Source organism: Cherax quadricarinatus, chromosome 15, assembly GCF_038502225.1.
Source record: "Cherax quadricarinatus isolate ZL_2023a chromosome 15, ASM3850222v1, whole genome shotgun sequence".
In the NCBI taxonomy this organism is placed as follows: Eukaryota; Metazoa; Arthropoda; class Malacostraca; order Decapoda; family Parastacidae; genus Cherax; species Cherax quadricarinatus.
Window position 1 is genome coordinate 50,129,899 of NC_091306.1, and position 72,089 is coordinate 50,201,987.

Below are 72,089 nucleotides of genomic sequence, written 5' to 3' on the forward strand. Positions count from 1 at the left end.
CACTGAAAGGTTTCCCTTCGAGGATATCTAATTATTCAAAGCATTGTTTTTCCAGGCAACACAATTTATATTAATTTTGGCTAAAAATTGTCATAAAATTACAGTAATTTTTGCTTAAAAAACAGTTTTCCTTCATCTGCCCATTAATAAACTAATAAACTAATCTGCAATGATATCTAATTTCAATGGATGCATAATTTTAATTTATAAACTTGTAAAACCTGATTTTTCCTATAACAAAAATTTCTGCAAAAAACGTTTTATCATATTCGCTCTAAGCTAATGTACAGTTCTATATATATTTTTTTTTGTTAAATTTAGAACAACTTTCAGAACAAAATATTATATTCATAATATTTTTTTTAAGCTAGATATAATTGGAAATTTTAAATTATACCTCTTTAGTTTTTCATTGTTTTATTTTTATTAGTTATGAAATTTTTAGCGGTTTCTTCAGTCCTAATGCAGAGAAAGCTAAGAAGTGAGCATATTTAGTTAGTGAAGTTAGGTATAATGAAGCGTGGCGGTGAAGGAAGTAGCTGAGCTGTGAGTAGAGTGTCACGTGACAGCTACCTGGGCAACATCTTATTAGTGAGGATTTCGGATATTTTGAAACTAGTGAATTTCTATTGGATAGTGCTAGTGAAAGCTAATAAGGACGCCTCCATGCATTTTGATTTGAGGAAATGAGTTTCGTCATCGACTTTCATGACTTGATTCCATTTCAAAGGTTTCCTTGATCGTCTCAGTGTTGGATACACATGATTTTTGGGCCATAACAGCTTCAAGCAAACTTATGTTGGTAAACTCTCCACCTACCTATTTGTTCTGGTCTCCTCCTCCTTTACCCTCTAAAGCGTATCTTGCATTAGTTGCAGAATCGCTGTTATGCTTCTATACCAAGTTCTTAAAAAGATGTCTAATAGTTAGTGGCATATACAAATAGTTTATTACCTAAATTGCTGCCACTAACACCACCCTAAAAAAGTTCTGCAGTTTCAGCACATCAAATTAATATAGAACAAGATGCTTCCCACATTAGAAACTCGTTAAATGAAACGCACTTTCTTCTAATACCTGCACTTTCCATGTTCTCTTAGTGTCATTTGGCTCCCGCTGCTGTGTTCCTTTGTTAGTTGTGTATCTGACAGGACGAGCCACTCGTGGCAATTTTCATTTCCTTTAATAACAGCCTTGAACTATATATAAGTGTTATTATTTATATTTTGTCAGTATCACAATATCATTTACAATAAGTCCAAAATCAAATAATATAAAATACTTATTGCATGATAGATTTTCAATGTTTTTTAAAGTAACTATATAGTAATATGACCTCTAAAATAATATTTTTATTTTAACTCAAATTGAGCGTAAATTGTATGGTTATACTGACAAAATGTAAATGTACTTAAGTACGGTTCAATGCTGTTATCAATGGATTTTTTTTAACCAACTACTGTGTTTTTAAGATATGATTTAACATCACATTCATTTACCATACTTCATTTTCAAGTCTACCAGTAAAACACCATCTCTTCAAGTCATTGATCTGTGTCCGTCTTAATTCTGGCTTCAAAAAGTCGGTTATTAGCACTTAAACTTGCACTCCATTTCGCACACAAACTCATAATGTACATTGTCCCTCTCAACTATTTCCTCTGGTTTCCTCGTGTTTTATGTAATTTGTTTCTCTCTCAAACCTCCGCGTCACATTACGTAACATCATATTAGTAAAATTGTCCTTACTGATTTATGTACGAGCTGCTCTAATTTAGGTCCTTTGATTATGCTCCATTTGCACTATTAGTCATAATACACTCAAGTGCTTTAACAACCATACCTTCGAATACTGAGTCTTCTTGTATTAATTGCTCGTAAATGCTTATTTAAGTCGGCTTCAAATTTTCAACCCATCAGAATGACAGGAGCCGTAACCCGTCCGTCATCTCTTAACCTTCAAATGTCCCAGTACAAATTCCCTCGAAACTCACAAAACAGGTTCAGTGAAACGTGTTGCCCTTGGTGACTCCTGGGTCCATAAGGCAGATACCTAAACACACAGATACAAACAGCTATCAAGCCCGACAAGATAGTTGCCTGCACTGACTGCACTCCTGTTTCTCTTTGATCACAGGTCGGTCTGGCTCTTACCGTACTGTAGAGGAAAATATTTCTAACCAAACCATACCACGGGCGGGGATTGAACCCGCGATCAGAGAGTCTCAAAACTCCAGACCGTCGCGTTAGCCACTGGACCAGCTAGCCACAATAAGATTCGTCCAACTAGGTATATTTCTACACCATAGGAAGGTTAGCATAGGCACCACTGTGACCACAAATGCAAGTTTTTACAGACGAATCTCCAGCTAGCGTGGCCGTGACGAACTCTAGCTCAAGTCCCCTAAAAGCCGTTAACATGACTCATGAAATCGTATTGACACGATTGCAAACAAACCATACCAATCGTGTCATTACGATTTCGTGAGTCAAAGTATTTCTGGTCATGAGTTGAACTGTTGGAATTCCGCCAGAAATTGTCGCATCCTGGCAAGGTCGCGAATGTGAGGAATGGAACCCAGGACGAGGTTGATATCCTAAGTTCCTTCCTTTATGAAAAAAAAACACGTGGAAAAAATGTAAATTTAGCTGATAATCAAAAAGGACATAAAATTAAAGAAAAAATGCAAGTTTCTTATAATAATAAACAGAATCAAAATTGAATGGAAAATATAATTAAAAATCTACTACGGATGACTTGCTGGTATCTTGAAGACTCCGTTGATAATCTGTAGGATACAGATTTCCTTATACTACTACTTAGATGATGAGGACAGTAGAGTTGACCCGTATGACCGTATCGTAGATGTCATACAGTCGGAAAGAAGCCGTGTTCATACGATTTTCCTATAACCAACAAAGCGAGGTGGAGGCTGGTAGATTATTATTATTATTAGCTTTAAATACACAAGGATCTTACAGCGGAGGCTAGGAGAGTTGGCCAAAATATTAAAATCGTAAATTTAGCGTAAGATTGGGTAGGAATTCTGATCAAAAAACACGGAGTGAGAGTCTTATGATGTAGACAGCCCCTAATGGTCCACAAAATGGAGATATCCAATTCCAGTCCTACGGGCTGAGAAAAATAGAAGTTACCAGAGGACACAAACGTTATAGCATAGAAACATATGAGTAGCCACATTAAAACTAAGCCAATACAGGTAACTTAATACAATGAGCAATCCCTAGGACTACTTACCGGGAGGAGACTCAGGAGTAGAGTAACACTACCGACATACCTTGACTAGTAGGTAAACAGCAGTAGTTCTCCCCCGGGATGGTATTGGGTGCTGAATGTTGCAAACCCCAAGTACTCTGACAAGGTGAAAAATACTCGCTCACCAAAAAAAAAAAAAAAAAATATACCAGTTGCTCTTATTACTCACAGTGGTGATGGTGGTGGTAATGAAGATGGTGATGGAGGTGGTAATGAAAAGAGGAGGTAATGGTGATTGTAATGAATGAAGGTGGTGGTGATGGTGATGGTAATGAATGTAGGTGTGATGGTGGTGGTAATGAAGATGGTGATTGTGGTGGTATTGAATGAAGGTGGTAATGGTGAAGGTAATGAATGAAGGTGGTGATAGTGGTGGTAATGAATGAAGGTGGTGATGGTAATGAATGAAGGTGGTGATGGTGATGGTAATGAATGAAGGTGGTGATGGTGGTGGTGATGAATGAAGGAGGTGATTGTGATGGTAATGAATGAAGGTGGTGATGGTGATGGTAATGAATGAAGGTGGTGATTGTGATGGTAATGAATGAAGGTGGTGATGGTAATGAATGAAGGAGGTGATTGTGATGGTAATGAATGAAGGTGGTGATGGTGATGGTAATGAATGAAGGAGGTGATTGTGATGGTAATGAATGAAGGTGGTGATGGTGATGGTAATAAATGAAGGTGGGGATGGTGGTGGTAATGAATGAAGGTGGTGATGGTGGTGGTAATGAATGAAGGTGGTAATGGTGGTAATGAATGAAGGTGGTGATGGTTTTGGTAATGAATGAAGGTGGTAATGGTGGTGGTAATGAATGAAGGTGGTGATGGTGGTGGTAATGAATGAAGGTGGTAATGGTGGTGGTAATGAATGAAGGTGGTGATGGTGGTGGTAATAAATGAAGGTGGTAATGGTGGTGGTAATGAATGAAGGTGGTGATGGTGGTGGTAATGAATGAAGGTGGTAATGGTGGTGGTAATGAATGAAGGTGGTGATGGTGGTGGTAATGAATGAAGGTGGTGATGGTGGTGGTAATAAATGAAGATAATGATGGTGGTCATCCCATGTATATCTCATTTATATAAACAAATTTTAAGATTGAGACACTTATGCAACATGTGAGAATCTTTATTGACGAAACGTTTCGCCTCACAGTGGCTTCATCAGTCCATACAAAGGAGAATGGTGAAGAACAGAAGGAGTCTGAGGTAATCAGTCCCTCAGCCTTGAGGGACTGTTAAATGTTTCAAAACCGACAAGTTCTTCACCATTCTGCTTTGTATGGACTGATGAAGCCACTGTGTTGTGAAACGTGTCTTCATTGAAGATTCCCATATGTTGCATATGCAACATGTCGCAAGATTCCGATATGTTCCCATATGTTAAGGTTTGCATGCATTAACCTCCAGGAGGATGGGGTTTTGCGATGCTGAGGTATATTTCTCAGATATAGCATTGACGAGTATTCATCAAATTTATGATGAATTTGGTTACTAGTAAAGTATTAAGTTTAATGTACTGGAGGATAGTAGTGGGTAGGGGATAATCGCCTTGAAGATGTACAGTAGTGTGCATTGGGACAGTGATGAAATAAGACTTTTATTTGGAAAATTAATGTTTATTTGAAACATACACGGCAATGATATGACAGATAATTGATATAATAAGATATATGACCACTCTTTGCTATTATATGCATTGCTACTCGACTTGGCATAGACTCGACCAATGTTGAACACATTTTGGTAAGTTCTTCGTCGTGGTACGAGGTCCTAATAGCAGCAATTAGTTTCACCACAGCTGAACAATTTTGTTTTGAACCCAGAGTTTAGTTATTGCTCATAGGTTCTCAATTGGGTTGAGGTCAGGAGAGTTTCCACGGCGATTTAGAACACTTACCCTAATCTCTTCGAAGAATGTCAGAATTTTCCTGGAAGTCTTTCATAGAGCAAGATCGTTTTGAAAATACCTTCTCCATCCAGAAAGTTTCTATCCACAATGGGAAGAATATGAGTTATCAAGATTGCCTTCTTTTTGTCATTGTTTATATTTCCCTCAAAAATAACAAGCTGTCCAGGGAATTTAGTAGTAAAACTGTCCCCATAAATCTTCTTAGGTGGGTGTTTTGGTGCCTGTTAAATGTGTCCATTCCGAGGAGGTTCGCCTTTGCTCCGTCTCGCCACCATTGATCTGTACTCATTCATCTGTCGTCCATCCTTAATGACCTAGTGCCCACTTAAGTCGTTGTTTATTCATAGCAGCAGTCAACATTTCTTTCTTTACCAGCTCTCAGGCATTTCTTCAAACTTCAACTTTTCGTCAAACAGTTGAAGAATCAACATTGTCTTCATAAAGTGCTGTCTTGCGTTTACTCGACACAGCTCTCCAAAATCACCAATGTCGTCAGCTCTCTTCAGAATCCGACCAACAGTTGACTTTGCTAGGCTTAAATTTTCAGCGATCTGTCTGATACTCAAATCAGCATGTTTTCTAAGAGTTTCCTAGGTATAACATCCATCATGAATTTTAACAGCAATCAGAACAACTTCTGTTGTAGCACTGACGAGAGTCGCATGGTAACACCACAACTGGATGGTTGCCAGTAGTGGTAACAAACTCTTCTGAAAAGAAATGAACCCAGACTACATTAATTAAGCCTCAGACTAAGATATATTATGAGATAATCACAAAATTTATTTCTGTCCCAATTAATATGCACACTACTGTAGAAGAGGAGGCGAGATATAGAGGCAAGGAAAGATACACCAGGGGAGTCATAAATGGAAGGGGAGACTTGAAAGGAAAGGGAGACATAGCTGTAAGGGGAGACGTGAGTGAAAGGGAAGCCATGAAGGAAAGTGAATACTTGGAAGAAAGAGGGAGTAAAGAAAGTAAAATAAAATTAGAATGGAAGAGAATGCAGGAATATCAACGATGTTATTTATTTTCCTTATTGAGTAAAAACACGTAAATTAAAAACATTATTAAACCTGTTATTGTACGTACAAGATTCTTGAAAACATCTTCCTCGCTCCTTGTTCCCCCCAGCATCTTCCTCACTCCCCTTCCACCTATACTCCCTTCCATCTTTCCACCCAGACATCATTCTCACTACTCTTATATCTACGCTCTCCTCCATCCTTGTTCACGCCCTTTCTCCCTACGTAACACTTGTATTTTTGCTGTCTGGCTTCTCTCCAACTTCCTTTTTTTTTTTGCTTTTCTCTTGTATTATTATCATTAATATTGATGAATAAGATACATGTGTGATACTTAAGGATCCTTCCTATGGAAACTTTATTCCATCATTGTCAGTAAAGGTAATACACTAAGAAAGAAGAGATGAGGCAGTTTGGCGTAATTAGCACCTCGAACTTGATAGAAGGTATTCCTGAGCACCTGTCAGTGCAGAGGCAGTGATCAACAATATTGCTGCTACTACTACTACTACGACTACTACTACTACTACTACTACTACTACTACTACTACTGCTACTACTACTACTATTACTACTACTACTTCTACTACTACTACTACCACCAATAATAATAATAATTATAATAACAATAATAATAATAGGATCGCTGTGCCTTTGGCAACAACCTACTGCGGTGTGAGAAGGTTGTCGTGATAAAGAAAATAACAAAATAATAATAATGATAATAATAATAATAATAATAATAATAATACCGCAATGACTGAAAGTTATCATCACAGCAAAAATGAATTTACGTGTAGTGATGGCATTCTCTAGTAAAAGACAAAAGCAAAAGAAAAAAAACCTACAGCAATAAAGGCTAAGCAATGACCAAAATTGAATTAAAATAGCATGACACAACCATTACCTGGCAGGTGTTGTGTTGGTGGCAGCTTGTGTGGGCTGAGTCGCAGCCATTACGACCTAAAGTGCGTCAGTAAGCGAGATACAGTAATTACCGGATGAAGAGGCACATATAGTTATACTCTTTGGGAATATTACAACAGGAATCAAGGATTATAAATATTATTACGAGTATTACTTAAATGTCAACTAGTGAGGGGCTCTTGATCTAAGGAATTGGGATTGCGTTGTTACTCTCTGAATCGAGACTGAATGCTTTCAAATAGCCCATACGCTATTTAACCCCTATGACTTTACTGCTAAACTTTCCCTCCCTTTCTTGATTGTAATATTATTACGTACTTGGAGGCAAATGATATTCTCATTGACATTACTGAAGACAAATACATATAAGTTTACATGACTTACGAAATTGTAATGACACGATTCAAACCCCACCCGTGGTATGGTTTTTTTGCATATAAGTTTGTTGCACACTGCTTATGTTTCAGATACATGTACCTTGATATCTCTCAATGTATATATGTGTGTATGTGTCTAAATGTACCTAAACCTCAATCAGTAAGTATACTTAATATGCAATAATACATTAATGTTGCATTAACTATTGTGGATTATATACTATATATTATATTAACTGTAACATATATCATATGCATTGTATTTATTATGGTAATATGTAATTGTACTAGTATCTATAAATAAAAGATTTTTTATATAATTTAATTTTAGAAAAAAAAGTTAACATGTCATAGGTACTCCAGATTAATAATTAATTGCTTAGGACTTCCTTGAAACATTACGTCCATTAAGAACTTTGAAAAACTGGTTAGGTAAAGATTAGCCGGTATTCTCCCGGCCCGGGCCTTGTCCAAGTGGTGGCCCGGCCTTGGCTCCCTCTTTAGGGAGTGTCTGAGACCTAAGTCTCCCATGGGAGGAGGCACAAGTACCTCCTCATCTTTGGGACCAATGTCCCCAGGCCTAGCCACAAGCTAGGCCTCTCTGGTCTGCCATCCCCGCCCCAAGGGGGCAAATGGGAATGACAGTCTTATGAGCTAAAGGCTCGGGCTCAGGCACCTACCCTACCCTAGAAGGGTTAGGCATGGTGTCGATCTTGAAAAACTGTTAAACACTCTATGGACTTTAATAATAAAATGTCTGATTCTGGCTATATAAAAGCTATATGTAATTTAAATTTTATAAGTCATACGTTTAATATCGTCCTCATTAAAATATATAATTCTTCTGAACATAATATACATTCATATCTTCTGATTATCTTAAAAGCAATTATTTATTTTTTTATTTTTTTCCCCACAGACAAGAGATTAAAAAAAAAGCATGAAAATGAAAACCAAAAAATAATCCTGGTAAATATATTAAACTATGATTTACTGATCATTGTTTTTCATCGTCACTGAAGATGGTAAGTGAATCTTGTTTTTTCTATTTTGATTTATTATACAATTATTTACTTTTAGGTATGATACTCTCATTTACTATATAGTGGGTTCCTTTAACAGTTCTTCAAGCTGTCATGTTTTTCTCCAGTTTTCCACTGGAAAATGTGTTTTATTCTCTTCTATATCCATAACAGAAATAATAGCCTACACTTTTTCTACTTTAGAATTTAGGAAGTAAGAAATTTTTGCTTGAATGCCTGAAGAAGACAGTTAAATTTCTTCAGAAAATCATGGTGTGGGGAGCCATGTTCATGGAACAAGTCATTTGCACGTTGTTCAGGAAACATTGAAGCAGGTTAAGTATATACAAGTACAACAAAGCCAATTTATGCCTCAGATAAGGGATTGGAATGATGATGGATGTTGGATATTCCAACAAGACTCGGCTCCGTGTCACACAGCAAAGTCGTTAAGGACATGGTGTGGACAAAATGGCGTTGAACTTCTCCCATGGACTGGAAATTTCCTTGACATGAACCCTATAGAGAGTTTATTTTCTGTTATGAAAGTTGAGATGCACGACGTTACCATTACCACCAAAGTGCAACTGATAGACTGCCATATTGTTTGGTTTCATTTTGCCAGAATCAAGGAATTCTGCAGAAATTTGGTCGATGGCATGATACCCACACGTGTTAAAGCCCTTACGGATGCTAGGGGTGGGTGAATCAATGTAAAATATTTGACCTTACTGGTACATCCAAATAAATCCATTAGCAGTCATTGAAATTTGTTTAATTGACATTTTAGGAGAAAATTATCCAATTTTTAAAAAATCAATAAAAATAATATTTTTACAGTTTCTGGATAATGTGAGAAAGCACAAAATTGCTTGCATGTTCAGTATCTTTTCACATTGGATGTTTTGCTATTGTGACTTCTCACATTATCAACAAACTGTAAAAATATTAGAAAAGTTTAAGGTTTATAAGGCAGAGATAGCACATCGTAGTCAACACCTGACAGTTCACCCATCCCCTTATGATGATGTGTATGAGATGGTCAAGGACTTCTCCAACATGGTTTAAACTCTTCCCAAATTTTATTAAATATAAATGAATCTAATATGTATAATCCTAAAATAATATACATATAATCAATCCTATGTTTTGTGAAGCTTCATTCAATTATGTTTCTCTCAACCATAGACCTGCTTGATAGCAGTGAACATTCAAATGGTATAAAATACCGACAGGTTGTTATATCTGCTTAATAGCAGATGTAATGCTATATCTATATTATTGTAATCTTTGTTCAAGGCTTATTCAACTTTGGCCATAATAAATATTATTGCATTTTTTATGAGATTGCTTAATTAACAAAATCCTTCCCTGTAGAGCTAAGTGGTACAGATATGTTGATGGTGTATTGTGCTTAATGCTTAATAATATAGAAAAACATTTTCTTGTTGAATTAATTAGTCTAGATCATTCCATAAATTTTACTGTTTGAGTTTCAACAAAATAACTCATTGTAAAGTAAAAGGACACAAGTGCAACTAATGTGACATTTATTGTGGCAACGTTTCGCTCTCCAGGAGCTTTATCAATGTCTTGATAAAGCTCCTGGAGAGCGAAACGTTGCCACAATAAATGTCACATTAGTTGCACTTGTGTCCTTTTACTTTACATATTGTCGGTAATTCTACCAACTTTATTACAAAATAACTCATTGCTGTTTTTTATATGTTTTAATTATTATGGGGAACCATGATTTTAAATTAAAAATATACATAGAACCAACAAATAACTTTTTATTTGCACTATTCTTCACATCACGATAGAGTTAAACCTTCTATATTCTCGTCCATGTTTTTGAGAACTTTACGTATTTGGGGCGCAGAGTTCATTGATGAAAAATCTTTTAAAATTCCTAGAAATATTTTTTACAAATCAAAAAAGGACAAACAATCATATTCATCAAGCAAATTATTATTATTGCAATCATAACTTAGCGCTAAACCCAGAAGGGTCATAAGCATTGCAGGGTAGGGCATGCTAAAGGTTTTATATGCATGCTCAGAGACTAGCAAATATAACAGGAGTAGAATTAGTGAGGGAGTTGTGAAGTGTTAAATGAAATATAGTCAAAGTTTGTGTAATAAGTCTGTCGCCGTCAAAAAGTCAATGTGGGAATCTGTGTCGAAGATGGAGTCGTCAGCGAGGAGGGAAGATGAAGCAAGGGTGTTAGATGAGAGTAAGACACATGTGCAACATCTGGGTATCTTTATTGTAGACGTTTCGCCATCCAGTGGCTTTATCAATACAAATTCTAGGACATAACTTGAAGACAGTAGAACTATGTACAGAAGATGAGGTAATCAGTCCCTCAACCTAGGAGTAGGTGCGAACAGCACCATAGTCGTGGAGCTGTTCGCACCTACTCCTAGGTTGAGGGACTGATTACCTCATCTTCTGTACATAGTTCTACTGTCTTCAAGTTATGTCCTAGAATTTGTATTGATAAAGCCACTGGATGGCGAAACGTCTACAATAAAGATACCCAGATGTTGCACATGTGTCTTACTCTCATCTTGTCGGTATTATATACCATTCGTACACAAGGGTGTTAGAGTTGTGACGACGTTGGGGTTAAATCCTGCTCGCTGGTAGACAGGACACTCTATTAGAAAATGGTAAATTGAAACTGGAAATTGACAACTCTCACAGAGCTGGCCTGGGCGCTTTCCTACCTTTGCATTCCGTCCCCCAAAGATGACATCGATGATAAGAGGATGACCAGAATCCTAAACATGGCTTGCTAGAATATAATTTGTTATGAATCATCTCAGACTAATGTTGTTGCCAACGGTTGCAAAATGGTCATGACGGTGATGAACCGCTGACCGCGCCCTAGAGTCCGCCTACTTGTTGTCCTGAACGTCTACATAACCAAGGACCCAGCAGAAAACGATTTCTTTGTTTTTGCTAGAAATGCGGTGCAACCATCGTTGTATACGAGGATCTAGGGGATGAGACGAAATAATTGTTTGGATAGCCTACAAAGCAATTCCACAAAAGGCAAAGAGGGAATCTGTGTCAAGGGTGGAGCCGTCAGCAACGAGGGAACATAAAGTAAGCGCGATAGAGCAGTGACGACTTTGGAGATAAATCCTGTATGCTCGCTGCTAGATAGAACATTCTAATAGATTATAACAAACTGAAATTTGACCATCACAATTCTCAGAGAGTGGAACTAAGCGCCTCTCCATGAGATACCCTTGAGTAAGACATGTGTGCCCGATGTGACGACAGGAAAGCATAGTCTCCCTTTGACTACATCGATGATAAGAAGACCAGAATCCGAAAGAGTATCTGATAGAACATAATTTGTTATGAATCAGCTCAGACCAATGTTGTTGCCAACGGTTGCGAAGGTGGCTAGAGATTACAGCAAAATATGCTGTAAATGGAATTTCCCTATATGTAACGTGAAGGTCATGTACTGCTGAATGCGCCACAGAGTTCGCCTACTCATTGCCAAGAACATCACAAGATACCTAGCAATGCTAGGTATCTGGTCATGTGGATGACCTGATACCTAGATGCTAGAAATGCGACACAACCAAAGTTGCATACAAAGAACTAGGTGATGAGGCGAATTCAATTTTTTTAATAGCTTGCAAAGCACTGAAGGAGTTTGATACTACCAATAATGTTGAGGCCTGGATGCAATGAGTATAATTGCTAGGAGAATTGCATGCATTTCAGCTGTGTAAATGCTTGCTGAGTATAATAAATGACCTCGCACAACACTGTCCGGGCACACTGCGGCAAATTCGAGAACGTCAGAGGATTTAAAACCATCAGTATAGACTGCAACAACATCAGAATGAGACGGGAAGTGGTTAATTTAAAGGAAGAGAAAAACAAATGTAGGTAATGAAGATTTTGTTCACGGCAGTGGGGAAGAGAGAATAGTTAGATACTAGAAGACATAGTCAACAGGGTCGATAATATTATGGCAGGTAATGGGAACAAGCCCATTATCTGTCTTAGTGCTGGGGGTAATGACATTGGGAAGGGCAGGAGATAGGAGCTGCTCGATAAGTACAGGTCAGCCATAGAAGTAGTTAGGTCTAAGGGAGGGATTCCAGCCATATGCCTAGAAAGGGAGTGGGCAATGAATGGATGTCTAGGGCAATTGGTATAAATTGCTGGCTAGACAGGTACTGCAAGGAACTTGCAATCCCATTCATTGATAACCGGGACCTATTCTTTTGCAAACGTGATATGTATGCAAGGGATGGGGTTCATCTCTCTGGGGATGGAGTGGTTGCATTAGCCAATTCAACTGAGAGGGTAATTGATGACATGTCTAGGAATTTAAACTGATAGATTATAGAGGTATGGGTGTTTGTGGGAAACAATCAGGCTGCAGCAATAGCGTTAAAAACAGCAGTTATTACCGGGATACCTCAGGGATATGTTTAAAAGACAATATTCAAAATAAAGTTGCTAGTAATGGCAAATCAATTGATCAACAAACAAAGAGAAATAGTAGAGGGCAACGAGTGACTAGCTCCTTTAAGGTCTACTATACAAATAGTAGGAGTCTAAGAAATAAGATACATGAGCTAAGATTACTTGCAAGTGTAGGTAATATAGACATTATTGGTATAACAGAGACCTGGTTCAACCTGAAAGATAGAGAAATGCCTTCTGAATGCAACATACAGGGTTATAAACTATTCCACACTGATAGGGTCAACAGGAAGGGTGGTGGTGTCGCGATGTCAGAGAAAAATTAAATTGTTGTCTTACACATGATATAAGATTAGAAACATCGAACACAGAATCTGTTTGGCTACAGTTTCTCGAGGGTCGTGACAAATTAATTTTGGGTGTGATTTATAGGCCCCCAAACCTTGACAGGGAGTGCAGTAAGCTGTTATGGGACGAAATACATAAGGCATCTAGATATGAAAATGTTGTGATAATGGGAGATTTTAACTTTAGACAAATTGATTGGACCAATATGACAGGAAATCTTGAGTCTAGTGACTTTCTTGATACGGTTCAGGATTGCTTTTTAGAACAGGTTGTGACAGAACAAACTAGAGGAAACAATCTGCTTGACTAGGTTCTTGCCAACAAATATTCACTAATTAATAATCTTGAGGTTAATGATGAGCTTGGGGAAAGTGATTACAGATCACTTAGTTTCAATATATCATGGAATTACCCAGATAACTACAATCAAATCTCTGTCCCAGATTCTTGTTTGGCCGACTTCATGGGACTGAAAAATTACCTGGATGGGCTAAATTGGGATGTCCTGACTATGGGTCAGGTAGGTGACATTGGTTGCCAATATGACGCTTTTCAGAGCATAGTTCTAGCTGCCCAGACAACTTTTGTTCCGAGAATAGGGAATTAGATCTAACAAAAATGATCCCAAATTGATGAACAATAGATTAAAACATCTCTTTGGTCAAAAGAGAGGAATATATAGGCGTATCAAAAGAGGTGATGGGCAGTTACGAAATCAACATATTCAATTAAAGAGAGAAATAAAGAAAGGAATAAGAAAAGCAAAAAGGGATTATGAGGCTAAGGTCGCAAGGGATTCAAAGACTAACCCAGAAGGGTTCTTTCAGGTATACAGAAGTAAGATTAGGGACAAGATTGGCCCACTTAAGAGTAACTCTGGTTAGATCACTGACAGTGAAAAGGATATGTGTGAAATTCTAAATACCTACTTCCTCTCAGTTTTCACCCAGGAAAATACTAGCGATATTCCTGAAATAATAGATTATGTAGAACAGGACAATAATAAACTGTGCACGATTAGGGTAACTAGTGACATGGTTCTCGGACAAATAGAGAAATTAAAACCTAACAAATTCCCAGGTCCTGATGAACTGTTTGCAAGGGTGTTAAAGGAATGTAAAGAGGAACTTAGCATACCTTTGGCTTATCTTTTTAACATATCACTACAAACTGGCATAGTGCCTGATAAGTGGAAAATGGCAAATGTAATACCTATTTACAAGACAGGTTACAGGTCCTTGGCTTCGAACTATGGACCAATAAGCCTTACCTCCATAGTGGGAAAATTTATGGAATCAATAATTGCCGAAGCAATTCGTAGCCATCTTGACAGGCACAGATTGATTAGTGAATCTCAAGACGGTTTTACAAAGGGGCGTTCCTGTCTTACGAATTTACTAACTTTTTTCACTAAGGTGTTTGAGGAGGTAGATCATGGTAATGAATATGATATTGTGTATATGGACTTCAGTAAGGCTTTCGATAGAGTTCCACACCAGAGGCTATTGAGGAAACTTAAGGCACACGGAATAGGAGGAAAATTTTTTTCCTGGGTAGAGGCATGGTTGACAAATAGACAGCAGAGAGTTTGCATAAATGGGGAGAAATCAGAATGGGGGCACGTCACAAGAGGTGTTCCTCAGGGGTCAGTGTTGGGCTCGTTGTTTACAAATTACATAAACGACATAGATGACGGAATAAATAGCGACATAAGCAAATTTGCTAATGACACCAAGATAGGCCGTCCAATTCATTCTAATGAGGACACTAGAGCACTCCAGGATGATTTGAATAGACTGATGGAATGATCGGAGAAGTGGCAGATGCAGTTTAATATAGACAAATGCAAAGTTCTAAATGTTGGACAGTTAAATAACCATGCCACATATAAACTAAATAATGTATATCTTAATACTACTGATTGCGAAAAGGATTTAGGAGTTCTGGTTAGCAGTAATCTAAAACCAAGACAACAGTGCATTAGTGTTCACAATACAGCTAACAGAATTCTTGGCTTCATATCTAGAAGTATGAAAAAATAGAAGTCCTCAGGTTGTTCTTCAACACTGTTTATCCTTGTTTAGGCCTCATTTAGGCTATGCTGCTCAGTTCTGGTCACCGTATTACAGAATGGATATAAATGCTCTGGAAAACGTACAGAGGAGGATGACAAAGATGATCCCATGTATCAGAAATCTTCCCTATGAGGATAGACTGAGGGCCCTGAATCTGCACTCTCTCGAAAGGCGTAGAATTAGGGGGGATATGATCGAGGTGTATAAATGGAAAACAGGAATAAATAAAGGGGATTTAAATAGCGTGCTGAAAATTTCCAGCCTAGACAGGACTCGCAGCAATGGTTTCAAGTTGAAAAAATTCAGATTCAGGAAGGATATAGGAAAGCACTGGTTTGGTAATAGAGTTGTGGATGAGTGGAACAAACTCCCGAGTACAGTAATTCAGGCTAAAACGTTGTGTAGTTTTAAAAATAGGTTAGATAAATACATGAGTGAGTTTGGGTGGGTGTGAGTTGGACCTGACTAGCTTGTGCTGCTGGGTCTGGTGCAGTGCTCCATCCTTGAGTGGAGATGACCAGACTGGGTGGGTCATTGGGCTAATCCGGGGGGGGCCATTGGTCTAATCCGGGGGGAGACATGGACCTGATCCGCATGGGTCAGTAGGCCTGTTGCAGTGTTCCTTCTTTCTTATGTTCTTATGTTCTTATAGAAGAAGCAATTAACGAGAAGCCAAGAGCGAGTGAAGACGAGGAGAAAAGGGATGGAGTTAACAGGAGCAGCGAACAAATAATGGAACTCTACTAAAGTCCGTTACCATTATCCATGTAGAAGGATCGTGCGGTCATGAAAGCGGACAAAATATCCGAGGCAATGGGCATCACGCAGATCGTTCAAAGATGGAACATTGGCCTCTGCATATAGGCTCTTGACAGGGAAGGAACAAGAAGCACCTAGACACAAACATACGCTCTGATGATGAATTGAATCATGTTTTGAAAGAGTTATGTGGAAGGCTGCAGAATGTATCTATTCGCCATACTATATTTTCCAGTGAGAGAACGACGATCAGTCAACCCCCCCCCCTCCCCCACAACGAAACATGAGAGAAGATTTTAAGAAGGTTCGGCTGGCTATGGCAAGTTGCTTTCAGAGGGGTAATGTGAGGTTTCCAGGACAGCCGGCGATCAAACAGAAGACAGAGAAATGTGACAGTATTACGTTTAGGGATCTGGGAGCCATTCAAGTATAGCGGGGTATTAGAGACAACAGAACATCTAGTAAAAGTAATCTGGTGCGTTTTAGTTACAGAAAATATAAATCCATGACTTGTGGCCCATTAGGAAACACGGTCGATATTATTATTATTATTATTATTATTATTATTATTATTATTATTATTATTATTATTATTATTATTATAATCAAAACTAAATGCTAAACCTACAACTACCATACAGCGCTGCAGGGTAGGATATGCTTGGTCTGAGACTAGCAAGGGAGGATAGTATAACAGAGGGAGAGTTAGTAAGGGTGGTGGGTAGTGCTAAACGAAGTGCTGTCAAAAAGTCCTTGTCAAAGGTGGGACCGTCAACGAAAATAAAGTAAGGGTGTTAGAGCAGTGACGAAGTCAGAGGTAAATTCTGCGCACTCGCTAGTAAACACGACAGTCAAAATGTAATTGGAACCTGACAGTTCTTATATTAATCCAAAACAACCCATACTTTGCACTCACAGCCCCGCACCATCACAAACTCCTAGTTCACAAGAGTCTCCAATAGCATCCTGACAGATCTTCTACTACCCCATTCTCAACCCCCCTTCCAGAACAGAGTATTGGAAAAGAAGCTGAAAGTATGGTTCACCAAAGCAGACAGAATAACAAATAAATGTAAGAAATGGCACGATAGAACCACGGAGGCATTCCCAGATATCATAGCACTCATAGAAACAATGCTCAATGGGAAGATAACAGATGCAATCTATCCATCTGGATATCAGATCTTGAGGAAAGATAGAGGGAACAGAGGGGGTGGAGGAGTTATACTGCTCATCAAAAACCAGTGGAGTTTTTAGGATATGGAAGGAATGGACAGAAGGGAAGCAAAGAACTATACAACTGGAATACTTCAGACTTGGGGTCCCAAGGTGGTGATTGCAGTGTTGTACAGCCCACCACAGAATAGCATGAACCCAGGACTAGAGTATGATGAGAGCCACAGAGCAATGGTAGGCACACTAGCTAAGGAAGCCACAACAGCCCTTATGGGAAAGGCAAAATTACTAATTGTGGGTGATTTCTATCACAAGATTGAATGGGAAAACCTGGAGCCACATGGGGGACCAGAAAAGTGCAGGACTAAGATGATGGAGGTGATGCTGGAAACCCTCAGGCATCAGCATTTTAGGAACACTACCAGAGAATGAGGAGGCGATGAACCAGCAAGGCTGGACGTCATATTCACATTGAGTACTTAAGATATTGGGGATATTAGATAGGAAAGGCTCCTTGGAGTTAGGAACCATGTGGTCCTAAGCTTCGACTGCATTGTAGAGTTAATAGTGGACAGCAAAGTAGCATGAGGACTGGAGAAGTCAAACTACAAAAGAGGGGACTACAAAGTAAGAAGCAATTCCTACATGAGGCTCATTGGAGAAGAGAAGTGGAAGAAAATAAATGAAATGATGGATCACAAGACCATAAAGTTCAGGGAGGCAGAGGAGAAGTTCATAACCAAGGGCAAAAGACACAATATGAACATCAGAACGTGCCCTTGGTTCCCTGGAAGGTGTAGATTAAAGCTAGGTGAGCTAAAGCATGGAAAAGGTATAGAAAACAAAGGATCTAGGAAAATACGGAGACGAGCCGAAAAGCTAGACAATAATATGCATGGATAAGGAGAGAGGGCCAGCGGCAATACAAAATTACATAGCACCAAAAGACAAATCTGAACCCGAAGTTGTTGTACAGCCACGTCAGGACGAAAACACCTGTCAAGGAGCAGGAAATCAAGCAGTGGAAGGAAGGAGAGAAGATCACATGAAACGATTAAGAATTATGAAAGGATATCAACACGAAGTTTATAGAGTTATTTTCAGTGAAGACAAAAATGATTCCAGCAAACCTGGATGGCAGGGTGCACCAACAAGTGCTGGACACACTACACACAACCTAGGAGGAAGTGAAGGGTGACAGTGGTGACTGGCTGACAAAATTTATTACTGGTATGTTCTGTGTATTTATTTAAAAGAAGGATTATGTTCTCATATATATTACATGGTTTAGATAATAACGGGTGTATTTCAGCGTGCATATATTTTCCTGCATGTGATTAGTCTATTCTGCTCATTAATCTTCTGGACGATGTATCTTTAACACCTCTAAGGCCCAGTCTATGACCAGTCTTTTGAACAACTATTAACCAGTGAATCCAATTATGGTCTTAACAGTTCTTGATCTTATTTATGTTCTATCAATTCCATGGGGAAATGGAAAGAAATCTATCTTCCGTAAAGCCATGCGTGTCATAAGAAGTGACTAAAATGCCAGAAGCAATGGCTAGAAACTCATTTTCCTGCATAAGTTACTAAAAATAAGAAAAATCTATAAAGCTGGGATGTTTGAATTTGTGTGCATGTGGTACATGTGATAAAAGAAAGACTATTGTCACTGTAATGAATGAAAAGAAATTGGATGTCCTCGCTCTAAGGAAAACAAAGCTGAAAAGGGTAGGGGTGTTCAAGCGGGAAGAAATAAAAAGGATTAGGTATCTGAGAGAGATAGAGCCTCATAAGTGGCAGCGATAATGTTGAAGAATCATTTATTGTAAGAGAAGATGGAATATAAACGTATGACTTCAAGGATTATGTGGATTAAAATAAGGGTCGGATGCAAAAAAGATGGTTATAATTAGTGTTTATACATCTGAAAAAGAGACGAACGTAGAGGAGAGCGAGAGATTCTGAGAGATGCTGTTTGAGTGTTTAGCGAGTTTTGAACCAAGTGAGAGAGTCATTGTGGAAGAGGACCAGAATACTAAAGTAGGAGATGTTTTATTTATAGAGGACAACAAGTATATAAGATCATTTTTAAGCTATAGCTGGAGTGAGAGTGAAAGGCAGATGGGGTACGACGAGAATGGTATCAGAAAGTAAGAGGTGAAAGTATATAAACTAAAGGACGAGTATGTGTGGGTAAGATTTAAGCAATTATTGGTACAAAGAAGGATTGGTAAGATTATAGACAATGAGGTTGAAGAAGTATGGGGTAGATTTAAAAATGCAGTGTTAGAATGTTCAGCACAAGTTTGGATATAAGAGGGTGGGTGCAAGAGAATAGATGAGCAATTGGTGGAATGAGGGAGGGGGGAGGAGTATATATAGAGAGAAAAAGAGAGGTTAACAGATTGGTGAAAAAATGTAAAAGGAGAGCAAATGAGAGAGTGGGTAAGATGACGTCAACAAATTTTGCCAAGAATAAGAAAAACTTTTGGTGTGAGATTAATAAGTTGAGAAAGTCTAGGCAATGAATGGCTCTAACTGTTGAAAATAGAAGATGAATTTTTTTAGAAGGGGAGTTGGAGGTATCAGGAAAATACAGGAAATGTTTTGAGGAAGTGTTAAATGATGGCGAAGATAGGAAAGTTGTGATTCGTGCATTAGATAGGGAGGTATAAGATATTTTAGGAGTAACGAAGAGTCTGATGTGAGTGTGGGGGAGATGCGTGAGGCTATGTGTAGAACGAAAAGTTATAAAGCAGCTGAGATTGATGGGATTAAGACAAAAATTATAAAAGTAGTTGGGGATATAGTTCTGGAATAATTATCGCTTTTATTTTATAAATGTGTTTAAAAAGGGTAGGTACCAAAGGATTGGCAGAGAGAATGCATAGTTCCTTTCTATAAAGGCAAAGGGGACAAATGAGAGTGTAAGAATTATGGGAAAATAAGCCTGTTGAATATAACTCGTAAGGTGTATGGTAGAGTTATTATTAAAAGAATTAAGAGTAAGATGGAGAGCAGGATAACAGATGAACGAGAAGGTAGGGCATGTGCAGGCCAAGTGTTTACAATGAAACATTTTAAGTGAATAGTACGTAAACAAAGATAAATAGATTCTCGTTACTTTTATGAATTTGTAAAAGACTTATGATTGGGTATATTATGGAGCAGTGTGGAATATTTTGTGTGTGGATTAGGTGGTAGGTTATGAGAAACAGTTAAGAGTTTTTACAATGGTAATGAGGCTTAGGCTAGAGTATGTATGTAGGAGAGAGAGATTATTTTCCAGTAAAAGTAGACCTTATACAGGGACTAGTGATGTCACCACAATTACTTAATGAAGATTGAGACACTTATGCAGCATATGGGAATCTTTATTCAGGAAACGTTTCGCCACACAGTGGCTTCATCAGTCCAATACAAAGAGGAAGGCGTAAGGAGAGGAGGAGAATGAGGTAATCAGTCCCTCAACCTGGAGTCGATGTGTTCAGTCCATCAATCTTGTAGAATGTACGTTTCCTGAATAAAGATTCCCATATGCTGCATAAGTGTCTCAATCTTCAACTTGTCGGTTTTTCAAACCATTCATCACAATTACTCAATATATTTATAGAAAGGGATGTATGAGTAGTCAACACTCATTTTCTGGCCAATGATATTACACCGATTTTAGAGTCCGTTTGTTGTGCTGATTCCGAATATACCATCGGTTCTGCTTTATTGGATATAGTTTTTGAAAAAAAAACAATTGTATCGCATTGAAAAACATAAGATATGAAAAATATATTGATCAGGCAGGGCTAAATTACAAATCGCATTGATATTTTACACGTCTTGGAAAAATCAAATAATGTAATGCATACTAGCATATCATCCTATATAATAACAGATTAATATAGAAATATAATCCAGATACAAATAATTATTGTCTATGAAAACACTGTACGATTTTCTTCCAAGTTGATCATCAGCACAATCGCGTTGGAGGCTCCTGCAATAGTCTGCCAACATGTGTGTACCATCTCCATTGATACCTCTCCACAATCACCTTTCTACCTTGGTGAAATTAAGACATGTGCAACATCTGGGTATCTTTATTGTAGACGTTTCGCCATCCAGTGGCTTTATCAATACAAATTCCAGGACATAACTTGAAGACAGTAAAACTATGTACAGAAGATGAGGTAATCAGTCCCTCAACTTTGGAGTAGGTGCGAAGAGCACCGTAGTCGTGGAGATTCTGAAGCAGAAGCAAGGCGCCTGACGCTTATATACTAACGTCAGGACCTACGTAGGACCTACTTCCACTGGGGAATCCCGCCTACCAGTGACTATGCCCTCGTCTGCTACCCGTCCCATTTCCACCTGACGTTAGTATATAAGCGTCAGGCTCCTTGCTTCTGCTTAAGAATCTCCACGACTACGGTGCTCTTCGCACCTACTCCAAGGTTGAGGGACTGATTACCTCATCTTCTGTACATAGTTCTACAGTCTTCAAGTTATGTCCTGGAATTTGTATTGATAAAGCCACTGGATGGCAAAACGTCTACAATAAAGATACCCAGATGTTGCACATGCCTTAATTTCATCTTGTCGGTATTGTATACCATTCTTGTACACCTTTCTACCTTAATGGCACCTCTCCCCTTGTTCCTCATTGAATTCACCAAGATTATATGGAAATCTGTCTCGGTGGCTATGCTTATATTAGTACCTAATTTCTTTCACCTTGTCAACATGATTGCACCAGTTCTTCATAACTGTCTGCTTTGTGATTACCCAAGATCTTAACAACTAATGTACAGTAGACCCTTGAATTTCGTCCCCCTTGAATATCGTGAATTTTGGAAATCGGCGACTTTTCTCGTCAAAATATTGGCTTGATTTTCGTGATTTGGCTTAGAAATCGGCGGTCATATGAAACGCGTCCGAGCGGCCCCCCAGCCGCCGCGGGCACACAAACACCATTCAGTGCCAGTCTGGCATTGTATCTCGGCGAGTGACTGTCACCTCACGCGTTCATATGATACATTTCTTAATATATATCATATGTTTTAGTGCTTGCTAATTAAGCCACCATGGGCCCAAAGAAAGCTTCTAGTGCCAGGCATTTGGTAAAGAAAGTGAGAAATACGATTGATGTAAAGAAAGAGATCATAAAAAAATATGAAAGTGGAGTGCGTGTGACGGAGCTCTCCAGGATGTACAGGAAGGCATATTCAACCATCACTTTCATCATAGCGAAGAAAACGGAAATCACCCTAAGTTGATGTTGCGAAAGGGGTGAATATGCTAACGAAAAAGAGATCGCAAATAATCGAAGATGCTGAGAAGTTGTTGCTGGTGTGGATCAAACAAGAAGAGTTAGCAGGAGAGTGTAATGCAGTCGATAATTTGCGAAAATGCAAGGCAGTTGCATGACGCTCTCATAAAGAAAAGGCCTGGGACGAGTGCTGATGCAGGTGAATTCAAGGCCAGCAAAGCCTGGTTCGAAAATTTCAAGAAGCAAAGTGACATGCACAATAATGTAAGGCATGGTGAGACTAACTGTTCAGACAAACATGCGGCTGAAAAATTCATAAGTGAATTCAAGGACTATGTAGAGTCTGAAGGATTTGTCCTCCATCAAGTGTTCAATTGTGACGAAACAGGCCTCTTTTGGACGAAAATGCCAAAGAGGACCTACATCGAGGGAAAGGCACTGCTAGGAGACAAGCCTATGAAAGACAGACTAACTCTCATGTTGTATGGTAATGCTAGTGGGGATTTCAAAGTGAAGCCTTTACTGGTGTATCACTGTGAGAATCCCAGAGTGTTCAAGAAAAACAGTGTCGCGAAGGCTAATTTGTGTGTGATGTGGAAGGCTAACAGTAAGGCATGGGTCACCAGGGACATTTTCTTTGATTGGTTTAATGAAGGAAAGATTGCGCCTAACCATAAGAGAAAAGGTATATGTCAGGTGTGAGGACCCCATCGGACACATATTAGGTGTGACACATATTTGTGCACATAGTGGCTGTACTGTGTCACAGCCATACACACGTGCACACATGATGCTATGCCATTGTTCAATGGTGACCCAGACAACCTTGAAGGTTGGTTTACCGCAGTTAGAGTCAGAGCTAATGCTTCAGTTGATGGTCTCCCATCTGAGAGTTGTTTAATAAGTATCGGAAAGTAGAGTCTAGCCCGTTCTCCAGCAGCCTCAAATGTATTTAATTTAATTCGTATGAAGGACTTCCAAGTTCTAACCAGGTGGCAAGATTATGAACAGTTAATTCGCAATTATCTTGAACCGGTGCGAGAAACCGATCCGTTCGTTGTTCTCAAGGAATTAGTTTGCACAGCTCCGAGACCAGAAGAGTCGTTAGATGAGTTTGCTCTTCGTCTTAATAACCTAATGTCCTCATTTGTTAAAGCAGGTCAAAATTCAAAGTACCTTAAAGATAGTGATAAACCAGCCCTTGATGGGTTTGCCAAATTAGCTGCATTTGGAGTTATTAAACAACTAATGCCACCCACATCTAGGTATGTGTACAATTCAAGTCCGCTAGATGCTACTATGCGACCGCTTGCAGCTCTAATCCATGTACGAAATTTGTGTCCCGAGGGAACCTTCCCTTATCGTAAGTCTATACCAAACACCTTGTCCAATCCTGTACCTCCTCTAGTTTGTGCTACTACCAAACCTCCCAACCACAATCACTCGCACCCATCATCCAAAGCAAGTGTTTTAAGAGCCATCATTCCCGTAGCACCCGTAGTACGTACAGTAACCACAGTCAAAGAGTTTGCTACAATTGTGGTTACCGTGGCCATATTGCTATTAATTGTTATGACAGTCACCCTAAGAAGCGTCGTACTGATGATGAGTACCAGTCAGATCTTCCCTACTGTACTTATCATAGAATTCATGGACATGACACTTCTGAGTGCAATGCTCTCTACAACATGCAGTACTCTAGATCTTTCCGTGGCCGTTCCAACCGCAGAGCCAGGAGAGGAAACAGACATCGTGGTTCTCAAAACAACCAGAACCAGGCTCATTCTTCCAATTCGGGGGAATTCGAGCGCCCCAGTCAAACCGTCCCATGGTGACGGTAGGTGATAATGAGTACACCATCCCCGTTCACAATTCCTTTGAAGCCTTAAGCAGTTTCGAGAATGACAATCCTGCTGATGATGTTGCTTCACACGTCTCTGACGTAGAGGAATTTGGGGATGAAGTAGAAAATGCCTTCTCCGATAACAACCCACCTTTCTGTTTGCATATAACTCCTAACGAAACGATTGGTCCATTAGTACAAGCTTCTGTCCATAATGCGCCCGTTCATGTGTTCATGGACTCTGGTGCGCAAGTTAATATCATTAGGTCTAGCTTGTTTAAAGAGAAGCGGTTACGACGTGTCCTCCTCGTTGAACCAACTACTGTAACCTCCCTTAGTGGAGTAGCTGATTCTCTTCTGCGAGTCCGAGGTCAGACTTCGCTCACCTTTACTATCCAAGGCAGAGACTTTACTGCTGCTTTTCTTGTTGTCGACCAGATTACTTTCCTTGGTGACCTTCTACTGGGATTTGCTTCCATGCGAGACTTACGCATTGTGCTCGACCCGTACCGATGGCATGCCCAAATTGACGACTTGATCGTTCCATTCTGGGGTTACCAGCTTGGATCAGAAATCTGTCATACTGCTGCAGAGTATGATGTACGCATTAAGTCCTTACAAGCCAATGCATTCTCCAGTAGCGTACCCAAGCGGTCAGGCACTGGTAATTCTGTCACTCCCATCTGTGTCCCACCTATACCTTCAGACTTACAGGATAGTGTTCCGTTGCCTCAAGTGTCCGAGGACACTCAGACTGCCTTGAGTGCACAACCTATCCCTGCAATGACTGCTAGTTCGAGTAGTAGTTTCTCCACAGGGGATGCCTTGTCAGAAAACGATTACTTGGAACTAGTAATGCCATCTCTTGTTGATGTCACATGCCGTTTGAAGAAAGACGTCTCTGTTGCGGCTAGTGCTCTCACTAGAGTGTCTGTTGTTGTTCCTAATGTTCCAGATGGTGATAACGTCCTAGTTGACAGTGATTCCTGCAAGGTCAAAGGTTTATTTGTTGAACCTTCCTTACATGTTGTAAGAGACAGTAAGATCCATTTACTCCTTGCTAACACTTTGGGTCACAGTGTTCGTCTCAGAGCAAATACCAACCTCGTTGACCTAGTTCACTATCCTTACCCTGTTCAGGTAGAGGATGAGTTGTCACCTGACCAGTGGGTCGGTGCTATTTCTACCGGGGAGACCTCATCCACTTCACTGGATCAATCTGTTCCACCAGTTGAGGAGAAAGACTTAGCTCCCACTGACTTCCCAGATGAAGTCAAGCGTTTGTTGACTCTGTTGAACAAACGTCGTAAAGCCATTGCCTTACAAGGTGAGAAGATGGGTATAACGAACTTATTGTCCCATCGTATTACACTTGAACCTGGTACTAGACCTATCTACATACCTGCGTACAGAATGCCTCATTCACAAGTTGCTGTCGCAGAAGAATTGATCAATCAAATGTTTGATGATGGAGTTATTGCACCTAGCAATTCACCTTGGAATGCACCCTTGATCCTAGTGCCTAAGAAGGATGGCACTTGGCGCCCGGTGATTGACTTTAGGAAGTTAAATGCGAAAACCATCCCAGATCGTTTCCCACTTCCTGTACTAGGTGACCTTTTACGCAATATCGGAGATAACAAAGTCTTCTCGACCCTCGACTTGTTACAAGGGTTTTGGCAAGTCCCTCTTCACGAGGACAGCCAAGAGTTAACTGCATTCTCCACTCCCACAGGTCATTATCACTTCTCCCGTATGGCGTTTGGATTACGATCGTCTCCTATCACGTTCTCTAGACTAATGACCAACATCTTTAGAGGTCTTATAGGTAAAGCACTTATGGTGTACTTAGACGACGTAATCGTCATGTCCGAAGACGTGGACACACACCTGAAAAGACTTGATACAGTACTTGGCAAGCTTGAAGAAGCAAACTTAAAGATCAAACTGTCCAAATGTCAATTTTTCAGATCAGAAATTAAGTTTCTTGGTCACGTAGTCACTCCTAGAGGGGTTACGACTGATCAAAGTAAAGTAACTGCAGTACTTAATTTTCCAACTCCCAAAACTGCTGATGCCGTAAGATCCTTTGTGGGCTTAGCAGGTTTTTATAGATCTTTCATTGCCAATTTTTCTTCCATAGCTGCTCCTCTAACTGAGTTGCTTAAGAAAGATGCTCCTTTTGCTTGGACCTTCCGTCAAGAAAGAGCATTCCAGACACTAAAAGAAAAGCTAACATCTGCTCCAATTTTGAAATTTCCAGATTTTTCTAAGCCCTTCTATCTGACAACTGATACTAGTTCAATTGGCATAGGTGCCGTACTAGCTCAGAAGACTGATAGCAAGTACAACGCAGTAGCATTTGCTAGCCGAGTCCTTACGAAGGCTGAACGTAATTATACAGTGACGGAGCAAGAAGCTTTAGCAATAGTATGGTCTTTAAAGCACTTCTGAGACATTATTTACCAGTACCCTGTTCATGTCTTGACAGACCATGCCCCACTGTTACCTTTATTCCAGAACAAACAGCCTACTGGAAGGTTAGCCAGATGGACCTTGACTATCCAAGAGTTCAATCCCACTTTTGAACATTTACCTGGCAAGTCGAATGTAGTCGCTGATGCTTTATCGCGACACGTTAGTGTAGTTACTGCAGATCCTCCATTTACTGTCGAGGATGTCAAAACTGCCCAAAGAACAGATCCCATGTGGTCTGGTGTGATTCGATTCCTGCTCCAGGAAGATCTTATTCTTACTGTGAAGCCAGCAGCACCCATTAGTGACTTTGTAATGAGCCAAGAATTACTGTATCGAACAGCCGAGTTGGGTACCCCAAGCAGAAGAGTTTACCAGTTAGTAATTCCACAGTCACTAGTGAACGTAGCTCTACAGCTAGTTCATGATGCACCAGGTGTTGCACACCCTAGTATGGATCGTTCTGTGAAACAAGCCAGAATGAAATACTTTTGGCCACGTATGGCAACTGACATTTCCGAGTATGTTTAAGAAATGTAGTGTCTGTATGCAACATAAAAGAAATGTCAATGGTCCTAATCCAATCCAAGTGTACCCAACCACTAGCGAACCGTGGGAAAGAGTTGCCCTTGATTTGTTAACCAATTTTAAATGTTCCCTCCAAGGCAACAAACATCTGTGTGTTATGGTAGACCATTTCACCAGATATTGTGAGTTAATTCCTATTGCAGATAAGACTGCAGAGACAGTAGCTAAAGCGTTTAAAGAACGCATTATCTGCAGGCATACCACCCCTAAGTCCCTAGTAACAGATAATGGAGGTGAATTCTGTAATGAGATTCTTAAAAATTTGTGTACCTTGTACAAGATCTCTAAATCCACCATTGTTCCTCATCATCCTGCCAGCAATGGGTTAGCGGAACGAACCAATAAGAAAGTACTTGATGTCTTGAGAGCCACTATCAATCCCAACAGTGAAACTTGGGATGAAGTTATACCTGATGTGCAGTGTGCTATAAATTCTGCTTACAATGTTTCCATAGGTGACACTCCACATTATGCATTGTATGGTGTAGATAAACGTTTGCCTTATGAGTTGTTATATTCTAATCCGAAACCAAATTACAACCCTGATGATTTCATAGCAACTCGTACCAGCTTAGCTCAGAGTGTTTTTAGAAGAATCCGTGAAACACTTCACAAATCAACAGCAGAATTTACTAGAGTAACTAATAGCCGTGCTACGCCGTCAAAAGTCAAAGTAGGTTCAAGAGTAATGCTGACAAATTTCAACAAAACATCCGAAATGCCTAAGCTCGATCAAAAGTTTGTCGGACCTTATCGAGTAGTAGAACATATCTCTGGTAATAAGTATAAGGTTAGAGAAATTAGTACTGGAAAATATAAAGAATCACATTTGGATCATATGAAGTTAGTATGTGATGATAATGATGTTCCAACCCAGACTAATGTGACAGATTCTGACAATCCTCCTGATCCTGTACTCTCTTCCTCTGATACTCAGTCAGACGATCAACCTGAATATCGTTATTTCCTACGTACACGACAGGTATTGAGAAATCCCCAAGTATCAATTGTAACTACCAATTCAGATTTGCCTCAAATACAGCATGAGTTAGCCAATGCAACAGAGTTTGATCCTCCCAGAGATGACACCCATTCTGCATATGTCAATCTTACCCTAGCAGAGTTGGGGTTAAATGTAAATAACCTGTATAGATGAATAATTAAAGTATCAACTTATCAGTATTCAAGAAATTTTTTTTTGTGTTCACGTTCTCTCTGAATTCTGAGAGTTAACAGTCTAGATTTGAGTGCACCGAATCTGCCTTTCTGTTAAACACTTCTTTCTTTGTATATATTCCTTCCTCAGAATCCGTAGATCACGTGAATACAGATCGATCGATCAATTTTTTTTTATCACTTCTATTGTGTAATCTCAACGTTGAGTTTCATTCGATGAGTTTCATTCAATGAGTTTCATTCGATGAGTTGTGTTATATTATATCTTGTATTGCATTACAGTTTCAGTTACGTAAGCTTCCATTCCAATGTTCTACTTATGTATGTTATAATGTTCAATTGTTGTGTACTTTGACATTGTATAGAATCAGCCCAAGCCGTATACCCGCAATCTCTAGTTTGTATTAGTTGTATGTCGGGACGACATACGTTAGCGTCGCCGAGCTCTCAGTAGTAGTACCAGTTCCTAGTAACCAGTTACCAGTAACCAGTGTACCAGTAGATGACTCACTACCAACCGTCTCTGCCTCAATGTATTCATATTGTTGCTGACCTAGCAGTATTTTAAACACCCCTTCACATATGTGTACTGTGGGCAGTCTTACGAGTGAGAGTGAAGAGGCAGGTACGGCTGTTCCTTCCACATACTTTCAGTTACAATATACGTACTACCAGCCTACGTGAGTATTTTTACCCTATCCACGTGTTCGAACCCCACATGATAGGGTTACATAACTGTGCTACATAACTGTGCTAAATTTCTGTGCTACATGACTGTATTACATAACTGTGCTACATAACTGTGCTACATAACTGTGCTACATGACTTTGTTACATGACAGTGCTACATAACTGTGTTACATAACTGTGCTACATGAATGCACTACATAACTGTGCTACATAACTGTACTACATAACTGTGCTACATGACTGTGCTACATGACTGTGCTAAATAAATATGCTAAATAACTGTGCTGCATAACTATGCTACATGACTGCTACATAAATGTGCTACATAACTGTGCTACATAACTGTGCTACATAAATGTGCTACATAACTGTGCTACATGACTGTGCTACATAACTATGCTACATAACTGTGCTACATTACTATGCTACATGACTGTTACACAATGGGCTACATTACTGTGCTACATAACTGTGCTACATGACTGTATTACATATCTGTGCAACATGACTGTTACATGACTGTGCTCCATAACTGTGCTACATAACTGTGCTACAATACTGTGCTAAATGATTGTACTACATAACTGTGCTACATAACTGTGTTACATAAATGTGCTACATAACTGTGCTACATAACTGTGCTACACGACTGTGTTACATAACTGTGCTACATGACTGTGCTACACAACTGTGCTACATGACTGAGTTACATAACTGTGCTACATGACTGTGCTACATAACTGTGCTACATGACTGTGCTACATAACTGTGCTACATGACTGTGGTACATAACTGTGCTACATAACTGTGCTACATAACTGTGCTACATAACTGTGCTACATGACTTTGTTACATGACAGTGCTAAATAACTGTGCTACATAACTGTGCTTCATGAATGTACTACATAACTGTGCTACATAACTGTGCTACATAACTGTGCTACATAATTATGCTACATAACTGTGCTATATAACTATGCTACATGACTGTTACATGAATGTGCTACATAACTGTGCTACATGACTGTGCTATATAAATATGCTAAATAACTGTGCTGCATAACTATGCTACATGACTGCTACATAAATTTGCTACATAACTGTGCTACATAACTGTGCTACATGACTGTGCTACATACCTATGCTACATAAATGTGCTACATAACTATGCTACGTGACTGTTACACAAATGCGCTACATTTCTGTGCTACATAAGTGTGCTACGTGACTGTATTACATAACTGTGCTCCATAACTGTGCTACATAACTGCGCTACATAACTGTGCTACATGATTGTACTACATAACTGCGCTACATAACTGTGCTACATGATTGTACTACATAACTGTGCTACATAACTGTGTTACATAAATGTGCTACATAACTGTGCTACATAACTGTGCTACTCGACTGTGTTATATAACTGTGCTACATGACTGTGCTACACAACTGTGCTACATGACTGATTTACATAACTGTGCTACATGACTGTGCTACATAACTGTGCTACATGACTGTGCTACATAACTGTGCTACATGACTGTGCTACATAACTGTGCTACATAACTCTGCTACATAACTGTGCTACATGATTGTACTACATACCTGTGCTACATAACTGTGTTACATGAATGTGTTACATAACTGTGCTACATGACTGTGCTACACAACTGTGCTACATGAATGAGTTACATAGCTGTGGTACATGACTGTGCTACATAACTGTGCTGTATGACTGTACTACATAACTGTGCTACATGACTGTGGTACATAACTGTGCTACATAACTGTGCTAAATAACTGTGCTACATAACTGTGCTTCATGAATGTACTACATAACTGTGCTACATAACTGTGCTACATAACTGTGCTACATAACTATGCTACATGACTATTTCATAAATGTGCTACATAACTGTGCTACATAACTGAGCTACATAACTGTGTTACATAACTGTGCTACATGACTGTGTTACATAAGTGTGCTACATGTCTGTGCTACATTACTGTGCTACATAACTGTGCTACATGACTGTATTACATAGCTGTGCTACATGACTGTGCTCCATAACTGTGCTACATAATTATGCTACATAACTGTGCTACATGACTGTGTGCTACATGACTGTGCTACATAACTGTGCTACATAACTGTGCTGCATAACTGTGCTACCTGACTTTGTTACATGACAGTGCTACATAACTGTGCTACATAACTGTGCTACATGAATGTACTACATAACTGTGCTACATAGCTGTGCTACATGACTGTGCTACATAACTGTGCTACGTAACTATGCTACATAACGGTGCTACATAACTATACTACATGACTGTTACATAAATGTGCTACATAACTGTGCTGCATAACTGTGCTACATAACTGTGTTATATAACTGTGCTACATAACTGTGTTACATAACTGTGTTACATGACTGTGTTACATAACTGTGCTACATGTCCGTGCTACATTACTGTGCTACATGACTGTTACATAAATGTGCTACATAACTGTGCTACATAACTGTGCTACATTACTGTGCTACATGACTGTATTACATAGCTGTGCTACATGACTGTTACATGACTGTGATCCATAACTGTGCTATATAACTGTGCTACATAACTGTGCTACATGACTGTACTACATAACTGTGCTACATAACTGTGCTACATGACTGCGTTACACAACTGTGCTACATGACTGTGTTACATACTGTCCTACATGACTGTGTTACATAACTGTGCTACATGACTGTGCTACATGACTGTGCTACATAACTGTGCTACACGACTCTGTTTCATGACTGTGCTACATAACTGTGCTACACGAACCTGCTTCATGACTGTGTTACATAACTGTGCTAAATGACTGTGTTATATAACTGTGCTACATAGCTGTGCTACATAACTATGTTACATGACTGTGTTACATAACTGTGCTACATAACTATGCTACATGACTGTGTTGCATGACTGTGCTACATTACTGTGCTACATAACTGTGCTACATTACTGTGCTACATAACTGTGCTACATAACTGTGTTACATGACTGAGTTACATAACTGTGCTAAATGACTGAGTTACATAACTATGCTACATGGCTGTGCTACGTTACTGTGCTACATGACTATGTTACATGACTGTTACATTGGTGTGTTACGTAACTATGCTACATAGCTGTGCTACATAACTGTGCTACATAACTATGCTACATGACTGTGTTACATAACTGTGCTAAATGACTGTTACATGACTGTATGCTATATAACAGTGCTGCATGACTTTGTTACATGACTGTGCTCCATAACTGTGCTTCATAACTGTGTTACATAACTGTGCTACATGACTGTACTACATAACTGTGCTACTTAACTGTGCTACATGACTGTGCTACATAACTGTGCTACATAACTGTGCTACATAACTGTGTTACATAAGTGTGCTACATGACTGTGCTACATAACTGTGCTACATGACTCTGTTACATGACTGTGCTACATAACTGTGCTACATAATTGTGCTACATAACTATGCTACATGACTGCGTTACATATCTGTGTTACATAACTGTGCTGCATAACTGTGCTACGTAACTGTTCTACATGAATGTGCTACATAACTGTGCTACATGACTGTGCTACATGCCTGTGCTACATAACTGTACTACATAACTATGCTACATGACTGTGTTACATAACTGTGCTACATAGCTATGCTACATGACTGTGTTGCATGACTGTGCTACATTACTGTGCTACATAACTGTGCTACATAACTGTGCTACATAACTCTACTACAAAACTGTGTTACATGACTGTGTTACATAACTATGCTACATGGCTGTTCTACATTACTGTGCTACATGACTGTGTTACATGGGTATGTTACGTAACTGTGCTACATAGCTGTGCTACATAACTGTGCTACATAACTATGCTACATGACTGTGTTACATAACTGTGCTACATGACTGTGTGCTCCATAACTGTGCTTCATAACTGTGTTACATAACTGCGCTACATGACTGTACTACATAACTGTGCTACATAACTGTGCTACATAACTGTGCTACATAACTGTGCTACATGACTGTGCTGCATAACTGTGCTACATAACTGTGCTACATGACTGTGTGCTCCATAACTGTGCTTCATAACTGTGTTACATAACTGCGCTACATGACTGTACTACATAACTGTGCTACATAACTGTGCTACATGACTGTGCTACATGACTGTGCTGCATAACTGTGCTACATAACTGTACTACATAACTGTGTTACATAACTGTGCTACATGACTGTACTACATAACTGTGCTACATAACTGTGCTACATGACTGTGCTACATAACTGTGCTACATGACTGTGCTGCATAACTGTGCTACATGACTGTGTTACATAAATATACTACATGACTGCGTTACATAACTGCTACATAACTGTGCTGCATAACTGTGCTACATAATTGTGCTACATAACTGTGCTACATAACTATGCTACATGACTGTGCTACATAACTGTTCTTCATAACTGTGCTACATAACTGTGTTACATATCTGTGCTACATAACTGTGCTGCATAACTGTGCTACATGACTGTGTTACATAAATATACTACATGACTGTGTTACATAACTGTGCTACATAACTGTGCTACATAACTGTGCTGCATAACTGTGCTGCATGACTGTGTTACATAACTGTGCTACGTAACTGTTCTACATGAATGTGCTACATAACTGTGCTATATAACTTTTCTACATGACTGTGTTACATATCTGTGCTACATGACTGTGCTACATAACTGTGCTACATAACTACGCTACATAACTGTGCGACGTAACTGTGCTACATGACTGTGCTACATAACTGTGCTACATAGCTATGCTATATAACTATGCTATATAACTATGCTACATAACTGTGCGACATAACTGTGCTACATGACTGTGCTACATAACTGTGCTACATAGCTATGCTATATAACTATGCTATATAACTATGCTACATGACTGTGCTACATGACTGTGCTACATAACTGTGCTACATAACTGTGCTACATAAATGTGCTACATGACTGTGCTACATGACTGTGCTACATGACTGTGCTACATAACTGTGCTACATAACTGTGCTACATAAATGTGCTACATGACTGTGCTACATGACTGTGCTACAAGACTGTGCTACATAACTGTGCTACATAACTGTGCTACATAACTGTGCTACATAACTGTGCTACATAACTGTGCTACATAACTGTGCTACATAACTGTGCTACATAACTGTGCTACATAACTGTGCTACATAACTGTGCTACATGACAGTGCTACAGCTACCGGCATCATTAACCCTCCCTCAATTTATCCGGTTAAACTTTAGCTGGACGAAGAAACACACTGAATGAGTGTTGTATGGGCTCCTGTTAACTTTTTATTGCAATTTTTTAAATTATTCTGATTTTAATGAAATTTTTACTTTAAGTCAAGAAGGTGGTCGTAATTCTTTATCTCTAGAGGATACATGAAGTTTGCTTAAAAATAAAACGAGAAAATAAATACTATCTTTTTCGCATTATGGGTAATGCTGAGAACGTTATAACTTGAACAATAAAATTCTTAAGAATAACTTGCTAGAGGGAAATGAATGACATGTCATTATAAGATACCCATAAGAATATATTCATATTCTTAAATATGAAAAAAAAAATATGATTAATTGTCACAATAGGTCATTATTGGCCCTTCAACAACGCTTACATGTAATATACGAAGTACAAGCTTCATACAGATACTCTAGAACACCAAGGAATCTAGCAGAAAATATGAAAGTTGTAAAACTGAGAAGAAAGCTGAGCGGAATACTCACACTTAAGTAATTTAGTGGGTAACTGGTTGTGGACATCCTGCACTCTCTCTGGCCTCCACGAGTACGATGAGATTGCACGTTCTGCTTTTTTTCATATATATATATATATATATATATACATATATATATATATATATATGAGTATTTTATTACATACTTTGGTACAAAAGATTTAAGAGATGCATTGTTGATATAAAGGTGGCATATACGGTACATGTTACGTGTGTATCACCAATTATAAGGCAAAAATCTCATCCAGCTCCTCAGAGCTGGGGCGTGTGCCCAAAATACAGCAGGCATTACCCCTTTGAACAGCCGGACTGAGCCGCTGGAACAGAAAACTAGCTGCCCTGGGATCCCTAGTTACCCTGATGAGTCTTTTTCCCAGCTCCTTAAGGAATTTAGATGCATTCTTTCCCCATGAGCCAAGGGTCTCTGAGCCTATGGGAACAAACATATGATGATGGGCAAGTTCTCCATATTTTCTAGACTTCTGGGACTCCCTGAAGCTGGCAGCTGCCCCTCCTTCCTCCCTGGTGTATTGGAAATAGGTATCAGCCAAGGTAGATGCACATGTATAGTCCCACACCACCTGCTTCCCATCTGTCCAGGCTTGATGGGTGATACCATCTGGACGCTTCTGGCTACCATCAGATCTGCAGAGTTGGGGTGGCTCCCTTACTGCTGGGCATCCGGCTCTTGTGAGGCTCCTCTTGATGTTATTAGCCTCCTCATGTCTTGAAATCTTTCCCTCGGATTTACGGCACACAAGACCATGGTACCCGAATCGGTCTGCTGCTTCACTGCCACAAATACACCTGTGTTCGGCGAGAATAGGGGCGGCAAGTCGAAGGGCAACACGATGTGGATGGTCTGTGGGTCAAGGCGTGTGCCAAGGCAGGAGTTGGGAACAGCCAACATAAAATCCCCTGCATAAGGGGCTCTCGCTGCCAGGAGGCTGGTTCTATCCTTCTCTGACACACTCAGAAGCATTGTTGAGGCTATATTTTCCACTACTGGACCATCCAAGTGCGATTGTTTGTAGTTGTTGGGGGGAGCAGGTCTGGTTTCAGAGCCCGTTAGATTATCCCAGATCATGGCTCCGTCAATGTCTTGAACATCTTATGGACTTCAATCTTGTCCCTAAGATGTTCAGGGAGAATCGCTGCTACAAGCCCTCTGGATGCAATACATGAGGACAGAAAAGCAGGCAGCGCAATCTGTGATGACTTGCGGACACCAATGCCTCCTAGTCTGACTGGAAGTGTAGCCTGGTTCCACTGCCCGTCTTCTAGAGTAAGGTTAAGTACTTTCGTAAAAATCTGCCTCAGGATACTGTCATATTCGTGCAGTATAGGGTTATCATATGAAGGTGCACATCTTAGGAAATATGTCAACCTGGGCAGACTCAAGCACTTTGTGAGAAGGTACAAAGCATCGTGGGTGTCCAGATTACCTATTCGTTGTTCCATTCTCCTTAACTCTTCCAATTTCTTCCTGAGAATTGTGTCAATGGCATTGCTTCCCAGAGGTGCTCCTAGCAAGACACTATTTGTGGGGGCAATGACTGCTGCTCCTGGTAGTTTTGATCTCACTGCATTTATCACTTGTTGATTGACTGAGATGGTACATATATTTATATATATCATTATTATAGGAAAAAGAAGTAAACAATTATAACCAAAACAACATAATTTGTATGACTGAGTCAATGTGATATTGCCACCTCATTTAATTAGAAAAATAGCGATAAAATCACATGGAAACTTGGCATCAAAAAACTAAAGGAACTAAAATTTTGCGTGAATTGGTAACAAAAATAAATACACTCTTTTTCATTTATTCCTAATTTCAAGTCCCCCAACACCCTTATAATAGGAAAGAGGAGCTAGGTGGGGAAGAGCTTGGGTCCACATGTGGTAATCCATTCACTCCCAGGAGAAGAGGGGAATGGAGAGATGGTGGTAGGTGACTCACACTGGTTACCCAGTACTAGCAACATCTATGTTCCACATTATATAACAAATCATTATACTCAACACACGGTACACCCTTCCCCCCACACTTGCACGATATGTGGAGGAAGACAAACATTGTCATTCTCCTATGTCTCCTCCTCCGCCCCCTTCATATTCTCCTATCGTCACGACCCACTCATCCCCAATCCTCCCGATGACCATTGTGAATCCACCAGCACCTCTTTAGCGCTGAACCTACGTACACAACACTCTCCCCAACTGTGATAAAAGTTGAAGGGTCTTCTTGCCATTCCAAAACGAGCTACAGGTATTCACATGGGCCAGTTGGTGTTTATCCTGACAGGTGATGATAAGTAGATATTATGTCACAGTCTGTCTCTGGTAGACTTGACAAATATATTATATTATATATATATATATATATATATATATATATATATATATATATATATATATATATATATATATATATATATATATATATATTTTATTATCACACTGGCCGATTCCCACCAAGGCAGGGTGGCCCGAAAAAGAAAAACTTTCACCATCATTCACTCCATCACTGTCTTGCCAGAAGGGTGCTTTACACTACAGTTTTTAAACTGCAACATTAACACCCCTCCTTCAGAGTGCAGGCACTGTACTTCCCATCTCCAGGACTCAAGTCCGGCCTGCCGGTTTCATAAGAACATAAGAACATAAGAAAGAAGGAACACTGCAGAAGGCCTACTGGCCCATGCGAGGCAGGTCCAAGTCTCCTACCGGCTTAAGCCAAAGCACCCAACCTAGACAGGTCAGGTCACATTGACTTTGACATTGACTTAAGGGAGGAACACGGCAACCGACCTGTTAGCACAAGCTATCAGGTCTAACTCACACCCACCCACATCTACTCATGTATTTATCCAACCTATTTTTAAAGCTACACAACGTTCTGGCCTCTATAACGGTACTTGGGAGTTTGTTCCACTCATCCACAACTCTATTACCAAACCAGTACTTTCCTATATCCTTCCTGAATCTGAATTTTTCCAACTTAAAACCATTGCTGCGAGTCCTGTCTAGGCTAGATATTTTCAGCACACTATTTACATCCCCTTTATTTATTCCTGTCTTCCACTTATACACCTCAATCATATCCCCCCTAATTCTACGTCTTTCTAGAGAGTGCAGTTTCAGGGCCCTTAGTCTATCCTCATAGGGAAGGTTTCTGATACATGGGATCATCTTTGTCATCCTCCTTTGTACATTTTCCAGAGAATTTATATCCATTCTGTAATACGGTGACCAAAACTGTGCAGCATAATCTAAATGAGGCCTAACCAAGGATGTATAGAGTTGAAGAACAACCTGAGGACTCCTATTTTTTATGCTTCTTGTTATGAAGCCAAGGATTCTATTAGCTTTATTGCGAACACTTATGCACTGTTGTCTTGGTTTCAGATTACTGCTAACCAGAACTCCTAAATCTTTTTCGCAATCCCTAATATTAAGATCTACATTATTTAGTTTATATGTGGCATGGTTATTGTCCTGTCCAACATTTAGAACTTTGCATTTGTCTATATTAAACTGCATCTGCCACTTCTCCGACCACTGCATCAGTCTATTCAAATCTTCCTGGAGTGCTCGAATGTCCTCGTCAGAATGAATTCGACGGCCTATTTTGGTGTCATCGGCAAACTTGCCGATGTCGCTCTTTATGCCCTCATCTATGTCGTTTATGTAGATTGTGAACAGCAGGGGGCCCAACACTGACCCCTGTGGAACACCGCTCGTGACGCTTCCCCACTCTGATTTCTCCCCATTTATGCAAACTCTCTGCTGCCTATTTGTCAACCATGCCTCTATCCAGGAAAAAATTTCTCCTCCTATTCCATGTGCTTTAATTTTCCTCAATAGTCTCTGATGTGGGACCCTGTCAAAAGCCTTACTGAAGTCCATATACACAATATCATATTCATTACCATGATCTACCTCCTCAAATACCTTAGTGAAAAAAGTTAATAAATTCGTAAGGCAGGAACGCCCCTTTGTAAAACCATGCTGAGATTCGTTGATTAATTTATGCTTTTCAAGGTGGCTACGAACTGCCTCGGCAATTATTGATTCCATAAATTTTCCCACTATGGAGGTTAGGCTTATTGGTCTATAGTTCGAAGCTAAGGACCTGTCACCTGTTTTGAAAATAGGTATCACATTTGCCATTTTCCACTTATCTGGCACCATGCCAGTTTGTAGTGATATGTTGAAAAGATTAGCCAAAGGTGTGCTAAGCTCCTCTTTACATTCCTTTAGAACCCTTGCATACAGTTCATCAGGGCCTGGGGATTTGTTAGGTTTTAATTTATCTATTTGCCTAAGGACCATGTCACTTGTGACCCTAATAGTGCACAGTTTATTATCGTCCTGTTCTACATAATTTATCATTACTGGAATATCGCTGGTATCCTCCTGTGTAAAAACTGAGAGGAAGTATGTGTTAAAAATTCTACACATTTCCTTATCACTGTCAGTGAGCTGACCCGAGGAACTTTTGAGTGGGCCTATCTTGTCCCTGATCTTACTTCTGTATACCTGAAAGAATCCTTTTGGGTTAGTCTTCGATTCTCTTGCAACTTTAACCTCATAATCTCTTTTTGCTTTTCTAATTCCCTTTTTTATTTCTCTCTTTAACTGAATATATCGATTTCTTAATTGCCCCTCTCCTCTTTTGATTTGCCTATATATGCCTCTTTTTTGACCAATCAGATATTTTAATCTATTGTTCATCCATTTAGGATCATTTTTGTTTGATCTGATTTCCCTATTTGGAACATAATTTGACTGAGCAGCTAGAACTATGCCCTGGAAAGCATCATATCGGCAACCATCACCACCTACCTGACCCTTAGTCAGGTCATTCCAGTTCAGCCCACCTAAGTAATTTTTCAGTCCTATGAAATCAGCCAAGCGAAAGTCAGGGACGGAGACTAGATTGCCATTATTAGGGGAATTCCATGATATGTTAAAACTGAGTGATTTGTGATCACTCTCCCCAAGCTCATCATTAACCTCAAGATTATTAATTAGTGTTTCCCTACTGGCAAGAACCAAGTCAAGGAGGTTATTTCCCCTAGTTGGCTCTGTCACAAACTGTTTTAAAAAGCAATCCTGGATCGTATCAAGAAAGTCACCCGACTCTAAATTTCCTGTCAAATTGCTCCAGTCAATCTGTCTATAGTTGAAATCTCCCAATTAGCACAACATTTTCGTATGTAGATGCCTTACGAATTTCGTCCCATAGAAGTTTACTGCACTCCCTATCAAGATTTGGGGCCCTGTAAATCACACCCAAAATTAGTTTTTCTCGGCCCTCGAGAAGCTGTAACCAAACAGATTCAGTGGCTGACGCTTCTAATTTAATATCTTGTCTAACACAACAATTTAAATTGTCTCTGACATACATCGCTACTCCACCACCTTTCCTGTTGACCCTGTCAGTGTGGAATAATTTATAGCCTTGTATGTTACTTTGCTCACACTCCAACAGCACGTCATGTATTAAAAGCCATTTGTCTCCATTCACTCCTATCAAACACGCTCACGCATGCCTGCTGGAAGTCCAAGCCCCTCGCACACAAAACCTCCTTTACCCCCTCTCTCCAACCTTTCCTAGGCCGACCCCTACCCCGCCTTCCTTCCAGTACAGACTGATACACTCTTGAAGTCATTCTGTTTCGCTCCATTCTCTCTACATGTTCGAACCACCTCAACAACCCTTCCTCAGCCCTCTGGACAACAGTTTTGGTAATCCCGTACCTCCTCCTAACTTCCAAACTACGAATTCTCTGCATTATATTCACACCACACATTGCCCTCGGACATGACATCTCCACTGCCTCCAGCCTTCTCCTCGCTGCAACATTCATCACCCATGCTTCACTCCCATATAAGAGCGTTGGTAAAACTATACTCTCATACATTCCCCTCTTTGCTTCCAAGGACAAAGTTCTTTGTCTTCACAGACTCGTAAGTGCACTGCTCACAATTTTCCCCTTATCAATTCTATGATTCACCTCATCTTTCATAGACCCATCCGCTGACACGTCCACTCCCAAATATCTGAATACATTCACTTCCTCCATACTCTCTCCCTCCAATCTGATATCCAATCTTTCATCACCTAATCTTTTTGTTATCCTCATAACCTTACTCTTTCCTGTATTCACTTTCAATTTTCTTCTTTTACATACCCTACCAAATTCGTCCACCGACCTCTGCAACTTCTCTTCAGAATCTCCCAAGAGCACAGTGTCATCAGCAAAGAGCAACTGTGACAACTCCCACTTTATGTGTGATTCTTTATCTTTTAACTCCACGCCTCTTGCCAAGACCCTCGCATTTACTTCTCTTACTATAAATATATTAAACAACCACGGCGACATCACACATCCTTGTCTAAGGCCTACTTTTACTGGGAAATAATCTCCCTCTTTCCTATATATATATATATGTGTGTGTGTGTGTGTGTGTGTGTGTGTGTGTGTGTGTGTGTGTGTGTGTGTGCAAAAAATCATGAAAATCATGAACGAGCGATACAAAATGCAAAACAACCACTGGGGAATTGAATGATAGCTCTAGGCCTTTCTTGTTGCAATCAGTTGATTGCAAGATTGAGTGTGAAGGGAAATACTACGCTCAAAGGCAGGGAATCGCTGTGAGAAATTCTCTGTCTCCCTTACTGAGCAATCTGTTGATGGAGTTATTGAGGTGAGTCTGTTGAAGGACATCCTCCCTTGCAAAGCAGGAGAGTTCAGATACGTGGACGACATCTTTTGTTTGTGGCCGATTGATATTGTCCTGGATATATTCTCACCGAGCCTTAATGCTTTGGTCCCGTCTATTATATTCACTGTGGAGAAAGAAATGGAATCTGAACACCCGGCTGAGGGCCCTGAATCCGCACTCTCAAGAAAGGCGTAGAATTAGGGAGGATGTGATTGAGGTGTATAAATGGAAAACAGGAATAAATAAAAAGGATGTAAATAGCGTGCTAAAAATATCTAAGATAGACAGGACTCGCAGCAATGGCTTCAAGTTGGAAAACTTCAGATTCAGGAAAGATGTAGGAAAACACGGGTTTGGTAATAGAGTTGTGGATGAGTGGAACAAATTCCCGAGTACCGTCATAAACGCTAAGACTGTGTAGTTTTGAAAATAGGTTGGATAAATACATGAGTGGGTGTGGGTGGGTGTGAGTTGGATCTGACTAGCTTGGGCTACCAGGTCTGGTGCCTTTCTCCTTCCTTAAGTGTAAGTGACCTGACTAGATGGTCATTGTTCTAGGCCGGTGGGCTGGCATGGACCTGCTTCGCATGGGTCAGTAGACCTGTCGCAATGTTCCTTCTGTTCCGAGCTGCAAGAAAGTTCAAGTTTGCAGTATATAGAAAGGCTATTAATGTGTGCTCATATTTCCATTATTATTCCAACCATGAAATCAGAGTTAAAAGAATTGTCTTTCTTACCATGTTTCTGAGAGCTTACCGAGCATGTAGCCCGGAATTTCTAGATGAAGAAATTAGGAAAATATCTGATACTGCCACGAAACAGCAGTACGCTAGATATTTTGTGGAATCAGCTTTGCTGGCAGCTGGAAAAATTTATCACAGTATTAAACCTAGGATAACACCTCAGGTCAAGAAGTGTACTGGTTCTCCCATATAATGAGAATTTATCTGTCCTGCCGTATACTCTTAAAAGATTCAACATGCAAATAGTTTTTAAGAATGCATGGACTATTAAAAGCCTTTTGATAAAGAATACTCCATAACATTGCGTTGGTGGTGTGTATAAAACCAGTTTCAACGAGTACAATTTCACTAATCCTATCTAATGAACTTTTCCCTCACAAGCCATTCAAGCAGAACCAATGATATATTCGGAATCAGCACCATAAACCTACTCTAAATTAAGTGTAATATCATTGACCAGAAAATGAGTGTTGACCAGTGAATTTACATTTTAATCCTACACCTATCCTAAAACCTGATATTATCACAAGTTTCTGTCTAGGGCTGACTTTTACTGGAAAATAATCTCTCCCTCATACGTACATACCTTAACCCGAGCTTCACTATCCTCGAAAAAACTCTTAACCGCTTCTAGTAACCTACCACCTATTCCATACACTTCAGACATATGCCATATTGTTCTCGTATACTCCCCATCATATGTTTCTTACAAATTCATAAATACAATGAAAATTTCCTTAATTTTGTGCAAATGCTGTTCACTTATACATTTCATTGTAAGCACTTGGTCTGTACATGCTTTACTCTTCCTAATGCCTTCTAGTTCATCAGCAGTCCTGCTCTCCATCTTACTCTTAAATCTCGACCACACCCCTTACCTGGCATATTCAACAGGCTTATTCCGTTATAAGATTTACACTCTTAGTTGTCCCTTTTTGTCTATGTACAAAGAAACTATGCATGCTCTCTGCCAGTTCCTAGGTTCCTATCCCATTTTCATACATTTATGAAATAATGGTGCCAACCATTTCAAAACTATAACCCCACCTGCCTAGTCTTAATCCCATGAATCCCAGCTAATATATACCATTTTATTCTATGCATGGCCTCATGCACATCCCCCACACTCTCATTAGGCTCTTCCTCACTCCTCCAAGATGTTATGCCTCCCTGTTCAATGCACGAAATAACATCATATTTATCTTCATCAACATTTAACGGTACCTCAAAGCATTTCCTCCATCTTCCTGAAACCTCCAATTCCCTTTCTTAAAAAAAATATCTTCTATTTTCAACTGTTAGATCCATTCATTGTCTAGGGTTTCTAGGGTTATTAATCTCACTCCAAAACTTTTTCTTATTCTTGGCAAAATTTGTTAACAGGATCTCACCCACTATATATACTCCTCCCTCGGTATATCACGTCTACTTTGTATAAACCTCTTATATACTAACATTCTGATACCTTTCCCGTCTTATCCTGTCTTCCTTTTACTCTCACTGTAGCTACAACTACAAAAATTATCTGATATACCTGTTGCTCCTCTACAAACATAAATATCCTCAAGTCTACCCATCAATCTTTTATCCACCAATGCAGAGTTCAACAAACTAATGTCATTACACCCTATATCACGTATTATATATTTATTCATCCTTTTCTTAAGACATATATATATTATCTATTACCTAAGTTCTTTTTATACAAAGTTCGATCAAAAGCCCCGTATTATCATATACTCCTGGCACCCCAAACTTATTTACCACACCCTCTATAACCGTTTGGCAATCAGATTCCCTCCAACAATTTCTGTCATTTCATTCAAAACTCGCTAAACACTCACTTAGCATCTCCCAAAATCTCTCATTCTCCTCGACATTCCTCCCTTCCCCAGGTGCGTAAACACACATTATAACCCTCTTTTTCAATCAGACTCTTATTTTAATCCCCATAATTTTTGAATATATACACTTATATTCCATCTTTTCTTGCCATAAATGATTCTTCAACATTATTGCTACCGTTCATAAGGCTCCTACTCTCTCTCATACCTAATCACACTTATTTCTTCCCCCCTTCCCTGAAACTCCACTACTCCATTCAACTTTGTTTTGCTTAGAGCTATGATATCCAATTTCTTTTCATTCAAAACAATGATAATAGTCTCTTTATTTTCTTACCTGCACCACACCCACACACACTCAAGCATCCTAGCTTTATAGACTCTTCTTATTTTTAGTAATTTATTCAGGAAAAGGGTTACTAGCTCATTGCTCTCTTCATTTTAGTCACTTCTTATAACACGCATAGCTTAAAAAATATAGATTTTTTTTACATTTCTCCAATGAACTGAAAGAAAATAAATAAGAACAAGAACTATTTAGAAAATACAAAATTCACATGGGTGTTTATATATATATAAGTGTAAGAGTATGAGTAGTGTGACCTTAGTGTAAACTGAAGTAGCAATATGTGATGGTTTTTTGCACGGTTATATATATATCCATTCAAGCTAATAACAATCCGGTGACAAGCTGGGAATTATTAAACTCGCGACATTTAACCTGACTCCTGGGAACCTGGCTAACCTATCAACGCCTTAGTATACAGCATCATGATGCTACAAAAGTTAGGTGCCAACAAGTACACTGGACATAAGAACATAAGAAAGATGGAACACTGCAACTGGCCTACTGACATATGCGGAGCAGGTCCATGTCTCTCCCCCCCGGATTAGCCCAATGACCCACCCAGTCTGGTTGCCTCCACTCAAGGAAGGAGCACGGCACCAGACCCAGCAGCACAAGCTAGTCAGGTCCAACTCACACCCACCCACACCCACTCATGTATTTATCTAACCTATTTTTATAATTACACAACGTTTTAGCCTAAATAACGGTACTCGGGAGTTTGTTCCACTCATCCACAACTCTATTTCCAAACCAGTGCTTCCTATATCCTTCCTGAATCTGAATTTTTCAAACTTGAAACCATTGCTGTGAGTCCTGTCTTGGCTGGAAATTTTCAGCACGCTATTTACATCCCCTTTATTTATTCCTGTTTCCCATTTATACACCTCGGTCATATTCCCCCTAATTCTACGCCTTTCGAGAGAATGCAGATTCAGGGCACTCAGTCTCTCCTCATAGGGAAGGTTTCTGATACATGGGATCAACTTTGTCATCCTCCTCTGTACGTTGTCTAGAGCATATCCATTCTGTAATACGGTGATCAGAACTGAGCAGCATAGTCAAAATGAGGCCTAACCAAGGATATATAGAATTGAAGAACAACCTTAAGACTTCTATTATTTATACTTCTAGATATGAAGCCAAGAACTCTCTTAGCTTTATTGCGAACACTAATGAACTGTTGTCTTGGTTTTAGATTACTGATAACCAAAACTCCTAAATCCTTTTCGCAATCAGTAATTTTAAGATCTACATTATTTATTTTATATGTCGCATGATTATTTTCCTGTCCAACATTTGGAACTTTGCATTTGTTTATATTAAACTACATCTGCCACTTCTACGACCATTGCATCAGTCTATTCAAAACATCCTGGAGTGTTCTAATGTCCTCATTAGAATGAATTGAACGGTCTATTTTGGTGTCATCAGCAAATTTGCTTACGTTACTATTTATTCCTCTAATCTATGTCGTTTATGTAAATTGTAAACAACAACGGGCCCAACACTGACCCCTGAGGAACACCGCTTGTGACGTGCCTCCATTCTGATTTCTACCCATTTATGCAAACTCTCTGCTGCCTATTTGTTGGCCATGCCTCAACCCAGGAAAAAATTTCAACTCCTATTCCGTGAGACTTAAGTTTCCTCAATATCCTCTTATGTGGAACTCTATCGAAAGCCTTACTGAAGTCCATATACACAATATCATATTCATTACCATGATCTACTACCTCCTCAAACACCTTAGTGAAAAATGTTAGTAAATTCATAAGACTGGAGCGCCAAGGACCTGTCACCTGCCTTGTAAATAGGTATTACATTTGCCATTTTCCACTTATCAGGCACTATGCCACTTTGTAGTGATAAGTTGAAAAGATTAGCCAAAGGTATGCTAAGCTCCTCTTTACATTCCTTTAACACCCTTGCAAACACTTCATCAGGGCCTGGGGATTTGTTAGGTTTTAGTTTCTCTATTTGTCAGAGGACCATGTCACTAGTTACCGCAATCGTGGATAGCTTTTTATTGTCCTTTTCTACATAATCTATTATTTCAGGAATATCGCTAGTATTTTCCTGGGTGAAAACTGAGAGGAAGTAGGTATTGATAATTTCACACATATCCCTATCACTATCAGTGATCTGACCAGAGTTACTTTTAAGTGGGCCAATCTTGTCCGTAATCTTACTTCTGTGTACCTGAAAGAACACTTTTGGGTTAGCCTTTAAATCCCTTGCGACCTTAGCCTTATAATCTCTTTGTGTTTTTCTAATTCCTTTCTTTATTTCACTCTTTAATTGAATATATTGATTTCTTAACTGCCCATCCCCTTTTGATACGCCTATATATGCCTCTCTTTTGACCAATGAGATGTTTTAATCTATTGTTTATCCATTTGGGATCATTTTTGTTAGATCTAATTTCCCTACTCAGAACAAAAGTTGTCTGGGCAGCTAGAACTATGCTCTGAAAAACGTCATATTGGCAACCAAGATCACCTACATGACCCATAGTCATGACATCTTAATTTAGCCCACCCAGGTAATTTTTCAGTCCCATGAAGTCGGCCAAGCAAAAATCTGGGACAGAGATTTGATTGCAATTATCTCGGTAATTCCATGATATATTTAAACTTAGTGATTTGTGGTCACTTTCCTCAAGCACATCATTAACCTCAAGATTTTTAATTAGTGACTCTTTCTTGGCAAAAACCAAGTCAAGCAGATTGTTTCCTCTAGTTGGCTGTGTCACAACCTGTTCTAAAAAGTAATCCTGAACCATATCAAGAAAGTCACTAGACTCAAGATTTCCTTTCATATTTTTCCAATCAATTTATCTATAGTTAAAATCTCCCATTATCACAACATTTTCATATCTAGATGCCTTATGAATTTCGTCCCATAACAGCTTACTGCACTCCCTATCAAGATATGGGAACCTATAAATCACACCCAAAATTAATTTGTCACGTCCCTCGAGAAACTGTAGCCAAACAGATTCTGTGTTGGATGTTTCTAATCTTATATCATGTCTAAGACAACAATTTAAATTTTCTCTGACATACATCGCCCCTCCACCACCCTTCCTGTTGACCTTGTCAGTGTGGAATAGTTTATAACCCTGTATGTTGCATTCAGAAAGCATTTCTCTATCTTTCAGGTTGAACCAGGTCTCTGTTATACCAATAATATCTATATTACCTACACTTGCAAGTAATCTTAGCTCATCTATCTAATTTCTTAGACTCCTACTATTTGTATAGTAAGCCTCAAGGGAGCTAGTCACTCGTTATCCTCTGCTATCTCTCTTTGTTGATCAATTGATTTGCCATTACTAGCAACTTTATTTTGAATATTGTCTTTTAAACATATCTCTGAGCTTTCCGGGTAATAACTGCTATTTTTAACCCTAATACTGCAGCCTGATTGTTTCCCACAAACTCCTATACCTCTATAATCTTTCAGTTTAAATTCCTAAACAAGTCATCAATTACCCTCTCAATCGAATTGGCTAATGCAACCACTCCTTCCTCAGAGAGATGAACCCCATCCCTTGCATACATATCACGTTTGTCAAAGAATAGATCCCAGTTATTAATGAATGGGATTGCAAGTTCCTTGTAGTACGTGTCCAGCCAGCAATTTATACCAATTGCCCTAGACATCCATTCATTGCCCACTCCCTTTCTAGGCAAGATGCTACATATGACTGGGATCCCTCCCTTAGACCTAACTACTTCTATGGCTGACCTGTACTTATCCAGTAGCTCCTGTCTGCTGTCCTTCCCAATGTCATTACCCCCAGCACTAAAACAGAGAATGGGCTTGTTCCCATTACCTGCCATATTATCCATCCTGCTGATTATGTCACTAACACCAGCTCCAGGAAGGCACACTCTCTGTCTGACCTTTCTGTCTCTATTACAAAATGCACGGTCCATATATCTTACCTGAGAATCGCCTACTATTAAAATATTCTTACCTTGATTAGCAGGGGAATCAGTGGTACCTTCAACCTCACTAACCACTAAAGTACACTCGTCCTGGAGAACAGAGAATCGATTTCCTACCTTCACATGTCTCTGTTAACCCTCCTCATCTTCTTCCTGAATTGTGAACCACTTGCCACTTAATGCGGCTGCCACTATAACTGCTAGCGACAATTACCTCCTTACCAGTTAAATCCTTCTCACACTCGCTCCCAAACTCATCTATGCGAAGCTTCAGCCTCCTATTTTCCTCCTGAAAAAGTAGAACCTCCTTCTTCAACCATTTAACCTGAGATTCTAAAACACTACAACAAGCCATTGTGCTTGGTAACACCCCACGCTAACTCCCAGAGCTTAGGACAGGTATGACCGCAGGTGACCACTCACCTGAGCGTGCCACTTCCTATCACGATCACGTTCGTGGCTCTGAATAGGTATAGGAACTGATTTCATTCTCCTCCAGTTTGGATACGAAGTGTTTTTAAGCAAGTAACATTACTTCGACCAGCGGGGAATCAAATTCAGGGCATTTAGCCAGACTCCTGACTGGTCGCAGTATTGTTATATACTCAAAACACTTTCCGGCAAAGAGAAGGGGCCCAAAGCTATTTTTTATTTTTTAGTTATGTCGCCTTGCAGCCGTGATTTATGAGTTATGTCGCCTTACAGCCATGATTTATGAGTTATGTCGCCTTGCAGCCGTGATTTATGAGTTGTCACCTTGTATGCATTTTGTCCCGTCATATATCAGGTAAGCGATATCTGTACCAAAGAGGCCACTCTTTCCCATTACAGATAATACGCCAACGCTGGGCAATTTTGGCTTCTATACGATCCATAATATAGATATTGCAGGTGTTGTCTACCACACTCTGACATCAATCCTACAAATAGTGCCATTTGAATCTATTTCACAATATATTAAATATATTAAAGCACATTTTTTGTTCTAGTTACTTTATGTCACATAATATGTAAACCGGTCGGAAATATGAAGATGCTCTAGAAATAATTAAAAAAATATCAAAATTGGATTTTCTAGTGAATGGTTGTTCAAAATACTGGTCATAGACTGGGCCGTAGAGGCGCTGACCCGCGGAACACCCTCCAGGTAGACATGTTTAACAAACGTATGTCTACGAAGATGTGACATCAAGAATGCTAATAAACAGAATCGACTAATCAAATCCAGGAAAATATACACATCCTGAAATACACCCATCATTGATAAAATAGACACATGTGCAACTCTTGGGTATCTTTATTAAGGAAACGTTTCGCCACACAGTGGCTTCATCAGTCCATACATAGGAGAAACTTGAAGAACAGGAGGAGAATGAGGTAATCAGTCCCTCAACCTTGAGTCGATGTGTTCAGTCCATCAATCTTGAGTAGAATACGGCAGATGAGTGGAGAAGCAGCTTATAAACCGTATGGCAGGAGAGGTGCAGCATTCATAGGTGGTGTTACAATTGTTCAATGTGGAAGTAGGTTGTGCCCAAGAATTAGGCAAGCGAAGAATTCCTAAGTATTAAGATCCCAAGAAGTTGCAGTGTCTGACAGGTTTGTAGATGAATGGTTCAGCATGTTGGTTCTCTGAACCATTCATCTACAAACACCCATCATTATCTAAATCACCAAATATATATGAGAACATAAACCTGCTTGTAAATAGATACACAGAATATACCAGCAATTAATTTTGTCAGCCATTCACCACGGTCGTTACAATCTGCGTTCAGTCCCTTCACCTTCTCCTTGTTTGTGTGTATTGTGCCCAGCACTTGTTGGTGCACTCTGCTATCCCGGTTTGCTGGAATCATTTCTGTCTCTACTGGAAATACCTCCCTAAATTTCGTGTTGACCTCCCCACATACTTCTTGATCGTTTTATGTGATCTTCCCTTCTTCCTTCCTCAGCCTGATATCTTGGTCCATGAGAGCTGTTTTCCTCCAGACGTGGCTATACAACAGCTTTGGGTCAGATGTGGCTTTTGGTGCAATGTCATTCTCATATTGCTTCTCGGTCTCTTTCTCTCCTTATCCATGCATATTATTGTTTGGCTCTTCAACACGTCTCCTCATTTTCCTCGGTCCTCGGTCTTCTATACTTTTTCCATGCTCTAGTGCACCTAGCTTTAGCGTCTATACATCATCCATTGAACCAAGGCAGGTTCTGGTCTTTCCAATGCGTCTGCTTTCCTTGATTACGAAGTTCTCCTCTACCTCCTTGCACTTTGTTGTCACGTGAAACCTAGAAAAAATCACATATTTTGTGTAACAAGCTTATCTTGCTTATTTTGGAGTGGTAGTTGGAGAACAAGGCAAGGTTGCAAAACCTGTAAAGAATGCTTAAAACAATGGAAAAACAGGCATACGAAGAGTTTAAACTTCGGTGTGTCTATGGTGTGGAGAAAGACGATAAACCACCACGACCAACCATTGTTATTTCTGTATGGTGAATTTGAGAGATTTCAATTGATACAAGAATGTCAAGTGGGAATTTCCTGATTTGGAGTCAGCAAAGAGACCTGTGCCACACATAGCAAAGACGTTCCCATACCAGTGTTTACAACACTGCCTGACTTTCCATTGTTAGATGTTGAACAAACATAGGGCTTATGATGTAACACAGATGATAGTAGTGGAAGAAGAACTCGATGATCTGATACGTAATCTCAATCTGTCAAAGCAAGCATCGGAACTTTTAGGTTCCAGACTAAAAGAAAAGAACTGTCTACAACAAGAAGTTAATAAAACAGTTTAACGAACTAGAGAGGTTGAACTCCTTTCTTATTTCAGCCAAGGTGAAAAACTTGTGTACTGTAATAACATCACCGGATTTCTTCTTCGAATGGGGCTTGAATATCGATGAGAAGATAGGCGGCTGTTCAGAGATAGCCCCAATAGAAGCTTGAAATTTGGTAACCAAAATGTATCTCTTCCAATTGCTTACTCAACATACTGAATAAGAGTAGAAAAATATCAAATTGGTCAAGCAGAAGCTTTGCTATCATGAGCATAAGATGTCTATTTTTGTTAATCTGATGTCTGTAAACTTATTGCTTATTTACATGATCTAAAAAATAATTTCAGTGCGATTTGTAAGTTAGCCCCGCCAGATCAATAATTTTTACATCATCTATGTTTTTCAGTGGAATGCTAAATTTATCAAAAATTAGAGCCAATCAGGCAAAACCGATGACATATTCAGATTCAGCACCACAAACGTACCCTAAAGTCGGTGTAAAAGTTTCCAGGCTATTTTAGATCTCTTAGTCAGCATTTTTCTGGGAGTGTGACATGGAACAATCCCACTAGAAAATGCCTTCTCCATCAGGAAAATCAAGCCACAATGTTTCTAAGATTGTCTTGTATTTGTCGCTGTTCATCGTTATCTTAACATTAAGAAGCCGTCCAGTGCCTTCAGCAGTAAAACTACCCTAAAATATTCTTAGGTCGGCGTTTTGGTGCTTGTCGAAAGTGTCAATTCCAAAGAGGTCGGCCTTTGCTCCTTCTCACTACCACTGATCTGTCCTCATATACTTCAAAATGCGCGTCATCTAAAAATAACTTCTCCATTCATCTGTCGTCCGTCCTTTATGATAGCTCACACCGCAGCCCTTTTTTTCATAGCAGTAGTCAATAATTGTTTCTTAATTGACTTTCTGGCAGTTTTGCCCACTTCAAGAAGCCTTCGTCGAACAGTTGAAGAATCAGCATTTTGTCTCTACAAGGGAAGGGGAGTCTCCATGAAACGGTGAAGAGACTTTTGGTCTAAATCACTGGACCTTTGGGTCTTTTTCCTCCGATCGAACCTAATTGTGTCCCCCATTCTTTCTTTCTCTGCCCCATCCTCTCCATCCCTCTTCTCCCTTTCTTCCCCTCTCCATTCTTTCCTGCTTTCAGCCTTTGAGGTCTTCCCCTCTGAAATTCTAGCTCCTAGATTGGGAAAAGGGTGTCATTGTCCATCCCATGCTATCAAAGTTCATAGTGGTGATGTAGTCTCCCGTTGAATCTGAATCATCTGGGGATGTCTTGAGCCCCCTCTGGAGTTCCAGGGGACAGTTTACAATGACAGCAGTGGCCGAAAGACGTATACCGTGTGGTGGATGGCCGGCCTCCATCTCTTTTGTCCGACGAAGTGCTCAGTGGTTGTAAGATTGCTATCCTGGATTGCAGGTGTACCGGCATGCGAGACAGGGTATGGCATGGGTTCCACTCTGCATCTGCACTACTGGCTATAATGAAGGCCCTCTTGAGTGCAGTATATTTGATCTCTTTCATTCCTCCTGGGAGCTATCTCTCCACTTTCCCTTTATTCCTCTTTCTATTGAACAAAGAGGGGAAACTTGTTATGGTGACCCATACACCCATGACCAGGTTCTTACCGGACCCTTTCCTACTGCAGCATTCCCTACAGACCTGGCACGCCTTCGGACCATTCTTCGGACCTCTCTTCCAACCTAGTACCTTTTCCAGATAAGGTTATTTTATCATCCTCTGGTACTGCCGTTCCGACCAACTCTTTAGACAGATCCGACTCACACGACTTTGGCTAAGATCCTGGCTTCTCCTCTTACAGTGCGTCGATTTTCAAATCGTACACATAACTCAGGACTGTTTGTCTCTAACCTCCCATTGAAAAGACCTCGACCTGTCACTGATGATCCTACTTCAGTTTCCTCTCACGCTTCTAAGAAACGTCCAACAAGGCAATGCCTCCCTTTATGCTCTGTTTCAAAGCGCTTCTTGCACAAAAATCCTACTAACTTCTACCATTGACTATCTTTCCGACCACAGCATCGGTAAGGTACTCCTTCTCCATGTTGCCTAGAACATTTCTTTCTATATTCTTTAAAGTAGGAAACGCATTCACAGTACAAAATGCAGAGCAGGCACAATCTTTCACTTCTTGATATTGCTGACAACATACCAGTTATGATTTGGAAGCACTTTTCCTGTAATTATTGCTGTGAAACTATTGTGCTTCCACATATGATAGTACAATACGACTTTCTAGCGTGTAACGAAAACATTTTGGAGCTCCAGAATCCTCTGAATATAACGAGGGTAACTTTTGACAGCCGTGAACTGCCACCATCTCTTTACATAGCAGGACAACGCTTCCAAGTGCAGGAGGTGATTCATACGCCACAACAATGTAGAAAATGCTGGCGCTTCAACCACCCTCAAAATATTGCTGGTCAGTGACAGAATGCTCTCTTTGTGGTGCAGCGAACCATAACATTCCATCTTCCAACACCCTCACTCTTGCCTTAACTGTAAAGAAGCACACCCTGACTATTCTCGCTGTTGCCCGATCTTCTTAAAGGAAAGGGAAATCCGTTGTCTTAAAGAGAGAGAGAGGGCTTCTCTTACGCCATGACAGCTTATCTCTCCAAGGGAGACTCCCACGACTTTCTTATTCCAGGGCCGCTAGACGTCCCCAGGCCTCTGTGATGCCTGCTTCCACAATTGCCTCTGTATCCCTTACTTCCACAGTCAACTCTGTGTTCATCCTTTTTGAGGTCCTGGGCTCAGAGGTTCCAACTTCACCATCTCTTACTGGCTTTACTTCTTCACTTCCTGCTCACATGATTCAACGTCTATGTGCCCTTCCATCTATAGCGACACCACTTATCCCTTCATCTCCAAAATGTCTCATGATATTTCCAACCGTTATTTTTTCCCTATCTTTGAGTCTACGCCTTTACCTCGCGGTCACTCTGATACTGTTATGGAGGTTCATCCACCACCGAGTAACGGGGTTTCCTCGCGTGTCCCTCAGGAAATTTCTTTCTGCCAAGACACATGTAGACTCTTTTTTGATGTCTTCCATTGTCTCTCCACTTATTACCCAAACTACTTATTCTCCCTCCGCCACAATGTTCTTCCGCCTCCTCTCCCATCTGAAACTATTGAAGCTATTTTTGCGTTTATCGATGAGACAACACCTATGATGCCCAACTGTCCGTCCACGGCCACTTCACATTCTCACCTTCCTCGCCCCTCTTCTCACAGCCTTTCTAAATGAGATTCCAATACTTCATTCCTTACTAATTTCTCAATGCCTCTGCGTGTTGACTTTACTGACCCTCCTTGTTGAGATTTTTTGGCCTTACCTGCCGTGTTTATTATAACTATATATAATGAACACTTAGCTGATAAATGACAGCAAATCGTCTACACAGCCGCCCCTGCAGACGAGGTCTAGAAGCTGTCGAAACCATCACAACAGTGGGCTGTCAAGAGATACAATTTGTAAGTATAAATTACCCCTAGGGGGTGTTATGTCAGCATATTTCATTCGATGATGGCTGACGAAATACTTACTTGTTTGGACTCAAAAGTCCACACCTTACTGCCGATTATAGGTTGATTACAACTCCTTGTGACTCAAGAATTGCGCAATCCCCCGATCTACAAGAAATTCGTAACATACCTTGCTCTTTGTAACGTGAGCTATGGTGTTCTCAACACCTTCGACAGATATCGGTGACTTGATAGAAGCTGAAGTGTCCTTGGATGTCCACGTCTTCCATTGTCTAGGAAACGCACACTGGTACACTATGTTCCACAAGATTTGTCTTTATTGTTCACAATGTATCACAAGAGAAGCTGATCACACTTCTCCTATGTTTATCGTGTTTTGTGAGACACTTCGTCCACACTAACGCACAGATCAGTGTTCTTTGTTGGTTATCCTGGTGTCAGTGTCACTCGTAGTAGAGTCAAAGTTAATCTGACAGACGCTACAGCGCTCCATGCCGTCACTGCCCCCAGCACAAAAAAAAAACACTGACCTAGTACCTTGCATCCTTGTCACCTCCTCGATGAAGCAAAGCAGAATGTTTGTTTCTTGCTGTCTTAATCATAGACAACAATGTACACTAGTTTTACTATGGTAATAAAGTGGGAGCAGGATTTTCCTTAATTGTCCTGCTAAGTAAGAGATGTACTGTCTCTTATAAAAATACACGTTGCAACACCGCTGCAAGGAGCAGAGGTCATTTGACTACGTGGCATAGCATCTGTGATCAATTACTCACTCTAGCAGTAAACAAGATGCTCGCCCCTTCTGAGTGGCCCCTCAGGGCTGAAAGGGCTGAAGGGGGCTGAAGGGGGCTGAAGGGGGCTGAAGGGGGCTGATACCCCCCTCCTGGAGAAAATTTCTCCACACTGGGGGGTGGCGGAGGTTCGCTGCAGGTGAACTATTCATCACTTAACATTAATTTGATTTTCTCACTCGCCACCACTGCTGCTTGTCTTTTCTGAACAGCTTTAGTCTGTGTGGTTTCTGGAGAATCACTAATTTTGTTTTCAACACTGTGTAATTCTAACGGCACTAGTTTATTTATTGTCCGCTTATTCACTACACCTTTGCTCAAAACATCAACTGTCCTGATGATTCCATTTGCATCAGGATATATGGTCACAATTTTTCCAAGTGGCCATTGGGACCTCGGACCATCATTGTCGATAATCACTATGTCACCAGGTCTTAAGGACTTATGATTTTCAGGAACACCAGCTCCATAGAAGTGTTCTCTCAATGAGGTGAGATAGTCTTCTCGCCAAATTTTCTCCCAACGTTCAATCACTTTATTAAGGTGTTTGAATTTACGTCTGAGTTGCTCAGGTTCGAAATAAGTAGGATCCTCTATGATTTCTTTATCATTCATGGGAGGAACAGGTTCGAGCCTTCTGCCATGGAGTAAATGAGATGGACTTAACACTTCTAAATTGTCCAGATCATCGGTAACATAAGTTAGAGGTCTGTTGTTGATTCTATTTTCTATTTCAGTCACAACTGTACGGAATTCTTCTAAGTCTATTCTCTGACGATGAAGAGTCTTCCTTAAACAACGCTTTACAATGCCGATCATTCTTTCATAAAATCCGCCGTGCCATGGAGATTTAGGAGGAATGTATCTCCAACGACATCTGCGTTGATTCAGCATCTGTTGTACTTCTGGTTGATCAAAGATCTTGCTTATATAAGCAGCACCAGCAACAAAGTTCGTTGCATTATCTGAAATCATCAGTCTGGGACATGCCCTTCTGGCTGCAAACCTTCTGAATAATTTGATAAAAGTTTCAGCAGACATGTCAGTGGCTACTTCTAGATGTACTGCTCTAGTTGTAGCACAAGTGAACAAACAGATATACACCTTGATGGGAACTTTGTCAACTGTTTTGGTTAAAATTATTGGTCCAGTGTAATCTACACCTGTCACCTCAAATGGAGTGATATGACAAACTCTTTCAGAGGGATATGGAGGTGGACCTGGATACTGACATACTCGCATATCGTAGTGACGACAAGTAATACAGTCCTTTATTTGTTTTTTCACACTTTGTCGACCTTGAGGTATCCAGTAGAATTGTCGTATATGACAAAGTGTGTCAGCTACCCCACCATGTAACACGTTACTGTGGGCGTTTTGCACAATCAGTTTTGTTAGCCAATGATTCTTGGGGATCAATATTGGATGTATGGCTTCTTTAGGTAGTGAAGAATTATGAATTCTTCCTCGACATCTTATAATCTTTTCTGAGTCGAGATAAAGTCCTAAAGAATTAATCATAACAGGTTTCTTTGGGGATTTATCTTGTGTTTCTAGAAATTTATATTCTGTAGAGAAAACATCTTTCTGTATTAGTTTCACCCAGTATTTAATGGGTTCAAGACATTCATAATCAGGTTTTATTCCTGTAATGAATTTAAAGACAAGAGCTGTAACTCTTAAGAGTTTACCCAAAGATGAGTATTTAGATCCATCAATGACTATTTCTGTTGTGTCTGCAGTATTTACACAACTTATTTCTGCTGTGTTCAAGCAGACTGTTTCTTCTGGCATAATGTGAGCTTTTTGCTGAGGCCAGTTATTTTCATTAGAGAGCCAGTTCGGTCCGTGGAGCCATAATTTATTATCCACAAATTTCTTGAGTGGGACACCACGTGACAACATGTCAGCTGGATTCTCTTGGGTAGAGACGTGGAGAAAAAGATAATCTCTCTGCATCTCTTTTATTTCTGCTACTCTATTCTGTACATAGACCAGCTTACTCTTATTATTTCTTAACCACTGGAGAACTGCTTCATTATCACTCCAGATCACGGTTTTCTCAATAGTGAGATGATCAAGTACTTTGTTGAGATAGACAGCTAATTTTGTACCTACATAGAGTGCTGTCATTTCCAATTGTGGTACTGTTCTGACCTTCAAGGGTGCTACCCTGGCCTTTGAAGTAATTAGTGTACTTCCTTCAGCATTACTCATGTAAGCTACAGCGCCATAACCTCTGGTTGACGCATCACAGAACACATGTAATGTGTACTTGTTTCCCTCTTGACCTATTTGTCTGGGAAATTTAATTTGATGAAGTTGTTTAAACTCCCTGGATATTTCATCCCATGCTTGACTCATTTCTAGAGGCAAGTTCTCATCCCATCCAATTTTGAGTTTCCATGCATCTTGCATAAGCATTTTACCTTTTATGGTAATTGGTGAGACGAGTCCTAGAGGATCAAAACATTGTGATACCTCTGATAGTAAACTACGTTTAGTGAGTGTACTGCATGATGTATTGTTTATCTTTTTGAGACTCAGAGTATCTTCCTGTGTGTTCCAATTAAGTCCCAGCATATTGTTGCAATCAGGAATTTCAGTTTCAGGGAAATCTTCTTTGATAAGTTCCCTTAATTGCTTTGAATTTGTATTCCACATCCTTAGAGGCATATTTGCTTCTTTCATCTCCTTGTTAGCTTCTCTGTATAAGGATTTCAAATCCTCCTCTTTATTCACAGTACCTTGAAGATTGTCCACATAGAAACTTTTCTTTAAGACTTCTTTGAAGGGACTTTCAGATTTCTTCAAATGTGTATTTAGAGTAGCTTCTAGTAAGAATGGAGAGGATGTTGCACCAAATAATACTGATTTGAAACGATAAGTTTTCACAGGACTTTGAGGATCATGTGGATTTTCAGGCCACAAGAATCGAGTATAATCTATATCTATTTCTTGTAGTCCTACTCTTAAGAAAGCCTTGGAAATATCAGCCGTGTAGGCATATGGGTTTGTGCGAAATTTCATAAGCACGTCTCCAAGCTTCTCAGTTAGTGAGGGTCCGGTCATCAGACAGTCATTAAGACTTGCTACATCTTTATTTGCACGTGCGCTGCAATTATATACAACACGTAGTGGAGTGGTTTCAGAATCTTTTCTGACTCCATGGTGCGGGAGATAATGAGCGTTTGTCTTCAACTTATCTTCGACTATTTCCTCAATGAATTTATTGTCCAACTGTTCTTGTATGATATTATCATAGACAGTCAGTAGCTCTGGATTCTTCCTGAGCTCATGTATTTGTGCTTTCATCTGTCCGAAAGCCATGCGATAATTGCTAGGCAGATGTGGTGGATTTAATTTCCATGGTAACCTAACCCAATACTGTCCATCTTTATATTTGACAGTGTCCAAATATTGGTTATAAGTCTGAGACTCTTGTGGGCTTGGTTTATTTACATCAATACCTATCGCATCTAAATCCCACAACTTATCAACTGGTTCATTCATTTCTTCCAGTAATGATAATTTTTGCTGTGGTACATGATCAGCGGTTATTCTCGTAACTAGTACATTTTCCACTGAATCAATATCAGCTTCTTTCCCACTTTGAGAGGGAATGGGACCACATATCATGTGGCCTCCTGCTGTTTTCAGCAAGTGAACATCATGTTTACTTACTATATTTTGCACAAAACAGTGATAATAATCACTTCCAATGATTAAATCAATTGGACTAATTGTGTCCGTCTGTATGTCAGGACAGGCTAACTTGACCTTAGCTGCTTTCAGTGCTGCAACTGTTTCTTTTAATCCCTGGATCTGCACAGATTTAGGCAAATCATCTACTACCACAGCTTCTACTCTCTTTTTCCTGTTTCCTAGACCAACAGTGATTCTGGCTAGGTCATATGTCTGTTTACCAGAATTGTGGAAAAAACCAGCTATATCTAACTGTATTTAGGCATAGGGTTGTTTATTCAGTTTCTGCAACACTGTTCTTCTTATGAAGGACCTTTGTGAGCCTTGATCAAATAGTGTTAGCACATTGGTTTTGTGTAATTTATTAGATAACTCAACTCGAGCTATCGGGAGAGCAGTTGCTTTAAACTTATCTCTCACATTTAATGCTGTTGCTTGTTGACTTCCTGATTCTGTGGAAGTCTGCTGCTGTTCAGCAAAAGTATTTGGGCATAATGCTGTATGATGCATACCCTTGCATTTAAAACACTTCTTCAGTGAGCATTTTCCTCCCTTGTGTTCACCTAAACACTTGATGCATCTTTTCAGCTGATGAACACGTTGTTTACGTGCCTCCATTGATGTGTATTGATTACAATACTGTGCCCAATGTGTTCCATCACAAAGTACACATTTTGGAGTACGTTTATGTGTGACAGTTTGTTTACTGTCTGTTGTATTCACAGCTTGATAAATGCCTATATGGGATTTCCCATTATGTGGTTTAGTGGGAGTAGGTATACTCTTTTTATACTGAGTTGAAGGTTTATTATCCACGAGATTTGTGGATTTTTCATCTTGTCTCGTTGCTTGCATGCATGAAACTATTGTTTGTAAACCATTGCTAATTTCTTCACAAGTGAAATAGCATTTATTGAACATAATATTTAATCGTTCAATAGTTTGTGGTGACAACTTATCTTGTACAGTACCACTGATAAACCAATCACATTGTCTTAGGTCATATTTAGCATCTAGAGATCTGAGACTATTGTCTAATGTAATTCTAAATGCCTGTAAGTCTGAAAAACAATGTTTGGGTGGCTTCAAGCTTGATATTAAGACTGCATGTCTAACTCTAGCCTTGTCAGCATCAAAGTAATTGTCTGCTAAGACACGTAAGGCTAGTTGATAATTGCCTTTAACCACCGGAAATGACTTAATCAGTTCATAGGGTTCTCCCTTCACAAGACATTTAAGGTAATTGAACTTGGCAATCTCATCTATGTCAGTTTGTGAATTTACTATGGATTGAAAACCACTAATGAATTCTTCATAATTATGACCTTGGAAAATAGGTAATGACAATGTAGGTAAGCTTGGTAATGGGACACTTGTTGTTGTTACAGGTGTAACAGGTGTTTGCCCACTAGTTATAGTAGGTCTCTGTGACAGAGTTTTACGGCAGATAGCCTGTACTCCTGTCCACCTTAATTGTTGATCACTAAAGGTATCCAAAACATTTTTAATTTCATCCTCAGATGGATCTGATTCAAGAAATTTATTTTCATAATGTGTATAGTCTGAATTAATTATTTCCAGACGTTGTGTAAATAATTCAAACTTGACCTCAAGATCATCAAAATCTATGTTTGTATCTTGAGTTAATCCTAGACAGACTGAAATTAGATTTTCTAATTGTGTAATCTTAGTCTGTAAAGACTGAAACTGAGTTTTCAAACAAGCCATTTTAATGGTATACTGAAAATTCTAGCACCACACTTAGAGTGTTTATAAAACACTGTACTGCTATAGACAGCTGAGTTTTTGTTATGCTTAAGTCAGCAATAATCGAGTCAGACACTACTGACCCACTAAGCTTAACCTCAGGGTCAATGACCATGAAGGGTACAGCATACATGTGGCTGGTGTTTATGGCTTGTGTGCTGTGTCAGCCTGACCATGATGATTAATCGTAAATAACGATGTTATACACTTCATTCACTATACACTATAAATGTCACTGTATAACTGTAATCACACGTGAATATTACTTACACATATATAAATTTCACTGTTAATATATATTTGAAAGCTTACACTTTATATATAAGTTCCTTTAATATAACAGGTAGATCTATAAGAAACAAACTTTAACACAATCTTGTCTCTTAATTTCTGTCTATAAACATTATAAACACTGTTTATATATATACACTCAGACAAACAACATCACTTGGGTGTTGTCTTAATCAGCGATTTCAAGATTGGAGCAGTTGATGGAGGGTGCAGGATACCATCCCCCATCTTCTTGTTGGGTGAGTCACCCAGCTCCCGTTTTCGTTGGGTGAACGCTGGGTGAGCGCCCGTTTTCTTTTGGCTGCCCATTCTCTGTGATTGAGTCTGGAGGGACTCATTTATACTGATTTATATTGTAAAACACTAGTTTTACAGCTTTTTTCGAAGGACCTTGGCTCATAGGTTATTTGTACACTGTAGTACAACATATTTGGACCACAGTGTGGTCTTTATCCGGTTCGAAGGACCAAAACTCTGTTGAGATTTTTTGGCCTTACCTGCCGTGTTTATTATAACTATATATAATGAACACTTAGCTGATAAATGACAGCAAATCGTCTACACAGCCGCCCCTGCAGACGAGGTCTAGAAGCTGTCGAAACCATCACAACAGTGGGCTGTCAAGAGATACAATTTGTAAGTATAAATTACCCCTAGGGGGTGTTATGTCAGCATATTTCATTCGATGATGGCTGACGAAATACTTACTTGTTTGGACTCAAAAGTCCACACCTTACTGCCGATTATAGGTTGATTACAACTCCTTGTGACTCAAGAATTGCGCAATCCCCCGATCTACAAGAAATTCGTAACATACCTTGCTCTTTGTAACGTGAGCTATGGTGTTCTCAACACCTTCGACAGATATCGGTGACTTGATAGAAGCTGAAGTGTCCTTGGATGTCCACGTCTTCCATTGTCTAGGAAACGCACACTGGTACACTATGTTCCACAAGATTTGTCTTTATTGTTCACAATGTATCACAAGAGAAGCTGATCACACTTCTCCTATGTTTATCGTGTTTTGTGAGACACTTTGTCCACACTAACGCACAGATCAGTGTTCTTTGTTGGTTATCCTGGCGTCAGTGTCACTCGTAGTAGAGTCAAAGTTAATCTGACAGACGCTACAGCGCTCCATGCCGTCACTGCCCCAGCACAAAAAAAAAACGCTGACCTAGTACCTTGCATCCTTGTCACCTCCTCGATGAAGCAAAGCAGAATGTTTGTTTCTTGCTGTCTTAATCATAGACAACAATGTACACTAGTTTTACTATGGTAATAAAGTGGGAGCAGGATTTTCCTTAATTGTCCTGCTAAGTAAGAGATGTACTGTCTCTTATAAAAATACACGTTGCAACACCGCTGCAAGGAGCAGAGGTCATTTGACTACGTGGCATAGCATCTGTGATCAATTACTCACTCTAGCAGTAAACAAGACGCTCGCCCCTTCTGAGTGGCCCCTCAGAGCTGAAAGGGCTGAAGGGGGCTGAAGGGGGCTGATACCCCCCTCCTGGAGAAAATTTCTCCACACTCCTGTCCGTAGACAACTGCAGAATGTTACTGTTACGCTTTACTAGCCGATCATGGTTTATTTACAGAGGAATATTCCAGGCTTCAGGGGTAATTGGGGAGAGCTTCAGGGTGTTGCTCCCCCAGTTTTCCTCTGTCTGTGTCTGTTTGCAAGGTCAAAATTGCGCTCCGCTGTTTTCCACCTCATTTCGAGCTATATCTAATTCATTAATCTGATCCTTTTCCTGATGGGACTTGTAATGAAATTGTACTTCCTCATGTGCCATGGTTTACCACATTCTCAGGTCCTTGTCCATAATTCAGTAAATTACACAGCAGCCTTCATCTACTTGGAAAAGTGGTATACAGTCTGCTTTTTATATCTTTCTCCTTCTCGACCATTATCTGTTAATGATGTGGCATCTCTGGTTTCTTCCCTACCTCCTTCTATCCTTTTATTAGGAGATTTTAATGCTCATCATTTCCCCTGGGAAGAGTTTCACTGTGACTCCCATGGTGATCAATTACAGGTTCTTTTCTTTTCTCTTTCCCTCCATGTTTTAAATACAGGTACTCCCACTCATTTTGACCCTCTCACTCAAACTCTTTATTGCATGGATCTCTAAATTTGCTTCACCTCAGTTGCACTCGACTTCATCCTGATTTATATGACAGCAAACATTTTCTTACCCAACATATTCTCGACCTTCTCGCATACTACGTTGGCAGTTTGAACAGGCGATCTGGGCAGTTTTCAGTGAAGAACTGTCTCTAATGTCCTCAAATGCTTAACTTTTACAACTATTTTTCTCCTCCGTTTTAACCACAGCCTCCAGTACAGTCCATCAAACCTCTGGTAGGCACCCTCAGAAATACATGTCATAGGGATCTCCTACTTGTGTTCATAAATAACGTTTGAAACGTGCTGCATGTTACCGATATCATTACACTAGGAACACAGAGCAACTCCTTGATTTTAAGTGAGCGAGGGTGGTTGCCCGACGTATAATGCATATATTCATATTCATATAGTTTATTTGGACATGATACATAGTTGTACAAGGAATTATAGTAGTTGGGCGTACATGCCAAAAGCCCCTTGTATGCAGAGCATTATGGGCGGGCTTAGAGTTAACTTAAAATTAACAAGCAATGAGAGGTTCAGTGGTAAAAATTACCGTAAACAATTTACAATATAAAGTACAACTGAGTATTTGAAACAATGAAATTTGAACAATTCGATATTGAAGCATTATAGTTGTATAAATTTGTCACATTTCAGTGTATAACAAACAAGATGATCAATTTACTGTATGTTGTCTTGAAGTTTTAATTTTCAAGTAATTGGGAGAATTATTAGTAATGTTAAATATTGAGTGTTGATTAATTAGTCCTGGGCGAGTAAGTGGTTTTTTAGAAGAGTCTTAAATTAATTTTCAGGCCTGGTTACTTTAGTATGTTCTGGTAATGAATTCCAGATTTTGGGGCCCTTTATGTGCATAGAGTTTTTACACAGTGTGATATGGACACGGGGTACATCAAAAAGAGATCTGTGTCTTGTGTTGTGGTCGTGTGTCCTGTTAAGGTTGGTGAGGAGAAATTTGAGTGGAGAGTTTATGTTTGTGTGTATTGTTCTATGCATTTAGTAGGCACATGAATAAGTGTGGACGTTCTTTATGGTGAGCAAATTTAGATTTTTGAATAGAGGTGGAGTATGCTGTCGCGAGTGGGAATTTGTTATCATTCTGATTGCAACCATTTGTTGGGTTATTAGATGCCTTAGGTGATTTGAAGTTGTTGATCCTCATGAACAAATTCCATATGTGAGATAAGGGTAGATGAATGAATGATACAGTGCAAGGAGAGCTGATTGTGGAACATAGTACCGTATCTTTGATAGTATGCCTACTGTCTTAGAGATTTTCTTGGAAATTTGTTGTATGTGTGTCTGGAATTTGAGGCTACTGTCTAGGCGGATTCCTAGGAATTTTCCCTCTGTGAGTTTTGTGATGGGTGATCCATTTAGTGTTATGTTAAGTGGAACGTTTGCAGCTTTGGTTGAAATCTCCTGTTAGTAGTAGGTGGTCTTTGTTCATATGTGCATCAGTGCATGAAGCTAAATGCACTTGTGGGGATTATGTGTCTACCATCACTTCAGCTTCCTCTATGAATGCAGTTTGGAAACATTATAGAAACTGATTGGTAAGTACTTTCCAGACAAGGTTCCCGTTCTTAGGGCTGCCGGTGTCACTATTGCAACCCTCTTGAAGTTACCACAGAAACTGGAAATCATCTTGTCCGTATCTCTCAGGGGCTCCATATATGCCCCTCGTTTCTTTCCTTCAAGTCAGCCCTTATGATTCGAATACGTCTTTTTAATCTTGTTTGGTCGCAAGGGCTTCTTCCCCATCTGTGGAAAGCTGCCTTTGTGTTGCCTTTTCATAAACCGGGTACTTCGTGCTATGATGTCTCACACTACCGCCCCTTTGCTCTTACAATTGCAGTTTGCAAGTTGATGGAATGTCTAGTAAATAGATACTTTCATAAGGGCCGCTCTACTGTTGACCTCTTACTCCACTTAGATACCTAAGTTCGTAATGCCTTTGCTAGTAAGCACTCAGTTATCGCAGTCTTTTTTAATCTTGAAAAGGCATGAGACACTAAGTGGAGGTACAGCATCTTGACCCAGGCTCATTCCTTAGGCCTCGGGGCAATATGCCACTTTCCCTTAAAAGTTTCTTTTCTGAAAAACATTACCGTGTTTGGGTTAATAGTTTACTTTCTCCGGACTTTGTCCTAGCTGAGGGGTGTCCCTCAGGGATGTGTCCTCAGCATCATTCTTTTTCTACTAGCTAGAAATGATCTACGGCCTGTCCCGCAATTTTTTCTAAAATTGATCCCGCTCATCTTCGGGGATTACATTTGTGTCTAGGTGCTTTTCGCTCCTCCCCTATCGAGAGTCTGTATGTGGAGATGAAAGTTCCATCTTTGCATGATCAGCGTGATGTCAATTGTCTAAGATATTTTGTTCGCTGTCATGACCTTCAGGATCCTTCTATATACAGGATGGTAACGGACGTTAGAAGAGGTCCCTTATTTGATCGCCGCTACTGTTTACTCCATCCCTTTTCTCTTCGTATTCACTCTCTTGTCTTCTCTTCAATTGCCCCCCTTTTATATGTTCATCTGCCATCTAAACTTTCTCTTCATCCTCGGGAGGTACCGACAGTTGTCTATTCATGCCCACTGCCGTGCACGAAAGCAGGAATACCTACAGTTTCTTCTCGCTCCCTTTTCCTTAACCACTTCCGATCTTATTTTTATGCTGTTGCAGACTGCACTAATGGTTCAAAATCCTCTGACTGTGTAGGGTTTGTAGCAGTGTTCTCAGATAGTGTTGTGCAGGCTCATTTATCTCATCTAGCATTTTTACAGCTGAACTGTATGCAATTTTCATTACGATTATCGGCATTGCATCGAAATCTACCATAACATTTGTAATAGTTTCATACTTCCTTAGTGCTTTACAGTCAAAAAAAAAAAAAAAAAATATTCGCCTCATCCCCTGGTTCTTCGTATCCAACTTTGGTTGTGCCGCATCTCTACAGTAACAAAGAAATCGGTTTCTCCTGGGTCCCTGGTTATGTAGATGCTCAGGGCTATACACAAATAACCCGCACATAAAAGACAGAAGCTTACGACGACGTTTCGGTCCGACTTGGACCATTGACAAAGTCACACTAACAGAGGAGCAGAACGGCTATATATACATTTCCGGTCTTTCTAATCTCAACAATTCTCTCCGTCCCTTAGACATCAAGCTTACCTTCCGCCAGACTAACACTCTTCGCACTAATCTCGTTCATACCTCTCCTCCCTCTACAGATGTTCCTGGTGTCTACTCTATTTCTTGCTCCTCCTGTCCTCTTCAATACTTTGGAGAAACTGGTCGATCTCTTTCTGACAGACTTAGGGAGCACAAAAATAGTGTTAGGCTTGCCGACACTAACTATGCTCTTTTCTGTCACGTCAGAGATCATAGCCATCCTATTGACTGGTCTTCTGCTAAAACTGTCTTCCCTACTTCCAACTCGAACAGTCGCCGTTTAGTTGAATCCTCTCTTATACACAACTTTCCTTGTATGAACCTTAGTCCTGGCTTCGTCTCTGTAGATGCCTTCCTCTCCCACTACATTGTAAAATGCTCCAAACTTCAGAACACCCGTGACAACCTGAATCCTCATTTTTTCTTCTTCTTCTTTTTCTTCTTCCTCTTCCCCTTTCCTCTCTCCTTTTCTCCTCTGGGTTGTCTTTCTCTCTCCTGTCTCGTGTTTCTGTTCCTTCTTTATTTTATTTCACCACTTCCCCTTTCACGCACCTCGGTGCGCTTGCTCTCCCTCTGTGGGTTTCTAGCTCTCTTGCAGTGCTCCCCTTCCTTTGTATTTGACTGGCTCGTCTTCCTTATTTCCCACTTCTACCACTACCACTACCACTACCTCTTCTTCTTCTACTACATCTACTGATGAAATTAGACACATGTGCGGCGTCTGGTTGTCTTTATTGTGGACGTTTCGCCATCCAGTGGCTGGCTGGATGGCGAAACGTCTACGGTGGGGATGCCCGGGTGTTGTGCATGTGTCATTTCATCCTGTCGGTATTATATACAATTCTTGTACTACTACTACCACTACTACTACCACTACTACTACCTCTACCTCTTCCTGCCTATATATAGCCGTTCTGCTCCTCCTCTGTTAGTGTGACTTTGTCAATGGTCCAAGTCGGACCGAAACGTCGTCGTAAGCTTCTGTCTTTTATGTGCGGGTTATTTGTGTATCGTTCCAGTCACGGTATTGTGCCTTTTTGTTATTTATGGACCCCGCAGTTAAGCGTCATATTCTCTCCAACTTTTTTAATGTTCTTCCCTCTTTTAAACCCCTCTTTCGATCTTATGAGGCTGCTCTTATTGCTACCCGGCGTCGTAAGAATCAGCTTCGCTTCCTACGTGACTGTCTTGCTGAACAAGTTCTGCCACCTTCCTTCTCCCACTTCCTGAAAACCAACCCACTGGGCACTCCCTTTCCTGATCATGCCCGTCTCCTACTTCAACAGCTCATTCTTTCTACTAAATCACAGGTTGAAGATGCCTTCTTTACTCTCCGTCAACGTCAACGTGCTCTCTTTGCGGCTCTACCACAGGATCTCTGTAACCTTCTCTCTACCATTGCCTTTGACACTGCTCGCCTGAATGCGCAAATTCATTCTTCTAAACTACAAAACAAACTTCAACGTCTCATCTCAGCTAGCCCTTGGTCTAAATTCTCCCTCACTGACTGTGTTACTAATCTGTCTTCTGTCTCACTCTCTCAGTATGAGCTTGAACTTCTTGGTTTTGGTCTTTCCTTTGCCACTTCGCCTACTCCTCGCGCTGGTATTTCCCTGATTAGCTCTTTTGATTCCTTTCGTCAATCTCGCTTCCGTAATCTTCCTGACTTGTCCACTTTTCGTGGTGCTCTCCTTCCTGCTCTTGTTAGTCTGTTTTCCAAGAATCACCACCTTCCACGCCGTTACCAACTTGCCCTTTCTTCTCTTAAATCTAACACTAACATTGTCATACTATCTTCTGACAAAGGTAATTCGGTAGTTATCCTTGATCGCGAGGATTACCTCCGTAAAGCTGATGTCTTGCTCTCTGACTCACGCACCTACACTCCTCTCGTTTCCAACCCTCTTGATCGCATCAAGAGAACTTTCAACAAAAAAAAAAACTAAGGACTCTCTCCGACCTCTGTCCTCCTGACTTTGACCTTGTTCAACGGTTTCGTGTCATCTGTCCCTCTCTTCCCTATTTCTATGGCCTTCCCAAAACTCATAAACCTGATATTCCTCTTCGTCCTATCATATCCTCTAGAGGTTCTGTCTCTTATTCTCTTGCTTCTTGGCTGGCCAAAACCCTCACTCCCTTTCTTGGTACTTTTTCTCCTGCCCACCTCCGTCACTCTCAAGACTTCATTGAACGGGTTCGCTCTCTCCCAACCTGTAAGATGCTTAGTCTTGACGTTGAGTCCCTCTTCACCAATGTCCCTCTTGATGTTGTCCTTGATTTCCTTAGAGAGAAGGCCCACGAAGGGTTTCTTCATCTCCCTATCCCCACTGATGTCTTTCTTGATCTTATCCGCCTCTGTGTGGACTCTAACTCCTTTTCCTTCCAAGGTAAATATTATTCTCAAACCTTCGGTGTCGCTATGGGCTCTCCTCTCTCTCCTGTCCTTGCTAATCTTTACATGGAATACTTCGAGACTGTTCTTCTTCCTACCCTCGATGTGCAACCTTCACTCTGGCTCCGCTATGTGGATGACATCTTTGCTCTGTGGCCTCATGACTCCAGTCTCTTCCAACCTTTTCTTGAAGCTCTTAACAATCTTGCCCCTTCCATTAAGTTTAAAGCTGAATGGGAATCTAATTCCTTACTTCCTTTCCTTGATGTCCATGTCCACCGCTCAGATACAGGTTTTTCCTTTTCCGTTTACCGTAAACCTATGCACAGTGGCATGTACATTCACTACTTTTCCTATCATGCTTCCCCTGTCAAGAAAAGTGTTCTTATCTCCCTCTTTCTCCGTGCCCTCCGCATCTGTGATCCTCAGTTCCTTCCAGCAGAAATTTCCACTCTTTATAATTCGTTCTCCCGTCTTGGCTACCCTTCCCATTTCATAGACTCTGCCCTCTCACGTGCTAAACGCAATTTCTTCTCTCCCAAACTCTCTACTCATGGGAACTCTTCTATCCTCTGCCTTCCCTACATTTCCGGTCTTTCTAATCTCAACAATTCTCTCCGTCCCTTAGACATCAAGCTTACCTTCCGCCAGACTAACACTCTTCGCACTAATCTCGTTCATACCTCTCCTCCCTCTACAGATGTTCCTGGTGTCTACTCTATTTCTTGCTCCTCCTGTCCTCTTCAATACTTTGGAGAAACTGGTCGATCTCTTTCTGACAGACTTAGGGAGCACAAAAATAGTGTTAGGCTTGCCGACACTAACAATGCTCTTTTCTGTCACGTCAGAGATCATAGCCATCCTATTGACTGGTCTTCTGCTAAAACTGTCTTCCCTACTTCCAACTCGAACAGTCGCCGTTTAGTTGAATCCTCTCTTATACACAACTTTCCTTGTATGAACCTTAGTCCTGGCTTCGTCTCTGTAGATGCCTTCCTCTCCCACTACATTGTAAAATGCTCCAAACTTCAGAACACCCGTGACTTAACCTGAATCCTCATTTTTTCTTCTTCTTCTTTTTCTTCTTCCTCTTCCCCTTTCCTCTCTCCTTTTCTCCTCTGGGTTGTCTTTCTCTCTCCTGTCTCGTGTTTCTGTTCCTTCTTTATTTTATTTCACCACTTCCCCTTTCACGCACCTCGGTGCGCTTGCTCTCCCTCTGTGGGTTTCTAGCTCTCTTGCAGTGCTCCCCTTCCTTTGTATTTGACTGGCTCGTCTTCCTTATTTCCCACTTCTACCACTACCACTACCACTACCTCTTCTTCTTCTACTACATCTACTGATGAAATTAGACACATGTGCGGCGTCTGGTTGTCTTTATTGTGGACGTTTCGCCATCCAGTGGCTGGCTGGATGGCGAAACGTCTACGGTGGGGATGCCCGGGTGTTGTGCATGTGTCATTTCATCCTGTCGGTATTATATACAATTCTTGTACTACTACTACCACTACTACTACCACTACTACTACCTCTACCTCTTCCTGCCTATATATAGCCGTTCTGCTCCTCCTCTGTTAGTGTGACTTTGTCAATGGTCCAAGTCGGACCGAAACGTCGTCGTAAGCTTCTGTCTTTTATGTGCGGGTTATTTGTGTATCGTTCCAGTCACGGTATTGTGCCTTTTTGTTATTTATCTCAGGGCTATGCGCCGGTAGATTTGGCTTTGGGGTCAGGTGTACTTAATTAATTAACCTTGTGAACATTAAAATGGTATACCTTAGCGTTTCATATACAGGCATTTCATCCTAAGACTGTTTTGCTGTAATCTGTAGCCGCCTTCACAACCTTTGGTAAAAACATTGGTCTTATTTTATTCATAACAAATTATATTATATCAAGCTGAGTTCAGTTTTTTGGCTTCCTTCTAATCAATGACGCCGATGCACACACGTCTTAGCATCGGGGGTCGATGACCGATGCTAAGCATCGGGGGTCGATGACGGGCACACACATCGGTCGATGATCGATGTGTGTGCCCGTCTTGGCATCGGGCACACACGTCTCACTCATGAGTATATCATGGAGAGGCGCTCAGTTCCACTCTGTGAGAGTTGTCAGGTTCCACTTTCAGTTTGCCATATTTTGTTGGACTGTCTTCTTTACCAGCGAGTATGCAGAATTTGCCTCTGACGTCGTCACCGCACTAACACCCTTACTTTATCTTCCCTCCCACTTGACGGCCCCACCTTTGACACAGACTCCCTCTTTGACTTTTTGATAGCAATAGATTTATTAAACAAACTTGATGGTACTTCCTTTAGCACTTTTCACAGCACTTTTAGCTCTTCTGTTATCCTCTCCACTGTCAATAGTTTATAATGAAGCAAGCGCACCCTACCCTGCAGCGCCGTATGACCCTTGTGGGTTTAGAGCTTAGTTTTGCTTATAATAATTCTAATCTGAATCACTGGAGTTTTGAAAAGAAGAATGGGTTAAACGAACATGAGGCAAACGACGGGTTGAGCACAATTAAGACTGAGAGACCTAAAATAGCAACAACAGTGATACATAAGC